The 72,089-nt window shown below is 28.3% G+C and overlaps 9 protein-coding genes and 1 long non-coding RNA gene across 10 annotated transcripts in view; 4 read left to right on the forward strand and 6 right to left on the reverse strand.

The window, feature by feature from the left end:
• The first annotated feature begins 4,130 nt into the window (after nucleotides 1-4,130).
• Nucleotides 4,131-4,727, forward strand: LOC124943922. Its single transcript, XM_047484378.1, has one exon. It carries the CDS (start codon nucleotides 4,131-4,133, stop codon nucleotides 4,725-4,727), a length of 597 nt encoding a protein of 198 aa, XP_047340334.1.
• A 14,251-nt stretch (nucleotides 4,728-18,978) lies between these two features.
• Nucleotides 18,979-20,203, reverse strand: LOC124943923 (flavin-containing monooxygenase FMO GS-OX-like 7). Its single transcript, XM_047484379.1, has 4 exons — nucleotides 19,607-20,203; nucleotides 19,395-19,527; nucleotides 19,217-19,319; nucleotides 18,979-19,144 (listed from the first exon to the last, which is right to left on the reverse strand). Exons 1-4 carry the CDS (start codon nucleotides 20,201-20,203, stop codon nucleotides 18,979-18,981), a joined length of 999 nt encoding a protein of 332 aa, XP_047340335.1.
• A 5,669-nt stretch (nucleotides 20,204-25,872) lies between these two features.
• Nucleotides 25,873-26,465, reverse strand: LOC124941281. The gene is made up of 3 exons (XR_007099630.1): nucleotides 26,329-26,465; nucleotides 26,052-26,225; nucleotides 25,873-25,949 (listed from the first exon to the last, which is right to left on the reverse strand). It is a non-coding gene; the product is annotated as an uncharacterized LOC124941281 (long non-coding RNA).
• A 628-nt stretch (nucleotides 26,466-27,093) lies between these two features.
• On the reverse strand, nucleotides 27,094-27,738 carry LOC124943924 (flavin-containing monooxygenase FMO GS-OX5-like). The gene has a single exon (XM_047484380.1). The coding sequence runs from the start codon at nucleotides 27,721-27,723 to the stop codon at nucleotides 27,094-27,096; it is 630 nt and encodes a 209-aa protein (XP_047340336.1). The 5' UTR covers nucleotides 27,724-27,738.
• A 6,220-nt stretch (nucleotides 27,739-33,958) lies between these two features.
• LOC124943925 (flavin-containing monooxygenase FMO GS-OX-like 2) lies at nucleotides 33,959-34,985 on the reverse strand. Its single transcript, XM_047484381.1, has 5 exons — nucleotides 34,845-34,985; nucleotides 34,695-34,780; nucleotides 34,471-34,606; nucleotides 34,202-34,375; nucleotides 33,959-34,099 (listed from the first exon to the last, which is right to left on the reverse strand). Exons 1-5 carry the CDS (start codon nucleotides 34,983-34,985, stop codon nucleotides 33,959-33,961), a joined length of 678 nt encoding a protein of 225 aa, XP_047340337.1.
• Nucleotides 34,986-35,227: 242 nt separating this feature from the next.
• On the reverse strand, nucleotides 35,228-35,859 carry LOC124943926 (flavin-containing monooxygenase FMO GS-OX3-like). The gene has a single exon (XM_047484382.1). The coding sequence runs from the start codon at nucleotides 35,849-35,851 to the stop codon at nucleotides 35,228-35,230; it is 624 nt and encodes a 207-aa protein (XP_047340338.1). The 5' UTR covers nucleotides 35,852-35,859.
• A 1,893-nt stretch (nucleotides 35,860-37,752) lies between these two features.
• On the forward strand, nucleotides 37,753-38,270 carry LOC124941278 (putative lipid-binding protein At4g00165). Its single transcript, XM_047481581.1, has one exon. The coding sequence runs from the start codon at nucleotides 37,783-37,785 to the stop codon at nucleotides 38,152-38,154; it is 372 nt and encodes a 123-aa protein (XP_047337537.1). The 5' UTR covers nucleotides 37,753-37,782; the 3' UTR covers nucleotides 38,155-38,270.
• Nucleotides 38,271-51,980: 13,710 nt separating this feature from the next.
• On the forward strand, nucleotides 51,981-54,657 carry LOC124942277 (scarecrow-like protein 6). The gene has a single exon (XM_047482744.1). It carries the CDS (start codon nucleotides 52,324-52,326, stop codon nucleotides 54,358-54,360), a length of 2,037 nt encoding a protein of 678 aa, XP_047338700.1. The 5' UTR covers nucleotides 51,981-52,323; the 3' UTR covers nucleotides 54,361-54,657.
• An 11,407-nt stretch (nucleotides 54,658-66,064) lies between these two features.
• On the forward strand, nucleotides 66,065-67,461 carry LOC124942490. The gene is made up of 5 exons (XM_047483009.1): nucleotides 66,065-66,491; nucleotides 66,561-66,761; nucleotides 66,842-66,902; nucleotides 67,002-67,126; nucleotides 67,239-67,461. Exons 1-5 carry the CDS (start codon nucleotides 66,129-66,131, stop codon nucleotides 67,326-67,328), a joined length of 840 nt encoding a protein of 279 aa, XP_047338965.1. The 5' UTR covers nucleotides 66,065-66,128; the 3' UTR covers nucleotides 67,329-67,461.
• A 3,678-nt stretch (nucleotides 67,462-71,139) lies between these two features.
• Nucleotides 71,140-72,089, reverse strand: part of LOC124944138 (zinc finger protein ZAT9-like) — a 1,094-nt gene continuing 144 nt past the window's right edge. The window contains exon 1 of the mRNA XM_047484612.1: nucleotides 71,140-72,089. This exon is cut by the window's right edge and continues 144 nt beyond it. Within this exon, the coding sequence (XP_047340568.1) occupies nucleotides 71,341-72,089 (749 nt within the window). The 3' untranslated portion in view covers nucleotides 71,140-71,340.

Raw genomic sequence — 72,089 nt, forward strand, 5'->3', positions numbered from 1 at the left:
CCAGGTTACCTTGAGAAACCATCCCAAAAACTATATAATAAAATTTTATTAAAAACAATAAAGTCTCTTATATTCAAAACCCATCAACTTTAACAAATTTAACTTTTTCCCAACAACTAACCGATGCTATAAAAGAAGAATTTAATAGATATATTTGGCTCTATTAAATTCATTTTTATTATATTAAACAATATATATATATATATATATATTTATATATATATATATTTATCCATTCAGATAGAATCAGTCTAGATACTCCTACAAAATCTATCATTTAAGATAGAATCAGTCTATATAATCTATCATCGTCGTCTATATATATTATAATTATATATTTATTAATTTTTTCAGCAACCTGTATTGAGTTATTTTGCAAATAATAACAACTATGAAGCAATTAACTAAGTTATATATTAATATATATGTGGCAAAACAATATTATAAATGACAATTGTATTAAAAAATGTTAAAATTTTATTCACTAACACTCGAATTGATAACACTAAGCGGATAAGATATATGAATTTAAAAATCTAAACATAATTTTATCAAATTTTTTATCAATCTCTTAGAATAAGAGAGAAAGATTATATTAAATGATATATATTGAATTACATAAATTATGTCTATTATATAAACATTACATTTAACTTATATTGATAATAATATAATATACTAATGATATTATCACAATTTATAATATTGTGATAATATCTTATATATATATTATCTTATATTCTAACATCCATTCTCAAACTCAAGATGGAAAATGCTTGAACAACTTGAAGTTGAAGACGAGATAATGAAATATTGATGTTGTATTCTTCAAGCTTCAAAAAGTCGTGAGCTCCATCCAGTTAAAGGATGACCGTGTGTTGACGGATAAACCATCGAAGAGATAGAATCCCATGGGAATAGAATGCTGGGGTGAAACAACAACCGAATGAACTCCGAAGTTACTCGCGAGTCTCAAAATCTATCCAACGACGGGATTGCAGTGTGTTGCATTAATGAAAAAACCAGCGAAGAAGGTAGAATGGTATATTGAATTACATAGGTTATGTCTATTATATAGACATTAAATTGAGCTTATAAGGAAACTAATAATATAATATTGATATAATATAATATACTAATGATATTATCACAATTTATATAATTGTGATAATATCTTACATATATATTATCTTATATTCTAACATCCCTCCTCAAACTCTAGATGGAAAACGTTTGATCAACTTGAGGTTGAAAACGAGATGATGAAATTTTAATGTTGTATTTTTCAAACTTCAAAAACTCGTGAGCTCCATCCAGTTAAAGGATGACAGTGTGTTGACGGATAAACCAATGAAGAGGTAGAATCTCATGGAAATAGAATGCTGGGGTGAAACAACAAGAACTCTGAAGTTATTCGCGAGTCTCGAAATCCATTCAACGACGGGATGACAGTGTATTGCATTAAAGAAAATCAGCGAAGAAGGTATGTAGAATCCCATGAGAATAGAATGTTGGAGTGAAACAACACATGTAAAATCCATTCTAACGAGAAAATGATAGTGTATTAACTAAATAACTAGTAAATGAGCACATATGATTGGATTAGCACCAAAAAATATGGCATTAAATATTGGAGATAAATCAACAACTGAAAACAAACTCAAAAACAAACTCAGAGAATATAATTGATGAAGAAAGTAAGAACATCAACATAATTATTTGAAAGAAAAAAAATATTATTAAGAGATAATAATAATAATAATTAATAAAGCATTATTAGAGCCCTCCATCAATGACTAAAGTAACCATTGATGAAGACAACGAAAGACTATCACTTAATTGACTTAAGAACTATAACAAGGCTCTGAAACCATGTTAGAATATAAAAAAAAAATTGTATTAAATGTTTTATTGAATTACATAAATTAGGTCTATTATATAGACATTATATTTAAGTTATAAAACAACTAATAATATAATATAATATAATATAATATAATATAATATACTAATGATATTATAATAATTTATAATATTGTGATAATATTTTACATATATATTATTTTATATTCTAACAAATTAAATTAGAAATTAAATTAATTAACTAAAATATTAAAATAAGTTTAATTAAAAAAAATGAATATATATATATATTAATATTTTTAATAAAATTATCTCATTCCCTTAAAATAACCACCAATAATATATTTTTTAATAATACAAAAAATATTTAAAAACTCTGTACAAACAAAACCTAAAATTAGTTATTTTAATTTTCTTATAAATGGCCTAACTTAAAAACATTTTTTATTTTGTTATTTTGCAGAAAGCAGGAAACGCAAAATTTACGCCCAAGCAATTCCTAATTAAATTTTAAATAATTATAAGTGTTCATATTGTTTCACATGTTTCCATTAGCTATCTATGTTTGACTATTGAATTTAATACAAATCAACCAAACCTATATTTGCATAATTTCATGTTTAAGAATACGTACACAAATATTTATTATAATTTTTTTAAAAATCTTTAATCTAGATGTTTATTTCTCAAGTTTATAAACATTATGTTCTAGGTCGATAAATTGAGATAAACATAAGTTGCGGAAACGGTACATAAATCTAGAATGAAGAACGATTCATTAAGTCGTTATTCTTCGCATCTTCTTTTGATCTTGGATCTTCTTATTCTGGATTTGGACCTGAATCGTAATGCCTGATGTGAGTGGGTTTAAGTCTTTCAACCCTATATCGATAGTCTTCTTGACTTGAGTGATGAACATAAACCTTTTGTCTGATGAAAGAAATATAATAGGTAGACTATCTATATGAGTTGGGGACATAGTCCTAATATACTCATTTATTATTCGGCCCATCAACGAAATAATAAATGGTATTTCTGCTTCTACACAAATATATTCCTATATTTATATATGTCTAAATAAGCCCCATAATCTTTATACTTTAATAGATCACTTTAATTGGGTTTTAATCTTTATATGATAACAACTAATATACAATTACTAAATAATATATGTACTCAAATATTGGAAATAATTCCAATATTTTTGACCAAAACCCTTTATATCTAGAATCCTTATAAATAACCACTTAAGGGATATTGGGAAATCTATTTCTTCACCGATTCTTCATCGACCACAAACAACATCGGCTACCCGAATAGGGGTGTAAACAAGTCAAGTACCATTAGACTATCCACAGCAGGGTGTCAAATAAGATATCAAATGAGTATTAAAATAATATCAAATGGTGCAGCAGAGTATCAAAATTAAGTGTTAAAATATGGGTATCAAATTTTGATACGGGACCAAATTTGATGTGGCCCAATCACAGCGTGCCAAGTGGCAGCGCTGGTGGTTACTTTTTTATTTTTGTTTTCTTTTTTAAATACACTTTTGCATAATAATTGATCAATAAAATAAAATAAAATATATATCATTATTTTTTATTTTTCGAGATCTATAAATAGAGACTTGGTTTGTGTCATTTAGACACCAAATTTTTTTTGAAATTTTCCACCATATTATCATCCTTGTTTGTAATACCTTTCTTTTGAAATCTTCAAACTCTTTCATGGATCCTTCACAAAACTACAACTTCTTTCCAAATTACTTCTCAAATCAAGCTCAAAACCCAAATATACAACCTTCGAACCAAAACATTGAACGTCCAGAAGATCCCATGAATACCGGAATCCATCATAATTTTTCACAACAACATATGATGCCACCCAACTTTGGCATGCAATACCCGTATAACCATCCTTATATGCCTTATGGCTATCCACCTATCTCTGGAAATAACTTTCATGTCGCTCATACCAACTATCCAAACAGTGAAAACCAAATAATCTAAACACACTACGTTTCAGTAGTGGTTCAACTAATATTCCTGAATTTTCTACACAAATATCTCTAAGGGATGTTAATGGGAATACCCCAACCACTTTTCTTGCTCCAACCCAACAATCAACCCGAAAATCATACGGTCCTTGGAGCACGGAGGACAACAAAGCTTTACTAAATGGTTATTTCCATTTTAGTAATGATAGTGAATTGGGGAGGAACCAAAAAGGCGATACTTTCTGGGGTAAAATTGCAGAATTTGTAAATGACAAGTTTGAAGGTGAGAAACCAAGGACTGGATTACAATGCAAAAGTCATTTTCGTACCATCAATAAAAAAAATCGCAACTTTTATTGGTTATTATAGTTCAGCATGCAGAACTAAGTATAGTGGTTGGTCCGATGATAACTACGTGGAAAAGGCTTTAGAGTTGTACCGTGATAATGAAAGGCAAAGGTTTTCCTTGTTGGAAGAGTGGAAGATGGTCTGTGACCAACCAAGATATATGGTAGGAGCAAATGAATCTGGAAGTAGTGGATCAAAGAGAAAAAGTGGAGGTGATGAAGTTGAATCCTCAGCACCATCCATCATACGTCTAGAAGGTAGGGACGCAACAAAGAAGAAAGCTAGAAAAGCATCAACTTCGAGAAAATCAAAGGCTGAAATTCATGAGGAGTTATCTAATGTAGCCTCTACTCTTGAAAAATTTAAAGAAAGGAGGGCTAGTACTGCTTCGGCTATGTTGGAGTATGCCCGTGTTAGGAAGTTGGAGATGTTGATGTCCTTGAAGAATAAAGAAGAGCATGATGTTGTGGATGAGAATACTTATCAGATATTACTGAGGGAATTGTTCCCAAACTAATTTGAGTGATGTGTACTTTCAAAGTGTGTGTTTCAATTCTCAAATGTGTGTTCTTCAAATTATGTGTCAAATGTGTGTTCTTCAAATTATGTGTCAAATGTGTGTTCTTCAAATTATGTGTTTCAATTTTTAAGGTAAAAAGGCAAATTATGTGACAACTGACAACAATGAGAGTTGGAGGAATCTTTACTCAAAAGGCAAAAAGAACTTCTCGAAGAGCTTCAAAGGCGAAACAATCGATCACGTAAAAGAAATTACCAATGTTTAGAGTGTTTGTTTTCTTCTTCGTTTTAAATAATATTTGTATGTTTGATTTACCAAGTGATGAATAATATTGTTTGTGGTTAAAAAAAATGAAATTATGTATAAATGATGTGAAAATGAGAGAAAGTAAAAAAGTAATTTTGATACCTTGAATAACACTCTGTTATAGGATATGCTAAAAAGTGGGTGTTAAAATAGGTGTTAAGCTGACGTGGCAGTGTATTAAATGAAAATTTTGATACCCAGCTGTGGATAGTCTTAGAGCCGATACTCGAATAAGGCCAACTAGACGGCCATCTAGGACCCCTCCCCACAAGAGTACCCAAAATCAAAAAAATAAAAATTAATAACACTAACAAAGTTTGATCCTAAATCACTCTTTGTTAACATAACATTTAACCAAAATAAACTATTATTATTTATTTTTTATAAAATTAATACAAATTTAGTATATTTATTTAATAAAATACAAAATATAACTACTAAATTAAAAAAGAATAATAAATTTTTATTTATCGTTTGAGCACCCAATCTTCAGGACAGTTATTGAGTATTATATCACTCGAACTTGATTCGGTTTGCATTATATATACTTCAATTCGATCAAGTAAAAAATTTATACTCGAACTCGGCTCGTTCACAATTCAAACTACTCGACCTCGAACTTGAAAAATTGGAAAATTATATTTTATTAGCTAGCGATGTGCGAAAAAATGTTTATGGTTTCTATTATATATATATATAAGATATAATATATATTATAAATATAAATGTTTACACTAGTAAAAAAAGCCTCAATATTGTCCAATTTTATGCTCGGCAATACATTATTTTTCAATCGGTATAGAGAAACACTAATTGGATTTAATACGGTCGTCACCAGTCGCTAAAAACCCTCTCGGTAATATGAATTCAAGGCATGTTGATTGGACTTTAATCAATCGGTATAGGAAACACCGATTGGACTTTAACCAATCGGTATAAGGAAACAGTACCGATTTGACTTTAACAAATCGGTACAGGGAAAAGGAAAACATTGATTGGACTTTACTCAATCGGTATATATATTTTTAAATAGAAATGTAATTAAAAATATATATTTTATAATTAAATTACAAATTTTAAAATAAAAATATAATTAAATTATAAACCAAAAATAAAATATGAAATTGAAATAAAAGTAAACCATATTAAAAATCTTATAACAATAATTGTTCAGTACTACACCAAAATTTGAATTCTAATTATACATAACAAATGTTCTTAAAAAAACACAAAATAATAATCATAATTACCTTATTTAATCTGTGTTTTCTTCCCCATAATCATCGTCGTGATATTGTTGTTGTTGGGGCTGCACGGGAGGAATTGTCGTGAATGAACCTTGGCTCGATGATTGACCGACATTAGTAAAGTGTGCAAACACTTTAGGATGATTGATGAACCGCCATACATAAACTATGACATAATTCGCATCATCTCGGCCCTCTCCTTCCTCATCCTTTCTTCCATATCTGTCCATTCTTTCCTCATTATGTCTTTCATTTCTGCCCTCGGCTAGTTTATTTCCGACATCTTTTTGTTAATCACTCATATTGTCTTCCAAATCATTGAGCCTTCGTTGCATTGTTAAACATCTTTTGTTAATCACTCATATTGTCTTCCAAATCATCGAGCCTTCATTGCATTGTTAAATTATCCCGGCAGAGTTATGTTTTGGACTACGATGACATTCGAACTTGGGAAGCTAAAACTGATCTCACCCCAAGAATTGTTCCTTTGTCTTGAAGCCAAAAACTCTTTCAACCAAAATCAAATTAAAAATTCCGGAACATTTAGCTTGCACATGTCTCTGCTCATCCTACAACAAAATATGTTAATGTCAATAATAAATAAAATGTAAAGTAAACATATTTTATACTTTATATATATATATATATCCCACGTGTATTAGGCCAAACTTTCTATAATATTTGAGTTTGTCAAAAATAATTTATTATTTTATTTCTTTACTTCTTCTTGTCTTAAAAAAGAATCAACATTTTTAAGCCGAAGGCCATATTTTTTAATAAACTAAATAATTAGTTGTTAAGGTGTCTAATTATACAACTTCAATTTTAAATTAATTATTATTTTAATCCTTGCAATATGAGCCAATTTAGAAGACTTAAGAGACTCTAAAAATTATATAAGTATAAAAAAACAAAAGAATGCAGAGTAATTATAACTTAATCATTTTTACTAACAAAATAACTTATATTATTTATATTTATTTGTTATTATTATAACTCTTCAGTTGTCTATTATTGAATTTTATTGTTCTTATTTAAATCCTATAACAATTAACATAAATTTAATTTCAATTCGAAACTCGGTTTCTTCGCGCCAAATTCACCACTTTTTCAAATTTCAGCACATTCTACTCCACCCACTTAAGAGTCCCTAAGCTCATCAATGCTTGAAGAATTCGACAAAGCCAAATTTACAACATCATAAAACATCTGCTTCAATCTATTTTCCATTGTTTGTACCCTGACTTCGGTAGCAAGCCAATCTAGATAATCGCTCTGCCCAAAAAAACGAAACAAAAAAAAAATCCTACATCCAATCTATGACTTTGTACCTAAATATCAAATAGTGAGAGGGTAAGAAAAAAAAAACCTTGTTCCATGGGAGGCGATGGGTATGGTGCTTTGGGATCCCACTTTCTTCCATTCTTTAACATCTTCCATCATCTCCTCTTTTGAAGGCAAAACTGCGAAACCCGACAAGATTTTCGATATCCACTTCGCTTGTAACTCAATTATTCGACATGAAAATTCACATAATTTTTCATCACAAGTGAAAACTACTTTACTACAAGGAAATAAAATTGTTGGTGTCAAAAGCTTATTTAATTTAGATATTTTTTACTTACAAAATTGTTTAAGCCAATTAAAGAAAGAGATGGGTCGAGGTCGGGAGAAAACACATGTTTGTACAACGGTCCAACACAGTTATCATCTACTGTCACAATCCTGTTCGTCTTAAGAAATGGGAAATCGAATTTATATCTGAAAAGATAACAAGTTTAGCTACAATTTAAAATAAATACAATATTAATTAGGATTGAGATTTAATTCACACCCCGTACAATGAAAGATGACATCTGGATGAACCGATGAACCATCTTTAAATACCACGCTCATTATCGACGAAATCAATCTATTTAATCATTGAATGTTAAATACAATATTAATTAGGATTGAGATTTAATTACACACTCCGTACAATGAAAGATGACATCTGGATGAACCGATGAACCATCTTTAAATACCACGATACCACGCTCATTATCGACAAAATCAATCTATTTAATCATTGAATGTTATTTATGAATTGACAAAATGCATATATAAGATGAAAAATGTTGATGCTTGCCTCTGAATGTTGCCACAAGTTTTCAAAGCCATTTAACTTGGAGATTATCGTGTTCGGTGATCTCGACGAAAGATGAACCTCTTTAGCAACGGTTGCGACATCTTTCGAAATGTCCATTGCACTTGGCCCATTTCCTATCATAACTATAACCTATACTTTCATATTTCAATAACAAATGTGTTATAATATAGGATTGAGAATTTCATTACTTCTATATTTCTATCATGTAACAAAACTCATTCAAGTATAGTTTGTGATTCAAGTCTATAATTTAAATTTTATATGTTTTTAAATTAATTAATTAAATTAAATATAAAATATCAACTTAATAATAATTTAAAACAAAATTTCTTTACTATACAAAGATCATAAATATAATAATAATTTAGAATTAAATTTTCAAACTTAATAAATGTGTAGATTTACAATAACAACAAACAGAATATAATTGAATTGTTTAACTAATATAATAATTAAAAACAATAAAATACCTAGTTTTATTTTCATATACAAACTATTTTTTTCATATTTATAAAAGAAATAATTTATAATAATAAAAGGTTCATATTTAACTAGTTAAATATTATAAAATTGATTAATTAAAAATAAAAATGATAAAATTCAATATTTTAAGAGTTTATATAGGTTAAAGGAATGTGTATTACAACCTGTAGTGTACCTGTAATGTATTTCGAATTCGAATTGAAATGATTAATTATTAAAAATATTCAAATATTTTACTCTAATATATTTTATAAAATATCATAACATAGAGACGATTTTGATTAATTTAAATATTCTCCACTAAATCATATATTAAAATTTTCTGCAAGCTGTAATATAGGTGGCAATTTATTTTTATAAATGACAATTTTTTAAAAAAATATTAAAATTTTATCCACTAACTAACACTACACTACAGCTGATAACACTAAGAAGGATAAGATTAAGAATTTTAAAATCTAAATATAATTTTATCTAATCTATTACCAATCTCATTAGTTAATTAATTAACTAACTAACTAAAATACTAAAATAATTTTTATTGTAAAAAATAAAATTATTTTACTAAAATATTGAATTCCCTCAAAATCACCCCTAATTAATTTTTGTTTTAATAATAAAAATTTTATATTAAAACCCCTATATTATTTTTAAAAACTATCCATTTAATTAAAAAAATCGTTTAAATACGTAAAAATATAACATATAAAAAGTTAGGTATAAATTAAATATAATATTAGAATAAATAATTGACTCAAAAATCTTTAACAAATTCTATATTAACAAAACCTAAAATTAGTTATTTTAATTTTCTTATAAATGGCCTATATTAGTTTGTTTGTTTTTTTTAATTATTTGGCCGAAAGCAAGAAACGCAATATTTATGCCCCAAGCGATTTCGAATTAAAGTTTAAATAATTATAAGTTATGATATTTTTTCACATGTTTACTATCTCTCGTTGACTATATATTGAATCTAATACAAAACAAACAAATCTAGTACTACTATTCTCACATGTTTCCACTTTTTATGCTCAAGAATACCTTTTTCCACACTACTAAATTCAATTAAAAACCTTTGTTTATAGTGACCTAATTATTCAAATATTCAAACATAGAGTGTTTTTTTAAACAGTGCATAAAACAAAAGTGTTAAAACAATTATATAAGAAATCAGTATAAAAATAAAAATAAAGAAACGAAACACAAAACAAAAAGACAAAATTACTCTGTAGAGATATTTCATTAGAGAAATGAGATCACCGGTCGAGTTTATATTTTTATCGGATTTCACCTTAAACAGCGTCATGACAACGGTGTTGTGAATAAATCTCATCGGTTGTCTATAGTTGTTGAAAATTCTCTAGATCCGCTCTAGCCAATTAATTCATACAAAAAATAACGGGAATAAAAATGATTTGACCGCCTCTAACCAAATTTTCCAACAACTGCTCATTGATTTTGACCGTCAATATCCAATGGAGGTCCAAATCCCAACCTCGAACTAACAATGCAAGAGGGGCTGCGAAATTGACTCCTCTTATTACGAAACATTCAACATTTACTCGCCATCATAAATCGTTCATCTTTAACATACCTCTATTAATAGCACTTTAACAAAAAGAACGAGATTTTAATAAACACTTTGAGTTTCATAAAAAAAAAATAAACCTGATGACTTTATTATATAATGTATAAACAATGATCAACATTAAATGTATTAATATCTCGTCATTACATACCATCATGAATAATTGGGTTGATTTCCTTAGAACCCACCAATTTCAACAATCTCGCATGGCCGAGGACTTTAGAATCCCTAAGACGTCTCTTGTTAGCAAAACTATCGTAGTGCAGATCAAATATAACATTGTTAATAGCATCTCTACCCATTGTAATAAAATCAAGCACCACAAATTCTATAAGACACTTGTGACTTGACTCACACCAAACCGTTATTTCAAAAACAAACCGAGGCGCCATCACCAAAGATAAATATTGACTTTTCTAGTGAAGGAAATACTACAAGATGAGTAAAATTTTATTAAAAACAATAAGGTCTCGTATATCCAAAACTCCATAATCTTTAATAAACTTAACTTTCTCCCCCCACTAATTACTGAATAAAAGGAATTTATTAGATATATTTGGCTTTATTAAATTTATTTTTATCATACTAAACAATATATCTAATAATTTATTAGATATATTTGGCTCATTTTTATTATATTAAACAATATATCTAATAAATGAGATGTTTATCCATTCAGATAGAATCAGTCTAGATATTCCCTACAAAATTTATCATCTTCGTCTATATATATTATAATTATATATTTATTAAAATTTTCAGCAACCTGTAATGAATTATTTTGCAAATAATAACAACTATGAAGCAATTAATAAGTTATATATTAATATATATGTGGAAAAACAATATTATAAATGATAATTGTATTAAAAAATATTAAAATTTTATCCACTAACACTTAATTGATAACATTAAGGGGAGAAGATATGAATTTTAAAACTCTAAACATAATTTTATCCCATCTTTTATTAATCAAATTAATTAATTAATTAATTAACTAAAATATTAAAATAAGTTTAATTTAAAAACATTTACATATATTAATACTTTTAATTTTTTTTGTACTAAAATTATCTCATTTTCTTAAAATAACCACAAATAATATATTTTTTAATAATACAAAAAATATTTTTAAAAAATGTATACAAACAAAACCTAAAATTAGTTATTTTAATATTCTTATAAATGGCCTAAATTAAATTTGCAGAAAGCAGGAAACAAGAAATTTAAGCCCGCAAGCAATTCCTAATTAATGTTTAAATAATTATACTTTTTCACATGTTTCCATTAGCTATCTATAGTTGACTATTGAATTTAATACAAAACAAACAAAACCTAGTATTTGCATTTCTTTATGTTTAAGAATACCTTTTCAACTATTCAATTCAATTAAAAACCTTTTATTTTTAGCGAACTAATTATTCAAACATAGGAGGGTATTATTGATATCTTCCTCTAAAATGAAATACCCATATTCATAAATGTATGAGTACAAAAGTATTTATTATAATTTTTTACCAAAACCCTTAATATTTAGAATCCTTATAAATAAACGTTTGAGGGGATACTGGGAAATCTCTTTCTTCACGGACCACGATATTGATTATCTTTATTCCTGAATAAAGGTCTAAACGAGTTGAGTTGAGTCGAGTATCATGAAAGGCGACCCTTAGATAAGGTCAGTTAGACGGTCGCCTAGGACCCTCTCACGTGAATACCCAAAATCAAAAAAATAAAAATTAATAGCACTAACATGGTTTGATCCCTAAGTAACACTTTACTGTGTTAATATAATATTTAACTAAACTAAAATAGGTTTATTTTTTAAAAATTAATACTAATTTAATATATTTATTTAATAAAATATAAAATATAGCTACTAAAGTAAAAATAATAATATTTTTTTATTTTTCGCTTTTGCACAACCAATCTTCAGGACCGCTATTATACTACTCTAACTCGATTCGGTTTGCATTATATATACTTAAACTCGGTTGGTGGATAATTCAAACTATTCGAGCTCGAACTTGAAAAACTAAAAAATTAAATTTTATTAATTAATAATTGCGAAAGAATGTTTATGGTTTCTATTTTATATATAATATATATTATAAAAATAGATGTTTATAATGTTTATAATATTAATAAAATAAGTTACTCGAAATAAAAATATAAAACTCAAATACGAGCTCAATCACATAATCAAGTTACTCGAACACGATACGAGCTCGGTCAAACCAAATTGGAGTCGAGATTTGACAAATTGATTCATTTACACCCATATCCCACCTGTATTGTAGACTGTTTGAGAAGGCCAAACTTTCTATGTATTTGATTTTGTCCAAAATAATTTATTATTGATTTCAGATAATTTCTTTATTTCTTTGTCTTAAAAAACAAACAATTTTAAGCGAAGGTGATATTTTTAATAAACTAAACATGTAGTTGTTAAGGTGCGATAACTTCAATTTCGAATTAATTATTAATTTTAATCCTTGCAATATGAGCCAATTTAGAAGACTTATAGACTCTAAAAAAATATATAAATATAAAAAAAATGGGTCTAGAACAGGCAGAGTAATTATAACTTAATATTATTTATATTTATTTATTTTCTTCAATTGAAACTATTATAACTTTTTGTTTGTCTCAATTACTGACTTTTATTATTTCTATTCACTAGCATGTATCCTGTGCATTGAACGAATAATAATATAAAAAATTGTGAAAAAATATTACGGTAAAATTTTTATGGGCGGGTCAACCTACAATCCGACCAAAGTATCTATTTACTCTCACATATATCTAAATTAACCGCAGCTCTCGACCCGGCAATCCGGACATTTTAAAAATTAAGCATCATTATACATATAGAAATTAGTTAGTTAAAAAGTTGAACTTATATTGTTAAAATGTCACGCGTTTATCAAATTTTAGGTTGAATTTAAAATATAAAGTGTTATTAGCCTAGTTGGTTAAAAAGTTGTACTTGTTTTGTTAAGTTGCAAGTTTGAACCATACCTATAACATTTTAAATTTATTTTTAACCGTTTTAAGTTTATGGGCGGGTCAACCCACAATCCGACCCGGCATATATCCAAATTAACCATAACTCTCGACCCGACAATCCGTGTTAGGATTTGTATATCCCAAATCCGACATACTTGAAAACAATCTGTAAAAACACAAGAAAGAAGAACACACAGATTTATAGTGGTTCACTCAAATTGAGCTACATCCACTTCAGCCACCACCAGATTTACTATGAAGAAGAAGAAGAATGAATATAGAGTTTTTGCCTCACACTTTATCTCTCTAAAATTCTATCTCTCAATGTAAACCCTTAATAATCACATATTTATAGGGTAAACATTCAGGTAATAAACCTAAATAACTTTGGTCAGGCCCAAGCCCAAAACCAAAAAAAGAAAACCCAATAAACTCTAATTAACAATGTAGAATTTATTATAAGTGTAGGCTCCATAACTCAACAATCTCCCACTTGGAGACTAACTTCATCATCTCTCGATCGGTAGTGGCTTTCCATTCGGTGTCTTAACGAAGAAGACCAACTGAAGTTGCACACAACTTCAGTTTCTCATTTATCACAGCTTTCGTCAACATATCAGCTAGATTCTCACTCCCGGGAATCTTCTCAAGAGCTAATACTCCATCTTCTAAAGTTGACCGAATGAAATGATAACGAACATGTATATGCTTCATCCTGCCATGATAAACAGGATTCTTTGCCAAATGAATGGCACTCTGACTGTCGCATCGCAACACACTTCCCTCGTTGTCTTGACCCAATTCTCGCAAAAAGGGTTGTAACCACATCATCTCCTTAGCAGCTTCTGTCACAGCAACATACTCTGCCTCACAACTAGAAAGAGCAACAATCTTCTGCAATTTTGATACCCAACTGATTGCAGTACCTCTCAGAGTATAAATGTACTCTGTTGTGCTCTTCCTACTATCAACATCACCACCATTGTCAGCATCAACATATCCTTCTAAACCCATATTAGACTTTCGAAAACACAAAGCGAGACCCGTACTTCCTCTTAAGTATCGTAGTATTCACTTTACTGCTTCCCAATGTTGTCTACCCGGGTTGCTCATGAATCTGCTAACAACTCCCACTGCATGTGCTATGTCTGGTCTTGTGCAAACCATCGCATACATAATACAACCAATGGCAGAGGCATACGGAACAGTGGCCATGTAATTTTTCTCCTCCTCTATTAAAGGCGACTGATCTTTAGATAGTCTGAAGTGACTAGCTAAGGGGGTAGTAACTGGTTTTGCATCATACAAGTTGAACCTGCTAAGAACTTTCTTCACATATTCTTCTTGTGAAAGCTTGAGAACTTCTTCATCCCTGAAAATTCTCATCCCAAGGATTTGTTTAGCAGCACCCAAATCCTTCATTGCAAACTTTTCATACAACTCTTTCTTGAGCTTGTTAATCTCATACAAGCTTGCTCCAGCAATCAACATGTCATCAACGTAGAGAAGAAGAATAATGTACGATTTATCAAACCTCTTGATATGGCAGCAATGATCAGCTTCACACCTCAAAAAATTGTTACTTTTCATGAAGTTATCGAACTTCTTGTACCATTGCCTTGGAGCCTGTTTCAAACCATACAGACTCTTCTGAAGCTTACACACAAGCTCATCTTTTCCTTTAATTTCAAATCCTTCTGGTTGTCGCATATAAATTTCTTCATCTAAATCACCATGAAGAAAAGCAGTTTTGACATCCATTTGTTGAAGATGAAGGTCTTCTTTCACAACCAAACTCAAAATAGTTCTGATTGTCATCAATTTAACTACTGGAGAGAAGATCTCATTGTAGTCAATACCTTCTTTCTGTTGAAATCTTTTTACAACCAACCTTGCCTTGTACCTCATAGTTTTATCATGTTTTTCTTTAATCCTGAAGATCCATTTGTTGTGAAGTGCTTTCTTTCCCTTTGGTAGCTCAGTGAGCTCCCAAGTCTGATTCAACATCAAAGAGTCCATCTCATCTTTCATAGCTGACTCTCACTTAATCGATTCATTAGATTGTATTGCTTCCTCATAACATTCAGGTTCACCTCTATCTGTCAATAAGATATAGTTCAGAGATGAAGACCACCTCTCAACTGGTTTTCGATTCTTTGATGATCTTCTCAACTGTATAACCGGTGTTTGCTGATTTACCTCTGGGGCCACGTTCTCAACGATTTCATCTTCAACAACACATTGTTCTTCTTCGACAACCAGTATATATTCAGCTGAAAATTGTCTCAAATCGACTGTACCAGTCTCTTCCAACTTGGAATCACCATCTGATGTCTTCCCAACACAATCTTTGTAGAGAAGCTGTTCATTGAAGATAACATTTCTGCTACGAATGATCTTCCGATTTTGATTATCCCATAAACGATAACCAAACTCGATATCACCATAACCAATGAAAAAACATTTATTAGACTTTGGATCAATCTTGCTCCTATCACATTCATTAATATGAACATATGATAAACAACCAAACACTTTCAAATAAGAAAGATTTACCTTTTTATTGCTCCAAGCTTCTTCAGGAATTCTGAATTCAAGAGGAACAGAGGGTCCCCTGTTTATCAAATAGGCAGCAGTATTAATAGCTTCTGCCCAGAAGGTTTTAGGCAGCCCTGCATGCAATCTCATGCTTCTAGCACGCTCGTTCAATGTTCGATTCATTCGTTCAGCTACTCCATTCTCTTGAAGCGTTCGGGGAACAATCTTCACCATACTGATCCCATTCACATCACAATATTCTTTGAAATCTAGATTGATATATTCACCTCCATTGTCGGATCTCAAGCACTTAACTTTCTGATTTGTTTCATTTTCAACCAAAGTCTTCCACTTCTTGAAAATAGCAAATACTTCAGACTTGTGCTTCATAAAGTAAACCCATACTTTTCTTGTTGAATCATCTATAAAAGTCACATAGTAGTATGATCCGCAAATAGAAGAAACATGTGCAGGTCCCCACACATCAGTGTGTACCAACTCTAGTCTTTCTTTCTTGAGCTCCTTCCCAATCTTTAAAAAACTCACCCGTTTATGTTTTCCAAGAATGCAGTTTTCACATAACTGATGTTCAACAGACTTCAGTTTTGGAATCTGTCCATTCTTCAAAAGAATTTTCATCCCTTTTTCACTCATATGGCCCAACCTGCAATGCCACAACTCACTATTCTTCGAGTCATCAACTACAGCAGCAACTGTTTCTCTGCAAGTTGAAGTCGTGTATAACGTTCCAGTTTTATGACCTCGAGTAACAACAATTGCTCCTTTAGTCACCTTCCACGCACCATTTCCACAACTGAAATTGTGACCTTCTTCATCAAGTTGTGTAACAGAAATCAGATTGCGCATTAAACCTGAAATGTGTCTCACCTTATTAATCTTCCAAACAGAACCATTTGCCATCTTCAATTTGATGTCACCAATGCCAACAATATCCAGTGGCTCACCAACTGCGAGATAAATTTTCCCACAGTTTCCAGCCACATAATTCTCCATTAATTCTTTGTGAGCAGTGGTGTGGAAAGACGCTCCTGAGTCCAAAACCCATGAATCTATCGGGCTATCAACAGATAGAAGTAACGCATCAGTGACAAATTTTGTAACAACGTTGGCTGCATCATTTTTATCATCACCGTTTTTCTTCGGTGCTTTGCAGTTCCTCTTCAGATGACCCTGTTTACCACAATTCCAGCACTCAAATGTCCTCCTAAACTTGGACTGACTCCTCCTGCTCCTTGACATAGATCTGCTCTTACCTCGGTTGAAATTTCTATCATTACCTCTTCCCTTATTTTCCACATTCAGAGCAGAACCTTTGAATGTTTCACCATAATCAATTTTACGAACCTCTTCAGCAAGAATACGATCTCTAACTTCAACAAATTTCAGTTTAGCATTTCCAACTGAATTATTAATTGCTGCCCTCATAGGTTCCCAACTATTTGGTAGAGATGCTAACAAAATCAGGGCACTAACTTCATCCCAAAATCAATCTCAACAGATAGCAATTGATTCACAATTGTATTGAATTCATTCAAATGAGTAGTGACAGAAGTACCATCAACCATTCTTAAGTAAAAGAGTCTTTTCATTAAGTGTACCTTGTTGTTAGCAGATGGTTTCTCATACATATCAGAAAGAGCTTTCATCAGACCCATGGTGGTCTTCTCCTTTGCTACATTGTGAGCAACCGTCTTGGCCAGCGTCAATCGGACAACTCCTAAAACCTGTCTATCAAGGAGTTTCCATTCAGCTTCATCCATCTTCTCTGGTTTCTCACTCAAAGGAACATGAAGCTTCTTTCCATAGAGATAAACTTCAATATGCATTCTCCAGAAGGCATAATCTGTCCCATCAAATCTTCCAATTCCATGTCCTATACTGTTCTCACTTGTCATTGTTTCCAATGCTCAGATCTAGCCTAGCTGCTCTGATACCAGTTGTTAGGATTTGTATCTCCCAAATTCGACCTACTTGAAAACAATCTGTAAAAACACAAAAAAAAGAACACACGGATTTATAGTGGTTCACTCAAATTGAGCTACATCCACTTCAGCCACCACCAGATTTACTATGAAGAAGAAGAAGGAATACAGAGTTTTTGCCTCACACTTTATCTCTCTAGAATTCTGTCTCTCAATGTAAACCCTTAATAATCACATATTTATAGAGTAAACATTCAGGTAATAAACCTAAATAACTTTGGTCAGGCCTAAGCCCAAAACCAAAAAAAGAAAACCCAATAAACTCCAATTAACAATGTAGAATTTATTATAAGTGTAGGCTCCATAACTCAACAATCCGGACACTTTAAAAATTAAGCATCATTTTATATATATATATATATATATTCGATAACAATTAATTTAAATTTATTTTCGCGCTAAAATCCATCACTATTAATATTTAGAAAGATTACAGGTAAATAGAACAAAATTCTTTATTGAAAATATAAATAAAAACACGAGAATTGTTTTACTTAATTGTCAATATCTCGATAAGAAGTCATTAGTTGATGAAACATCTCCTTTAGCCTTTCTTCAATTGGTGGTAACCCGACTTCATTAGCAAGCCAATCTATATACTCCGTCTATTAAACATGACAACATAAAAAAATATATATATATATATATATAAATTCTAAATTAAATTCATGAATTTGTATATAAGATAGATAAAAGTATCGTCTTCAATGAGAGGCAATGAGTAAGATGTTTCGGTATTCCACTCTCTTTCATTTCCTTATAGTATTCTTTAACATAGTCCAACATATCCTCTTTTGATGGCAAAACAACCTCTCCCGACAATGTTTTCGCTATCCACTTCGCTTGAAACTCAACCATTCGACATAAAATAACCTAATCTTCATGCAAATTTATTAAAAAAATATTCAAATATGAACATAATTTACTTAACCAATCCAAAAATAGTACCAACCCGAGTAGGTAAGGCAAGAAACGAAAGAGATGGACCAAACTCTGGCGCAAATACATGTTTATACAATGGTCCGACACGATTATCATCCACGGTCACAATCCCGTTTGTCCTAAGAAATGGGAAATCGAATTTGTACCTAAACAAAAAAATGCTTTAAAAAATTATATTTAAATAAAAATATTAGAAATATATATTTAATAATACACACCATGTACAATGGAAAATGATATTGTGATGAACTGATGAACCGTCTTTAAATAAAACAATACCACGCTCATCATCGACACATTCAATCTGCGATATAATCAAATCAAATCAAATTGAATCAAATGATGTGAAATACAGTTTTATTTATAAACATGTAAGATGAAATTCTTGCATCCGAATATCGTGTCCCTCCAATTTAGAGATTTTCGTAGTATTAGGTGATCTTGACGAAAGATGAACTTCTTTAGCCTCAGTGGCGATCTCTTTCGATATGTCCATTCCACTCGGCCCATCTCCAATCACAACCACAATCTATTATAGTTAAGAATGACAATTTCAATTAGTCTCGAAAATTTAGGTCATATGATTTTTGAAAAACAAGAGCCTTTACTTGATCTAGGAATGGTTTTGGAACACGATAATTGTGACTATGAATTTGCTTTCCTTTCCACTTTTCCATACCGGGAGGATTAGCCAAAATGGGGATAGTTTGATGACCATTACAAATCAAGACAGCTTCAAAAATCTCTGTTTCAAATGAACCAGACTTGTTTTTGAACTCCACGGACCAACCTCCGTAACCCGACCCGACCCGTTCGACTCCGACAACCTCCGAGTTGAACCGAATCAACTCAGTGATTTCAAAATTCCTTACAAAATCGTTCAGAAACAACAAAAACTCTTCATGACCCGGGTAATTCCTCGGATCTCCATTTTCTCTGACTGAAAATGGATAATCAGAGAAACCCATTAAATCTCTAGGAAGGTTTGTTCGAAGAGAAAGATAGAGACTACTATGAACGATTTCTCGGTTCGGGTCGATGCTAATCGGGTCGGATTCTATACGAGGATCATAAACCCATGTTCCTCCAATTTTCGATGATTTTTCGAAAACGGTTACTTTGTGGCCTTCTTTCCTGAGTTCTCTGGCGGCGACAAGTCCGGCGACGCCTGCTCCGATCACCGCCGCCTTAACAGACTTAGCCATAGTAGAGTTTGTTAATATATGATTAATTTGTTCATTATCACTAAAAACTAAGTATATATATAAATGTATAATGTTAATGATTATTTTTAAGTTATTAATTAATCCAATTATTTATTGTTAAGTCTAGATCTGGCTCAATAAAATTATGCAAGAGGGGTGAAAAGTCATATTTTTTAATTTATTTTTTCTTATAATTAAGTCCTTTTTCTATGATCTGTATGCTAAGAAAGAAAGCCTAATTAAGCTTATTTTAATTGCATTATGAAAAGAGAGTTAATTTCTCAATATTAATAATATTGTAATAATAAGATTGAGGTTTGATATAGAATTGTGTTATATTATGAGAAAATAGTTAATTTTTCAATAGGAATGATTTGTAAGGTTTTTTTTTTTTAAACGACGTAGTGTTATTTTATTAAAAAAACCGACATTAGTAATTTGTATAAAGCTAAATAAACTCTAGACTTGATTTTAAATAGAAAACAGATTAAAACAACTACAAGTATATGACATCAAACATCAAATATATCGGGTAAAAATTGAACTGAAATTTTTTCAGAATTTCCGAAACTTACCCCAGTGTTCCACGTCTGGACTCCCTCTAAAATCAAACAATTATTACTCAAATCTAGAACTTCTTAAAGCGCCTTGAAATTCTTTAATAAGATGGAGACTTGATATTTATGTTTTAGAATCTCTTCTAATAGAGAAGAAGATATGATTGAAATTAAGTGAGTTATATAATTTTTTTTTTAAATATGAAACTCATTCCATGTTAATAACCTCCTCTCTAGGACGGATTCAAAATTGAAGTTGTGTGTGGGTTTGAAAGTTTTTGATAAAATTATGATTGAAACGGATTGATCAGGTAGGTGTTTACCTATTTTTGAGAATTAGAAAATTAACAGTGAATTAAATTATAAAAATTATAGAATTATGTCGCACTCTGAACGTAAAAAAAGGTAAATATATTTGTCAGATGACTTGAACAACCTTAGTTCTAACGTAGATCACGTCTCTATCCACTTAGACTTAAAACGTTTTAAATAAAAATTTAGATAAAACTTTTATTCTTTTACTTCTCTATCTTTGTAATTTTATATAGAAATGAAGAAAAAATATCTAAATATAGTATATTGATTATTTCTATTAAGAGTTAAAAGAATAAATCATATCTTATATCCAAATTATTAAATATAAATATTGAATCAATTTTATAATTTAACTTTAGACATTCAACTATTTAAGTCTATAATTTAAAATTTATATGTTTCTAAATTAAATTTAAAATAATTAATTAAATTAAATATAAAAATATCAACCTAACAATAATTAAAAACCAAATTTCTTTACTATACAAAAATCATAAATATAATAATTATTTAGAATGAAATTTTCAAACTAAATAAATGTGTAGATTTACAATAACAACAAACAAAAAATAATTGAATTGTTTAACCAATATAATAATTAAAAACATTAAAATACCTAGTTTTCTTTTCATATACAAACTATTTTTTTTTTCATATTTATATAAAAAATTATAATAATAAAAGGTTCATATTTAACTAAGTTCAATATTATATATAAAACTAATTAAGTTAAAGTAAAATGATAAAGTTCAATATTTTAAGAGTTTATAAATGTTACAAGAATATGTATTACAATAAGTAATCTATTTCGAATCGAAATAATTGATTATTTAAAAAATTCATATATTCAACTCTAATATATTTATAATATCATAACAACATAGAGACAATTTTGATTAATTTAAATATTCTCCCCTAATCATATTACAATTTTCTGTAATTAGCTGTATTGCATTATTGAACGGCTATTAGCAATTAAAAAATATTAAAATTTTATCCACTAACTAACACTACACCTGATAACACTAGGAAGGATAAGATTAAGAATTTTAAAATCTAAATATAATTTTATCTAATCTATTACCAATTCTATTAATTAATTAAAATACTAAAATATTTATAATATAAAGTAAAATTATTTTACTAAAATATTTAATTCACTCAACATCACCACTAATCAATTTTTGTTTTAATAATAGAAAAATTATATAAAAACCCTATACTAACAAAATCTAAAATTAGTTATTTTAATTTTTTATACATGGCCTAAATTATTATTATTTTTATTTGGTCGATAGCAGAAAACGCAATATTTACGCCCAGAAGCAATTCCGAATTAAAGTTTTTCACATGTTTCCATTAACTATCTCTGGTTGACTATATATATATATTGAATCTAATACAAAACAAACAAATCTAGTACTAATCTCACATGTTTCCATTTTTTATGCTCAAGAATACATTTTTCCACACTACTAAATTCAATTAAAAACCTTTATTTCTAGTGACCTAGCTAATTATTTAAATATTCAAACATAAAGTATTTTATTTTGAAAACAGTGCATAATATAAAAGTGTCTAAAATAATTAGATAAAAAATCATAAGAAAATAAAAATAAATAAATAAATAAATAAAAAAAACAAAAAGACAAAATTACCTAGCGGAGTTTTTATAAAGAGAAATGAGATCTGCCGAGTCCAAATATTTACCAAAAAAACTAACGGGGATAAAAATAATTTGATTGACTCAAACCAAAATTTCCAACAATAGCTTACTCCTCCTTCTTAGGCAATATTTGACTCGCTATCATAAATCGTTCATCCTTAACATACCTCCATTAATAACACTCTAACCAAAGAACGAAATTTTAGTAAATACTTTTGAGTTTCATAAAAAAAATGTGATGAATTTATTAAATAACGTATACACAATGATCAACATTAAATATATCAATATCTCGTCATTACATAACATCATGAATAATTGGGTTGGGTTGATCTCCTTAGAACCCACCAATTTCAATAATCTCGCATGGCCGAGGACTTCAGAATTTCTAAAACGTCTCTTGTATTTGATCTTGTTAGCAAAACTATCGTAGTGCATATCAAATATAACATTGCTAATAGCATCTCTACAAATTGTAATAAAATCAAACACCATAAATTTTATAGCAAGATACTTGACTCTATATCAAACGTCATTCCAAAAATAAACCGAGGCTCCATCACCAACGATAAATATTGACTTTTCTAAAAAGTAACTTCACGTCAAGGAAATACTACATCGGATAATTGGACAACTTAGTGAACCAACTAGACTAATCTTGATTCTACGTACTCTTGATTAGATTAGACCGAAAACTATTTTGCTGCAACGCATATCTGGTACATCACTTAAAGAGTAAAATTTTATTAAAAACAATAAGTTAGGTCTGGTATATCTAAAACCCCATCATCTTTAATAAATTTAACTTTCTCCCAACTAACCGAATGAATAAAAGAATAATTTATTGGGCTCTATTAAATTCATTTTTATTATATTAAATAATATATTTAAATATTTATTAGATATATTTGGCAATAAATTCATTTTTATTATATTAAACGATATATCTAATAAATGAAATGTTTAATCATTCAGATAGAATCAGTCTAGATATTCCTTACAAAATCTATCATTTTCGTCTATATGTATTATAATTATATATTTATTAAATTTCCAGCAACCTGTAATGAATTATTTTGCAAATAAGAACAGCTATCAGCAATTAACTAAGTTATATATTAATATATATGTGGCAAATCATATTATAAATGACAATAGTATTAAAAAAATATTAATTTTTTATCCACTAACACTGGAAAAGATAACACTAAGCGGATAAGATATGAATTTAAAAATCTAAAATCTTTTATCAATTACATTAATTAATTAACTAAAATATTAAAATAAGTTTAATTTTAAAATAAATATATATATATATATATTAATACTTTTAATTTTTTTTTACTAAAATTATTTCATTCCCTTAAAATAACCATCAATAATATATTTTTTAATAATACAAAAAATTTTAAAAACTCTATACAATTTTCTTATAAATGGCCCAACTTAAAAACAATTTTTTATTTATTTTGCAGAAAGCAGGAAACACGAAATTTAAGCCCGCAAGCAATTCCTAATTAATGATTAAATAATTATACTTTTTCACATGTTTCCATTAGCGATCTATAGTTGACTATTGAATTTAATACAAAACAAACAAACCTAGTATTTGCATTTTTTTATGTTTAAGAATACCTTTTCAACTATTCAATTCAATTAAAAACCTTTTATTTTAAGCTAACTTATTATTCAAACATAGGGGGTGTTATTGATATCTTCCTCTAAAATGTAATACCCATATTCATAAATGTATCCTGAGTACAAAAATATTTATTATAGAATTTTGACCAAAACCCTCTATATCTATAATCCTTGTAAATAACCACTTGAGGGAATATTGCGAAATTTCTTTCTTCACCGACCACAAACAACATCAGAATACATCTGTTATCCGCATAGGGTGTAAACGAGAAAAGTCGAGTACCATTATGGTCGATCCAAGGGTAAGACCAACTAGGCGGCCGTCTATAACCCCTCTCACAAGAGTACCTAAAATCAGAAAAATAAAAATTAATAACACAACACTAGATCACTATTCCATCATATTTAATCAAACTAAACTATTTTTTTTTTTAAAGTAATACAAATTTAGTATATTTAATTAATAAAACCCAAAATATAACTACTAAATTAAATAAGAATAATAAATTTTTATTTTTCGATTAGAACACCAATCTTCAGAACCGCTACGTAATGAGTATTATAATACTTGAACTTCATTCGGTTTGTATTATATATACTCGAATTCGATTTAGTATTAAAATTTTACTTGAACTCGACTAGTTGACAATTTAACTATTTGAACTCGAACGTGAAAAACTCTAAAATTAAATTTTATTAGTTAATTTTGTGTAAAAGAAATGTGTATAATTTTTCAATTATATATATAATATATATTATAAATATAATTGTTTATAATATTTATAAAATGAGCTACCAAAGTATAAAATCAAATTACTTGAACACGATTCGAGCTCGGTCAAATCAAATTCAAGTCGAGATTTGACTAAGTTGACTCGTTTACACCCATATCCCACCGGTTCGAAAATGGAAAAGGCCAAACTTTCTATATATTTAATTTTATCCAAAATAATATATTATTATTACTATTATTATAATATTTCTGTTATTGATTTCAGACAATTTCTTTACTTCTTTCTAGCTTAAAAAACAAACAATTTGAAGTCGAAGGTCATATTTTTCAATAAACTAAATAATTAGTTGTTAATGTGTCTATTTATACAACTTCAATTTCAAATTAATTAATAATTTTAATCCTTGCAATATGAGTCAATTTAGAAGACTTTAGATACTCTAAAAATTATATAAATACAAGAAAACAAAAGAGTGCTTATAACTTAATCATTTTTAGTAACAAAAATAACTTAATATTATATATTTAATTGTTTTCTTCAACTGAAACTAATATAACTCTTCAATTGCTCCATTATTGACTTTTATTATTTTTATTTAAATCCCATAAAAATTAACTTAAATTTAATTTCAATTCGAAACTCTGTTTTTCATCAAATTCACCACTTTTTCAAATTTCAGCACATTCTATTCCACCCACTTAAGAGTCTCTAAGCTCGGCAATGCTTGAAGAATTCGACAAAACCAAATTTACAACATCATAAAACATCTGCTTCAATCTATCTTCCATTGGTGGTACCCCGACTTCGGTAGCAAGCCAATCTATATAATCGCTCTGTCAATAAAATTCAAAAAGAAAAATAAATAAATGCTATATCAAATCTATGACTTTGTACCTAAATATCAAATAATGAAAGGGTAAGAAACAAAAAAAAACCTTGTTCCATGGGAGGCGATGGGTATGGTGCTTGGGGATCCCACTTTCTTCCATTCTTTTGTAATATTCTTTAACATCTTCCATCATCTCCTCTTTTGAAGGCAAAACTGCGAAACCCGACAAGATTTTCGCTATCCACTTCGCTTGTAACTCAATTATTCGACATGAGATACCCTAAATTCATATATATTTTTCATCACAAGTGAAATCTACTCTACTATAAAGAAATAAAATTGTTTGTGTCAAAAGTTTATTTAATTTAGATTTTTTTACTTACAAAATTGTTTAAGCCAATGAAAGAAAGAGATGGGCCGAGCTCTGGAGAAAACACATGTTTGTACAACGGTCCAACACGGTTATCATCTATTGTCACAATTCCGTTAGTCTTAAGAAATGGGAAATCGAATTTGTATCTGAAAAAATAACAAGTTTAGCTACAATTTAAAATAAATACAATATTCATGAGGATTGAGATTTAATCACACACCCTGTACAATGAAAGATGACATCTGGATGAACCGATGAACCATCTTTAAATACCACGATACCACGCTCATCATCGACGAAATCAATCTATTTAATCATTGAATGTTATTTATGAATTGACAAAATGCATATATAAGATGAAAAATGTTGATGCTTGCCTCTGAATGTTGCCACAAGTTTTCAAAGCCATTTAACTTGGAGATTATCGTGTTGGGTGATCTCGACGAAAGATGAACCTCTTTAGCGACTGTTGCGACATCTTTAGAAATGTCAATTGCACTTGGCCCATTTCCTATCATAACTATAACCTATATTTTCATATTTCAATAACAAATGTGTTATAATATAGGATTGAGAATTTCATTACTTCTTTATTTCTATCATGTAACAAAACTCATCCAAGTAAAGTTTGTGGATGAAACAAACCAATCAACCGATGAAACCAACCAATAAATCAAAATAGACGGTTTGAGATTTTCCAAACTCACTTCAAAGATTTGGTTATTCATTTCGTCTATAAACTCATCAAATCGAACCGCTTAAGAGAGCACTGAATTCATAAAATTGAAATTACCTGATCGATGAATGGTTGAGGAATCCGATAATTATGACTATGAATCTGCTTTCCTTTCCAATTTTCAATACCTAAAGGATTCGCCAAATTGGGTATTGTTTGATGACCATTACAAATCACAACACCATCAAAAATCTCTGTTTCAAATAAACCCATCTTATCATCATCGCCACCGTTTCTGACCTCCACCGACCACCCGCCGCCGTTCGATTCAACCCGTTTTACTTCGATCACCTCCGAGTTGAACCGAATCAACTCACTGATCTCAAAATCCCTCGCGAATTCGTTCAAAAACGAAAGAAACTCTTGGTGACCCGGATAATTCCTTTGATCTCCATTTTCTCTGATCAGAAATGGATAATCGGAGAAACCCATTAAATCTCTGGGAAGATTTGTTCGAAGAGAGAAATAGAGACTACTATGGATGATTTCTCGGTTCGGGTCGATGCTAATTGGATCGGATTCTATATGGGGATTGTAGACCCATGTCCCTCCTAGTTTTGATGATTTTTCGAAAACGGTTACTTTGTGGCCTTCTCTTTTCAGTTCTCGGGCGGCGACTAGTCCGGCGACGCCTGCTCCGATCACAGCCGTCTTCATAGAGTTTGCCATTTTAGACTGCTTTTTGTTAATATCAAAGTTTATAGATATTACTCAATATTTAATAATGTAACAAATGTCAATATTAGTCTTAAAAGGAAGACATATTAATATTATTTAAAAACTACTTTTAAAAATTGGGGAAACGTTTTGAATTATAATATTTTTTTATTTGAAAAGTGAATTAAAAAATTATTTTTAATTATATATATCAGGTTAAGAAAAAAAAAGTGTTTTTTCTGAATTTTGATTTTTTTTTAATTATTTTTGTAATAATTAAGTTCTTATTTTTTTAATTCAAAATTTCTTAGGATGGGTGATTAGTGATCTCATTTTAAATTATACAATAAAAGATTGTAGTTTGATCTCATTTTAAACCTAGGTTTATGTGTCAAATATTTTAAAAAAATTATACACAAATATATTTTGATATTTTAAAATTAATTATAATAATAATTTATTATTGATCACGTCAATTTGGAGTTTTTGTTTGATTTAATTGGCAGAATGAGAATAGATGCGAAATGAATTTGGTGGATTAGATTTTGTCTCTCGACAACTAAGTTTTATGTCATTGTTAATGGCAGTTCTCAGGGATTTTTCAAGACTACACGAGGGATTAGGCTGAGTGATACACTCTCTCCTTTTTTGTTTGTTATTGTTATGAAAACTCTCTAAAAAATGACAGCGTTGGTAGAAAACTCGGAACTCATCCGTGGAGTGAGTTGTAGATCAAGAAGATATAATTTTTCAATATCACATTTGATTTTTGCTAATGACACGTTCTACATGGTTCAGGCTACATACAAGAATTTTAAACACATTGAGATATTTTATGGGTGTTCGGTGCATGTTCTGGTCTTCGAGTGAGTCTTAATAAGCCAAACATCTTTTTTTCAGATCCTAATTCAAATAGAAGAAGGATGATGTTGACAAATGTGTTGAGTTCAAAATTGGTGATCTTTCATCAACATACATTGGTATGCCATTGTGTGCTAAATTACGATCCAATGTCTTTTGGAACCCGATTATCACTAAAATATAATGTAAACTATTTAGATGGAAAGTAAAATAATCTTAAAAGGGGACGGTTAATTCTCATTAAGAGTGTATTTTGATTGATGACACATATATCATGTCTTTATTCAGTCTTCCCAAAAGTGTGGCGGTGAAAATTGAGAGAATAATGTGTAAATTTGTATGGGGATCCTCTAACTCGTCATTTTTCATTTAGTTAGTTGGGATAAGGCTAAATGTTTTAAAGATCAAGAAGGTTTAGATATTTGAGATCTTAATTCATTTAATAAGGTTTTTTTTATCAAAATTGTGATGTAGATTTAGAACGTAACTGAATAGTCTTTGGGCATGATCAAATGTAAGTATAGTTACGATTGATCTAGTTGGTTCACAAAAATATCTAATTATCCAGCGCGGTGTAGTGGAGAGTATTTATTCTATGTGAAAAAGTTTCGTGGGCAATCTAGATTCATTGTAGGGGATGGTTCTTCGATTAGTTTTTAGGACGACAATTGGTGTAGTGTCAAAAGTACATATCCTAAACTTGCTTCCATGACTATGTAGGAATGTCACAGTTAAGGACATGTTTGATCTTCGATCTAGTGGTTTTGATAGCCAAATTAGATATAGAAGGAGATAAAACATTATGGTGAGTTCGTCTCATAATAGTATTTTACTTTTAGTAGGACGCAAACAAGTACCCCCGTCTGTAGGGGTGTTCAATATTTGGTCTGAACCGAATATCCGACCGAATTCGAATAAACCGAATTCGAATTTCATTTTTGTTTTCGAATTGGTTTTCGAGTTTGAGTTTCAACTCGAAAACCAAACCGAAAACCGAATTCATTTTTTATTATTTATTCTTCCAAACTTAGATTAAGAAAAAGTTCAAAATAATCAAATTAGAATATTTTGAATTCAAGATTTAATAATAAAAGAGGAAAAAAACACCAGTGGTTTAATGGTAGCATAGTACCCTACTGTCACAACCCTAGAATGCTGACTCTCGGCCTGGTCAACTTGAGTGGAGGCCAGGACCGAGAGGGTGTGCCTAGAAAAGAGCCAAGTGAGCAGCTCGGACACCAGACAAGCCATGCCGAGGCACGCGTGTGGAGGCCTTAGCATATGTGGGAAAAGTGTGGAGAAGGAAGCATTCGACCGAGAGAAGGTTAGCCTAGCGTAAGCATCCGACCGAGAGGAAAGCTGACCAAGCAGAAGCATGAGACTGAGGACCGAGCGTTTCAGATAGGGGTCGGATCATTGTGCATGGGTCAGGCCTCGACCATGAGTCGGACCTTGGGCCGGTTTTGGACCGGTACCCGCCCCGACCCACTTGGCGACCGAGAAGAGGTGCGGCGCTATGTCAAGATTGAACAAGTCTCAGCCACGACCGAGTTTCTCGGGATGGCCCGGTCAAGACCCTATATTTTCGGAGGGCCAAGTCTTAGATGACCTTTTCAGCGAAGACTTAACCAAGGGCTTGTTGCCTTAGCCTCCAGGTTTCCTATTGCTATAAATAGCCTAGAGGACGACCTTAAAGGCATAGAAGAACTAGTGAGAGATTCTTTGCCTAAGGTTTTGTGCCTACCCGGATTTCCTTGTATTTCCATTTGGTTGTGTGTGAATCAATAAAAAGATCTAAAGTTGGCTTCGGCCGTAATTGTGTGTGTCTTTTTATTGCTATTCTTTATCATCTTTATATTCTATGTGTTACTATAAAAATATATCATCGCTGGGCAGTTTGTTTACTTAGGAGAAAAGCCTAAGTATTGAGTTGGCTGATCAGGTTCTTGCGAGGAGAGCCTGAGCCGGACAAAGGGTTAGCCAAAGTTGAAAATTTGGCGTGTTATTCCGCATCTGAACGACCCTTCGTTACACCTACCATGGTACAGACTCGGGTTCAATTCTTTGTTGGTCCAATTTATTTTGAGTTATGCTAGTTCTCATTTATTCTAAAAAAATGAATTCGGTTTGAATTCGAATTATTCGAACAGAATATTAAATTCGGTTTAGTTTAATTAAAATTTATTCGAATTCGGTTCGGTTTTCGAATCGGCTAAAAAAATAAAAATTCGAATAAATCGAACCGACGAACTCAAATAACCCAAAAATCGAACTGATAAACACCCCTACCCGTCTGAACAAGACGTTATGCATTGGCAAGACATTAATTAGTTCATATAATTTTTTGTTGGGAAACTTTTGAGAGTCAAAGATTTCATCCAATATCTTATTTTTTGATGGAGTGTTATTCACGGTAAAATTCTTACGGATGATATGTACAAGAAAAAAGGTTGTATTATGGTTAGTCATATGTTTCACGAGGAAGTTGAATCGGCAACTCATCTACTTTTACATTGTTAAGGGGTGGCTAGTATCTAGAATCTTTTGTGAAATGTCACTAGAATTCATTGGGTGGTGCCCCAAGTCTTTGGGAAGTTGTTGGAAATTTGGATTAATGCGGATAATATGGCAGACCTACATAATTGGGTTACCATCTTAATTATTTTTTGGTAGAGTATCTTGTTTGAGAAAAATTCATCAAACTTTCACTTATTGTAGACATCCGATTTGTATCATTTATAATGTTATTATTATTATTATTATTATTATTATGCTTTCTGAGATCCATTTCGGAAAGTCGATAGAGTCAGTCAAAGAATTAATAGTTCTTCTCGAGAACTTACGAGCTCGATAACCTGTTGAATAATGTTTTTTATGTTTTAGTTTTTAGTTTTATTTATTTATTTTCTCTTCATGTCATGTTTTTGTCGTTGAGCTCAAACGATTTTCATCATTTTTAATATACATTGAACTTTTTAAAAACAAAACATAATTAATTATTAATCAAATTTAAACAATCTTTTAGATTTAAAGATAATGAAATTATAATTTAATTAGAAGAAATATAATAATTAATTTAAAAGATTACTTATTTTATTAAAGAGTTTCAGTTGATTTTTAATTTAAAATCAATAAAAACTATTGTATACGTGTATAAAAGTCCCAACCAAATAGGCTCTAAGGCAAGTGTCTGGGTCAAAACGGATCAGACGCACGGGTTTGGGCCGAATTTGAACCAAAGTCAACGAGTTTGGGCACCCGGTCAACGCGGAGGTTGAATCCTTGGTCGCGCGCACTGAGCCTTGGTCGAAGACTATGTTTGGCTGGTTTTTTCGTTCGAAAACCAAGTCAGGCCGAAATTCTAGGTCGGATACTAGGCGCGAATTTATTTTATCAGTCGAAAACCAAGTCAAGACAAGGGTGCTTTATCGTATGCCAAAATTTCTCGGTCGGACGTAGAGGATGGTTGGTTTTCTCAGTCGAAAACTAGGCCAAAGAAAAATCCTCGGTCGGAAGCTAAGAACATCAAACTACAGGTTTGAAGATTTCACCATGCATCTCTATTCATCGATCCAAAGGCATGGGAGGCTTTATTTTCCCATGTAGAACACGATCATGATCATCCCGAAACATCATTCGATTTTGGAAGGGGATCAAATCGGGTATGGACAGTTCTTGGGTAAAAATTGAATTTTCAAATTTTAAGGTTTAATTCGGTATAAGGAGTTTACCAATAACTTCTTTATACATGTTAGGATTAAATAGAACCAAATAGAACCAAAATATGAACACTAGATATCAATTTTAACCAATTCAAGAACTAGATTTTTCCAAATTTTTCGAAATTTTGGGTTTTGTGTAAACATACCTCAATACGAATAGAATTGATCAAAAAGTATAGATTTTAGGATTAAAATTCTTAAACTACAATTCAATAATACAAATTCGACTTTAAAATATTTCAAAATCAAATTTAGGTTTTTTTTATTAAGCTTGATTTGTTAAAATTAATTTCAGCAGAAAGTTTTGAAATGATCTTAGGATCGATTTCAAATAAAGAAAATAGATAACCAAGTAGTATTTAAGATTGGTCGAACTGAAATGTAAAAAATTCAATTTAAATTACAACATTAATTAAAGATTATTGTGAGTTAGAGAACACTCTCGAACTCTTTGTGAAGCTTTGTGATGATCCAAAAATGAACCTTAGAACCTTACACAAAATTTCCAAATTTTTCAAAAGCTTGAGAAGTTTTAATGGAAGATTCTGTGAGGTTTGGTTTGGAGGCTTGAGATTCTAATCATTGGTTTCGACTTGCATGAGGAGGGGTATTTATAGCCAACCAAGGTCGGTTGGATGATCAAGTGGATCAAATTCGAGACAAAAGGTCTTTTAATGGATTTTATTAATTTATATTCGATCATTCTCATCCAATTATGACATAATTACACCTATGATCATAAGTGAAATGATTATCATGTTAGGGTGATCATTTCAGCATTTGAATCATCGGATTTAGTTGAGTATCGGTTGAGTTCCACTTTTGAAAAATTAAAAGTTTCGACCGATGTTCATCATGTTCGTCGCGAGAAAGAAGACAAGTCGGGGCTGAAATGTCATCATTTCGAGCCAAAGCGTGAATGCGCGTCAGGGCGCAACTTTCCGTCTTTTCATCTGTTGGCGCTTGGGCGTTCCGTCCGCGTTCGGGCTAACGGCGTTGAGGCGCGCGTTAATTGATCTGGCGTTGGTGGGCACTTAGCTTCCGTTGTAGCGGGCGATGCATTCCTATGTTGTTCGTTGGACGTTCATCCGAAGGCTGTATAGTCTGTTGTGCAACTGTTTCTTCTATTTACGGTTACACTGTATTATAATCATTTTTCAGCCTTGGAGCTTGTTTGAAATTATAAAAAAAAAAATCATTCATTTTGGCTATATTTTTATCAATATTTAAATAAACATAAGTATTTATTTGATTTATATATATATATATATATATATATATATATATATATATATATATATATATATATATATATATATATATATATATATATATATATATATATATTTTAGGGTATTATAAATAATTAATTTGATAATTAAATATCTATAATATTAATCTTAACTTGTTTATTTTGATCTAATTTTAATTTAATTGAGATTAATTATCAAATAATTATCCTAATTAATTATGTTTATTTGGTCTTAATTTTAATTTAAACTATTATAACTCTTCAATTGTCTTGATTATTGACTTTTATTATTCTTATTCAAATTCAATTTCGACAATAATTAATTTAAATTTCTTTTCTTTTCGAAACTAGGTTTCTTCCCGCCATATCCACCACTTTTTCGAATTTCAAAGCATACTAATCCATCCACTTGTCAAGAGTCCCTAAGCTGGACATCAAGTGAAGAATTCGACCGGGACAAAACCAAACTAAGAATATCATAAAACATTTGCTTCAATCTGTCTTCCATAGTTGGAATACCGATTTCAGTAGCAAGCCAATCTATATATTCGCTCTGCAGAAAAAACCAACAAAAAAATATTCAAATTCAACATCAAATTAATGACTTTGTACATAAATATCGAATAGTTAAAAGATAATCGAAAGAAAAGAAAACCGTTTTCCATTCGAGACGATGAGTATGGTGCTTAGGGATCCCACTTTCTTCCATTTTTTTGTAATATTCTTTAACATCTTCCATCATCTCCTCTTTAGAAGGCAAAACCGCAAAACCCGACAAGACTTTTGCTACCCACTTCGCTTGTAGCTCAATTATTCGACACGGAATTCCCTACATTCTTATATTTTGTCATCTCAAATAGAAATTAACTTTTCTAAAATTGTGTCAAATTTTTATTTTGATTAATTGACATATATTGTACTCACAAAATTATTTAAGCCAAGGAAAGAAAGAGATGGGCCGAACTCTGGCGCAAACACATGTTTGTACAACGGTCCAACACGTTTATCATCAACTGTCACAATCCCGTTTGTCTTAAGAAATGGGAAATCGAATTTGTATCTGAAAAAAAAACAAGTTTACCTACGGATTTTTAAAAAATACAATAATCGTGAGGATTGAAAGAATTTGAGAGATTTTAATAACACACCCGGTACAATGAAAGATGACATCTGGATGAACTGATGAACCGTCTTTAAATATCACAATACCACGTTCACCATCGTTGAAATCAATCTATTTAATCATCGAATGTTACTTATGAATTTATAAAATGAATATATAAGATGAAGATGCTTGCCTCTGAATGTTGCCACAAGTTATCGTAGCCATTTAGTTTGGAGATTATCGTGTTGGGTGATCTTGACGAAAGATGAACCTCTTTAGCAACAGTTGCGACATCTTTCGAAATGTCCATTGCACTTGGCCCATTTCCTATCATAACTATAACCTATACTTTCATATTTCAATAACAAATGTGTTATAATATAGGATTGAGAATTTCATTACTTCTATATTTCTATCATGTAACAAAACTCATCTAAGTAAACTTTGTGGACATATATGGTTTTATGTTTTACCATTTAGCATATAAATAAAAGATTGTTAATAGATTAAACAAACCAACCAACCGATGAAACTTTCAGTGTATAAACTCATCAAATCGAACCGCTTAAGAGACCACTAAATCCATAAAATTGAAATTACCTGATCGATGAATGGTTGAGGAATACGATAATTATGACTATGAATTTGCTTTCCTTTCCAATTTTCAATACCTAAAGGATTCGCCAAATTGGGTATTGTTTGATGACCATTACAAATCACTACACCATCAAAAATCTCTGTTTCAAATAAACCCATCTTATCATCATCGCCACCGTTTCTGACCTCCACCGACCACCCGCCGCCGTTCGATTCAACCCGTTTTACTTCGATCACCTCCGAGTTGAACCGAATCAACTCACTGATCTCAAAATCCCTTGCGAATTCGTTCAAAAACGAAAGAAACTCTTGGTGACCCGGATAATTCCTTTGATCTCCATTTTCTCTGATCAGAAATGGATAATCGGAGAAACCCATTAAATCTCTTGGAAGATTTGTTCGAAGAGAGAAATAGAGACTACTATGGATGATTTCTCGGTTCGGGTCGATGCCAATTGGATCGGATTCTATATCGGGATTGTAGACCCATGTTCCTCCTAGTTTTGACGATTTTTCGAAAACGGTTACTTTGTGGCCTTCTCTTTTCAGTTCTCGGGCGGCGACTAGTCCGGCGACGCCTGCTCCGATCACCGCCAACTTCATAGAGTTTGCCATTTTAGATTGCTTTTTGTTAATATCAAAGTATAGATATTTGTCAATATTTAATAATGTAACAAATGTCAAATTCATTTTCATATGGAATGAAGACATTTATAAAAATAATATAATTAGTCTTTGTAAAGGAAGACATATTAATATTATTTAAAAACTACTTTTACAAATTGGGGAAAGTGTTGAATTTGATTTTTTTTTTTTTTTTTAATTTAAAAGTTAAGACAAATTTAGGTTGTTCACGTCTACTTTAAAATTTTACAATTTAAGTCTTCTTATTTTGTTTTTTTTAATACTTAGTTCTGATTCTCGTTTGAATTGCGACTAATTCCCGCGGATTAAGCATATAGTCCGTCAACACACTCTTAACTAGACACAAAATTTACCGTCTGACGGACTTAAACTCATGACCTTAGAAAAATTGCGGATATCCAGTTCTTATTGTCACTAAGCTAAAAGAGGGTAGGAAAACTTATTGTTAAAGATAAAAACAAAGTTTTGTCTTAATAGTTTCAAACGTCGTTAACTTATTATGTACGTGGTATATAAATAAATAAAATATTTATATCATTAATTTAACTACAATATTTTAGCGAATTAAGGGTCTTAACTATCGAATTTCAGAAATCGATAGTCAAAACTTTTAATTCGATGAAATTTGTTAGTTAAATTAGTGACACATATATTTTATTAATTTATTTATAAATATAATTAAATTATAAGTTAAAGACGTTTGAACATGTTCAAAACAAAACATTGTTTTGAACTTTAATAACAGATAGTCAAAATTATAAGGATTGAAAAAAAAATATTTGAAATCTTAATTAGTCTCCAAGCTCTAATTTGACAATTTTGCTATTAAATAAATAAATTTTTATATTCAGGTTATGAAAATAATAATTATTTTAACAAACATTATTTATGTTATTGGGTTTTTTTTAATTCATAAATTTTTCGTGGTGGGTGATTTCCTTTTAAATCAAGACATGTGAGCTTATCTATTTCATTATCCCAATATTTTTCTTGTTTTTTTTATCACAAATATGTTATCATTATTTTAATTTATTTTAAAAAAAATTGTTATTGTGTTTAAATAATTTGTATTTTAAATTTATATATATATATAGTTTATAAAAACAATTATAGTTAAATAACTTTATTGCTAAAATTTCCAAAGAGATATGAAAGGAGAATCGTTTAGTTGTTGTCTTCCTCAATTTTCAAAGTAGCTGGCCATTGTAGATAAGATCATCCAAAAAAGAGAGTTTTGAAAATTATTATCACAATTATATATCCAATTTCATATATATATTTTAAATTTTCTTATATATGTGTCTTACTTTTTATAAAAACATAACAATTAAAATATTTTAAAGAAAAAAAAAATCAAACAATGTAAATCAAGGTACACAAAATTTATAACAGACAATATTTAAAGTTCAATTTTTATTATAAACGTTTTAAAAAACTGATTAGTTTTTAACTGTCAGGAAATAAAATCAATTAACAAATATAAAAATTCAATTTTGTAAACCAACAAAATGTTTCCAATTGGGCTTGTATGCTTTTCATTTTAGCATCCAGCAACAACATTTCACTATTTTGGCTTGAAAATCGGTAATTAGTGATAATCCCATTTTGCTATTAGAAAATATAAAAATAAAATGAGATTAGTTGTGCATACATCTTCCTTTTAAAAAAGCAAATAATTATGAGTGAAATTATAAAATGTGATTGTAATTCCTAATATCCTAATATAGCTGCCAAAAATATATATATATGGCCATGAGAAAACAGCTTATCCAATCAAAGTAATGACAACCACTAATTCACTCATACAAGATTTCCAAAGGCAAGTCATCATGTATAAATTTTACACTATGTTTGTTAAAAAAAATAAACTTAGCATTAATAAACCGAAAATGGATGCGCGTAATCGAATTACATTTCTAGTTCTACTCAACGTAATATTCTTCACTTGCATATCGTCCAACAACATTCCATGTTCTCCGGCCACTCCAAAGAAGGTTTCGGCTAAATGCCCAAAAGACACTTTGAAGTTTGGCGTTTGTGGAGAATGGTTGGGATTGGTGAGTGAGGTTATCGGGTCAAAACCGAGCCCCAAATGTTGTAGCTTATTGAAGGGGTTGGCGGATTTAGAGGCTGCATTGTGTTTGTGCACTGCTATTAAGACTAATGTGTTAGGGTTGGTCAATATTAAAGTACCGGTTGCACTTAATTTGGTTGTTAATGCTTGCGGTAAAAAGATTCCCAAAGGATTTGTTTGTGAGTGACGAGAAAAATGTTGATTTTTTAGTCGGTTAGTAATAACTTGTTTATTCGTATTGATGATATTTTGAATTTTATTCAATGTACTCTTGTTATTATTTGAGATTTTATTTTTCATGTCTCTATTATCTTCCTTCATTCTTAATCTCATTCTATTTTCTATCAACTTAACATGTTATATATTTTCCTTTAATTTTTTTTATTCAAATTTGTATCACTAAAATTATGATGGAGAATTTGTTAAATAATACATTCTTACATAATATAATTGAACTATTCATCCAACTGGTTTTATTTAAGAAAAAAAAAATGACACGTATATCAACATTATTATGATTATATTTAAATAATATTCAAATAAACAATATTTTGAGTTCATAATTCATCTTAAACAAAGTAAATTCCAAAAAAATTGTAGTTGTTCATGCTTCTTAATATTCAAAAATATAATACTAAACAGCTTTTATATTGTTTAAACATATTTTTTCCATTCCTTTTCTAGAAAAATTAATTTTACAAAACTCCATCGATTATTCCACCAACTTTAATTTAATTTAAAGCATTCTAAATTAGAATTGAACAGTCAATTCTTCGTTTGATGTGGGTTTTAGGATTTTGTTCATATATATTTCTAAAATTATATCTTTATCTTATCATATCATTCTAATAATCAAATTATTAATTTTATTGATTAAATTACTAAACTACCCCTACTCAAATTTTTATTAAATTTAAATTTTAAATAGAAAATTACATTTAATAATTAATCCAAATAACATTTTTTTTTATCCAAACAGATTTTTTTGAACCAACCCCTCAAATAACATAGATCAAACAATTCTAATTAACCATGTTTTTGTAAAAAAAATGTAAAATTGGTAGTTTGACTGTTTTTTTTTTAAAAAAAAAAAAAGCAAAAAAAAAAAGCAATGTATTGATTGATGAAAAGGTGTATATTTTTATATGTATGTATATTGTATATGATGATGATAGACAATGCAAGAAAGACTAGTCGAAGATATACCATTTTGTAGTTTTATTATATACTTTGATTTGACCTCACATCCCTAATAATTGACTATTCACTGCCAATATCATGATATCCAAATATTTGATCATACAATTCAATCTCTCCACTCTCTCTCTCACACACACTTTATTATGATCATGAATCATGAATCATGATCATCTTATAAGATATTTAAACACATATTTGGATCATAAATTAGTAGGACCAGACAATATGCAAGACTTTAATGCAATCTTTTCGATGAATCGAATCAAATCAAATCATATCACGTGATTAAAACTCTAAATTCTTGATATACATATATATTATATATATTGTCCTGATTCATACATCAAACAAAGCTAATGCAAGTCAGAACTCCGATCGATCTAGTGATGGATGATATATCTTCGATCAGTTATGAATAGGAGGATGTGTTTTTGGTGGAGAATAATCCAAGTTGAAACCTGGTTGTTTATCACCTTCCTTATCATGAGGAACATTCCATGATGATGAAATCTTTCCTTTCCATACATTGTTAGTTTTCTGTATATATATATATATAACAAGATCATGGTTGGTATATATTATTTTAAATTAATCAAAGAATATATATATATATATACATGTCTAATTAAATTAAATAAAACCAACCTGGTTCTTGTCGATCTTGTTTGAGATTGTAGGAACAAGATTTCTTGCATGGCATCCATGGAGAGAAATGTAAAGGAGTAGAAGAAGGAGAAGAATAGTAAGAAGCTTAAATAAAATAGATGACATAATAATAAATTTGCAAAATGAGTGATCTTTCTAAGCACTCCTAAGAATCCGGGCGGGGGGCATTGAATCTGAAAATTTAAGACTTTAAAAGTTTTGAAGGTCAAGATTATAAGAAGAAGAAGACATCAAGAAAGGGAGAGAGAGAGAGAAAGTGAAGAGTTGAATAGATCGAGGAAGAGGGAGAAGTGTTCATTCTCTTGTCCTTGGGTTTGGACATTTTGCTTGTATCCATGGCTTATGGGTCTTTGTTTAGACAATGCCCCCCCAATTTTGTTACATAGAAAAATGCAAACTATAAACATTTTTTTAATGTAAAAAAGTGAAAACCCTTTTCGAGTTGATGTACATACCTAGGTTGTTACCATCTATCTAGCTTCACACCATACATTCATGTGCCCCTTGTCTCTTTTCACTTTTAAATTTTTTTTTTTCTAATTTTTAAATATTTTTCTTTTAAGAAATTGTCAAACCTTAATTGACTATAGGCATGTTCCATATTAGTTATTTGTGAGTTTTTTTTTTTCATGAAAAATTATGTTATTTGGGTTTTAGTTTGTTAAATTTTATAAAAATTAATTGGTAAAATGAATTATTTGATGGCTATAATGACAGTGATTTAATTGAGAGAGTTTAGTTGTATGTCAACTAGCTTGTTTAATGTTGGGTTATTTAAGACTTTAATGGGTTTATTGAAAAAATATTATTAGATAAAAAATAGTTATTTCATGAATTTTTAATTGATTTAATTATTATAATATAATTTTGTATTTAAAATTTATAAGAATTAAATAATATTTAAGTGAGTTGGTAATTAAAATGATGAATGAAAGTATATAAAAAAAATAGAAAAAAGCATAAAAAATAAATAACCCAAGATCTAAATGAGCTAGGAAAGATTTAAGACATTTTAATTATGGGTGCAATTTTGAGTTTTTCCTTCTTTCTCTTTTTAGTTACATTTGGTTGAATTATTGTAAGAAAAGTATTGAATTTTATTTTATTACATAATTCCACAAAGATTTTCCACTTGTTAATCTCCACCCGCTATACAAAATATGTTCATATCGGACTAAATTTTAAAAAGTTTTAACATAATAACTTGTTAAGTTAAATTAATGGTAATAATTGTGGACTGTATTAGTTAATTAGATAATAAATTTTGATTTCAAAAAATAAAAAATTACATTTAAACACTATCATTTACTTGCAATTAATTCCATAAATGTTATGCACTTCATGTATATGTGCTAACTTCCATTATTTTGCTTGTGATAGCATTCAATTCAATTTACTCTTTTCAGATAAATAATTCACCCTTAAGTCAATATAAATTTGTTAAAAGGATGGTAAAAGAGGTACATTTGAGCAGTTCTTTTTAAAATTAATAGCATTAAATAAATATATCGATTTTCTTTTTATTTTGTAATGTTAGAGAAATGCATTCAAAATTATTCATTCAAAAATAAACTACAAATTTGTGGTATGGTTTCCAATAATATTTCATGCAGCATCAAGTAAGTTCTTAAATTCTTAGGTATGTACCTAAATAGTGTTGAAGTATTTTAAAATAGTCAATAACTTAATAATGTTGTGAGTCAAAATCATATAGAAAACATTGAAATCTTATCTAGAAAGGAATATTTATAAAGATTTTATTTTAGATTTTCAAGTATCTTAATCTCACATCGTCGCACAGTTGTACGATGAATGCTCAATCTTTTTTATATAATTTTTCTTTGGTATTTTTATTTTGTGTTGCTTAGAGCTCACACTTATTTTGTAGTTTTTTATACTATAAATTTAAGACTGATTCAAGTTTTAATTTATATTTAAATGATTTTTTTTGTTAAAATATGCAAAAAAAATATGAATTAATGGAATAATTCTATTCATTTAAAATAATAATAACTAAATAAACATTGGTAAGTTTAAGGAAAATTGAAATTTTCATATTTTTAGCAATTTTTCCAATATATGTTTCAAATAATATTTTGTTAATATTCTAATTCATTTTAGAACATGTTTGTCTATATATATATATATATATATATATATATATATATTATGAATTTTTCATTATATTTTTCACGATCATGACATTAATCAAAAGTCATATCAACATTTTGAGATTTTTAATAGATATGTTTCTTCATTTTTTATATATATATAGACTAATAGTTTTAATTTGTAATAAATCAATTATTATTATTTAAAATATAATTTTCTAAAGTATTTTTTTTAAATAATGATTCTCTTTAAGTGATAATAAGAAAATAAAAATAAATCCTAAAATTTGAATCACACTAAAATAATTTATGAGTAAAAATAATAATTATAGTTTGTCTTGTTAATATAATTCACAATAACTTCATTTCCAAATTTAAATATGGATTTGAATGAAAAAATATTAATAATTTTTTTTAATTAATTTTTTATTATATTTTTTCGTTGAATATTATTTTTATTTTATTTGTAAGGCTGGAAACTAGAATTATCTCAGAAATTATGTTTTCATCTCAACTTAAGATGTTTTAAATAAGAATCGAATTAATAATTTTTAAAATTGATTGCTTGTGGATTAATTTATTTTTTTGAAATTTTCATAAATTTTGTAAAAAAAACTTTATTCGATGAGAAAATAGGATAATTGAATTTTTATTTTATTAAATTACTATAATGTCTTTTTATATTTAAAATTTAAATTTTATAAAGATAAAAAATAATATTATAATATTTTAGTTAATAAAATAATTGATTTAATAAGTAGAATTATCGATGATAACCCGACGATCGGGTCATTCTCACCCTATTCTACTGTGGTGATTTTTTTTATTATTATTCTTATCTTGTTCGGTTTTAGGAAATCCCCACTAGCACCATTATATTATATTTAAAAATAAATTTTTTATAAATTTTATAAATAAATTTTTTAATATTATATATATTTTAATATCTTAAAATTTTATATTATTATAAAATATAAATTTAAAATTTTTATAAATATAAATAATAAATAAATATATTGATAATGTTATATATTTAATTATATTTATTAATGTTCGAAATAGAATCACGATGAGATCGGGATATGAAACACAAAAATACAATCATCGTCTTAACCCCGATCAACTACCAATCAAGTCAGACAAAAACTGTCATTAAGGGGAAACCAGATTAAAATTATAACCTAACTGAAATTGTAATGAGATTTTAGAGAAAGAATTTATAAAAAATGATATCGAGTCTCAAAAAAACTAATATCAAACAAATTGTTGGTCATTTAGAACTATTCTTATATTATTATTATTATTTGAATGTTAATTTAAATTAAATACTATAACTCGTCAACAAGAAGGACAAGGTATAGAGATTAACCAGGCCGTTAATGGCGGATGTATTTCCACGCGGCAAAAACTTGAATAGAAAATGTACACGTGGATTCCACGTGGACCCAAATCTCTCATTTCCAATGGCTCCTAGGACATAGAGAAGAATAGAGATCTTGTCTGTCCTTGGTTGTATCTAGATCTATATATTTTTTTTTTTCTTTTTTTCGTTTATGATTTATTATTATTATTAGTCATGTAATGACTGTAAAATTATACTTTGAAATTTGGGTTATTTTTATTTAAAAAAAAAATATATATATTAAACAGATTCTCGAAGAAATCCTTCTTAATAGATCAAATGTGACATATTTATTCTTATTTTAAACAAATTTAATCGAAATTGAAAAAAAAAAGTTATAACTTTTATATTTAAAATATATTTTATTTTTATTTATCATTTTGATGTTATAATTAAGCATGGGGATTAGTAATAATTAATGCTCCCAAGGTGGCAATGTCCTCTTAAAGTTTGGCATTTTTGGTCTCCCTTGTCTCTTTCTCAAAATAAACGCCCTAATTAATTACACACTTTTTTATCATTAATTAAACTACGGTATGTTAACTGGGCCGACTAAATTGGTCAAACCCATATACAAATTTATCAGCCCAACTTTTAAATGGACTAAAACATCTCATTTTTTTTAGGTAGTACATCTCACTTAATCTTAGGTTAAAGCTATTTTAGATAGAAATTTCGAGCTCGATTAAATTACGTCGATGGGTTGATATTTTAATTATTTTATGTTGAACTATTTTGTTCTAATGTATTTTTCAGTGATTGCGGTCGATCGATTCGTTTACTCCACAACGCTATTATGATGATATGGAAGATATTTTCTGAAAAATTGGTGAAGGCGTTCGGTAAACTTATTGAACTTTTTTTTTAGTATTTCCGAGCTTGTTAACCCTAAATTTTATATTATGTTTATTCATCGATGAACAATTTTTTCTTATGTTTCTAATGTTGTTTCCAAATAGTTAATTTCATTGTGTTTTGGAGTGTGTTTAATGATAAAACACTCGTGTTTTTGTCGTTATGTTTAAACGACTATAATTTATATTATATTTTATTATTTTTTTAAAAAAAATATCGACTTTTAGAGTGTTATCGAGAAAACCGAATTAAAAAACTATTTACATCTAGTTGTTTAACTATATAGTCGTTTTTTATTAAAAAAAAACTATTTATTTAGTTTTGGCACTCCTATTTTTATTTCAGTACTCAGGTCTATAGTTATTTTGTGGTTTTTGTTTGTTTATTTGTTATATTTTAGGGTTGTTGGTCATTTAACCTAATATGGTTTTCTTAAAATTTGAACTAAATCTCTTTCATAACTAAACTTATAAAGTCAATAATTAATTAGTTAAATTATTATTATTTTATAACTTTAACTATAAAATATTATATATATCTAATATTTTTTAAAATTATACAAAGAAAAAGTTAAATTATATGTGAGATTCAAGCTTTTTAAGCTTTATTCATGGGATTGAGTCATGGTTAGGTTAAGATAGTTGAGTAAAGCATTAACCATACAATTATTTAATTTTTTCATTTTTTTAAAAGAAAATATTTATAAAAAAAAATACACTTTCCTAAAAGCTCAGATTTGTCTTGCTGTCCATTATCCACCCATTGGATCTTCACTATTGAATTTTTTAATCTACTTTTTTTTCTTCTCTTAATTAATTATTAAATTATATACTATTAATTAAAAGCTTAATGACATAATTAAAGATGGTTTCTGATTAGTAATTAGTACGGTAGATTTCTCACATTAAATGTCTTAACGGTGGTGGATTAATTTTTATTTTTAATTAATCCAATTAGTCTTATTCACATGTAACTTTCATATTTCTAATTTAAGTTTTTTTTCTTAAAGGAGTAAAAGGAATCTTGACTCCATATTTATACTAATATTAATTATGTAATTATAGTGAAAAATAACTCAATGAACACAATTCAGAAGGAGTAATGTGAGAATTTGCTGTGAATTAAAATTGTGACGTAAATTTGCAATGTAAACATAAAAATAAAAAAAACAAAGAATGGTGACATTTGTATTTTAGAATGTTTTTATAATGAGAACTATAAACTTAAGACATACATTTAATTTCTCGTGGAATACTTATTTGTTAGTAATTTATGGGTCATTAGTTAAAATGAAAAAAATCTTGAAAAGAATACTCATATGATTTTCAAACTCCACAATTTAAATTATTTAATCTTGTAGGGGAAGAAAACAATAATCAATTAATAATCTTATACATGTAGGCTTTGATTTCTTAGAAATCCTCGAGTTCATAGTATAGAACATATAAGTTTTATGTTGGTCAAATTAAAATGTCATAAAATTACAAATTGAATTACTTTGTGTGAATCTTTTGCTTTATGTAATATCATTCATTTGTGAATTACTCAAGAGATAATAATTATTTCGGTTGATTTTAGTATAAATTCGTAAAAGAAAACGTTGATTTTTTTTTTATAAATATATGTTTAGTTAAGTTATATTTTACAAATATTGTCTTATTAAAATTAATATTCGAATTAGATATTTGAAAAAAATATCTTCATACTTAATAGAAATTAAAAAAAAAAAAAAAACTTCTTCATGCTGAATATATCTCATTTCTATTAATTCGAATAAAATTTATAAAAATATCTAGTCGGTTTCATTATTGAAAAAAATGGATTTTTGGCTCATTTCTTTTAAAAAATCATTCTCACAACTTTTTAGAATGACTATAATTAATTAGAATAAATCTTAAAAAACATTAATCTTTTCTCTTAAAAATTCAAATTTTTTAAAAGTTTTTGAAAATTTCATTTTGTGCATAACCTATTCTTTTCAACACAAAGTTTGAAGTTTTTTAAGGTGTTAAACTCACTATTTTCCACAGAATTCTAATAATTTGTCAAGAATTTCTTATTTAATAAAAAGTGCAGATAAAATTTCAGAAATTCATTTAAAATTGTATATAATTTATAAATATTTTCAAGGGGAAAAAAAATAAATCATATAATAAAACAAAAACATATAGAGAGTGTCAGAGTGTGTTCTTATTTATATGAATCTCAACCAAAGTTATAAGAATTACACTAAATTCTAAATCTAATAAATCAGTTAAAAATAAAAATATTCTAAAATTGTGTTATACATAACCAGGGCCGGCCCCTGGGTTAAGCCCGACAAACCCTCGGGTTAGGGCAGTCCACTCTCAGGACATCCAATTTAATAAAATATTAAGGTATTTAGTTAGATTTATTACAATTTTAAATATAAAATATTGTAGTTAGTACTTTTAGATAAAAACTTAAATTTTTTTATATAGTTATAGGTTCAAATCTAAAAAACTATTATTTTTTTATCAATTTTTTAAACTAAACTTAAGGCAACAAAAATATATACCATCTAGGGCAGACCAAAACTCGAGACCGACTCTGTACCTAACCTAAAAACATTAATTAGGAAATACATGAGAAAACCATTATTTTTAAAAAAAAAATCATATAAAAATCAAGCATAAGTTATAAAAATAACAAACATGACATGAACAAGTTCAAACAATATATTATTAACTATTTAAAAACCGTCTATATAATTGATTATTAAAATATATTGGGAAATTATTGTATTAATTGCATAATCATCACCGTTCTTTAATCGATAAAGTTTTCGAAACAAATAAGGGTCAAAGGTTCATAAAATAAACTAGGCGTTGAAAATGATTGTGATTAATAATTAGATAAGTTGGTAGATTAGATTAGATTAGATTAGCTTTAATTAATTGATTATTTATAAGTTTACATTGCTTGAGCAACAATGAATTGATCCTTGAGATGAGAGAAAAGAACATGCCTAATATATTAATTAATAATTAATTTATGTCCCTTTTATTTATTTATAGAGAGAACATGCATGCATTATCAACACTTACTAGTGTGTGTGGAAAGGAAAATTTAAAAAAAAAAAAAACAATTATTAAGCTAGTCTAAAAAAGACAAATTAAGAGCAATTGGGGAGGCTACAACTATTAAGAAGAGAGTTGGCTTCACTTTTTAATTTCTATACTCCATGTAAATTGAAGAAAAATAAAAGGATTTAATAATTAGTTAATGTTAATCATCTTCACATGGGAAGAGGAATTAATTAAGTGATAATTTTATTACATTAAAACTTTCTTTATGCTTAACCTAACCATGTATGTCTCCTTTCCCTTCCTATATTACAACTCATACTTTTGTACATGTCTTTTAACTTGGTTTTTATAATTTCTTAAGTTATCACTAAACTAAATTTATCTTTTTAAAAGAAGATAGCGCTCAACAAAAGATTCGGGAATTAGAGTTTGCTAGGCTTAAAAAAATTTAGTAAACTTAAGAAAATAAAATGAATTTTATTGATAAAACGAGTTGATTAAGGTGAGTTTTGTCATATTTTTGAAAATTAGAAAAATAAATATTTAATTAGAATAAAAATAAAATAAAAAATAGGATTTATGTCACATATTTGACGTAAAAAAAATAGGAGTGTGCCGAAATTCATCCGAGCCCTAACATATATCCGACTATGCTAGCGACTGATGCAATAATTCTTCATTTAAACCTAATTAGTACTTTTAATAATGATTATGAAATGCTCTCTCTTTATATTTATCATCGATAACCCTAATTCTCATTTTATCTCTATATCATAGTTATTGCCCTCTTATATATAATTTGTGTCAAGAGACAATATTGCAAATTTTTATTAAGATTTTATGTTCATTCTTATTTGAGTTATATATGCATGTGATAATATTTTTTAATTAATAAATACATAATATCAGGGTCGGATCTCACCGTATTTTCAATGTATGTCTCATTTTTCAAAACTCTTCAAAATAACTTCTCTTTTAATGAAAAGTTCTCTCTACATGATTTTAAAGTGTTTTTAGATATGCATTGGAACATGCCCGTGAACAAGATCCGTCTCAAATATTGGGTATCATATCCCTTTCCCATAAGAAAATATCAATAGACACATCCTATTCAAAATCAAATTTAGTTTTGATGTTAATTTTATCTTTAAATCTTTCACATTCATGATCATAATTCTCAATGTATTTCTATACCTTTCATAAATATAATTTGCTACCAAAAACAATACAAAATGAAATGGGCTAAAAGTAAATGTATAGAAAGAACAGCCCATTAATATTTAAAAAATAATAAGTATTAATAAAAAAAACTTTTTACAACTAGCTGAAATATTTTTACTTTTTAACTTTTACCCTATTATAAGGTCAGAAAGGGACAGTCGATAAAGTGAATCCAAATTGGTGATTGGTCCAAATAAATATACAACCACAGCCCAATCCATCCATCACAATATCAAATTCTACTTTAAATCACAACCACACGTTTTCATCATCTTCAATTATCTCAACCGTCAAATCCTTTTCTCGATATCTTCATAGTGTTGTCAGATTCAGTTTCGAAAACCAGGACATCAGAACTTGTTTCTCCTAAATTACTAATATAACCCTGGTTAATATTTTGTTTTTTTTTAAATTTTATTACTCAAACACTTGAATGAGGTGGGCCTATATAGTTATGTTTAAATTATGAGTTGGATATTATTTAAAGTATTTTATTTTGATGATTATTTTAATGGGAAAATATTAAAAATTATTTAATTGATTATTTAATTGATAAATTCACTTTAAGTTTGTTTGATCTTGTTTTTTTATTGAGTCATATATATATTTTTTATGGTGTGTTTTAAAAATTTTGTTAAATAATAAAACAATTTATTTAAAAAAATTTTAGGATAAATTATTAAAATTTCTTTTTATATTTAGGAAAAATATAAAGTTAAAATATTTTAATATTTTAATTAATGAATTAAATAATTTTATATTTATAATAATAATTTGGTGGATATTATTTTTAAGTTAAAAAAAGAAAAAAAATATTATGTCACTATTTTTACTATTTTACTAAGTGAATAATTTAATGGTAAATATAAATATATATATATATATATATATATATATAATATGTATATATATAATATATGTATAATATATGTATATATGAAAAGATGATTGGATTTTGAATAAAAAATGACTTAAAATTTAAAAAATATGATTACATTACACTATTATTTTATAAATAAAACTATTTAATTTATCAACTAAAGTATAAAAGTGTATATTTTTATCTTTTTATAAAAAAAATTTATCAAATGTTTAATGTATATTAGAAAATAATAAGAATTTTTCAAGTTATTTTTATCTTTTTAATAATTTGATTTTATAAAATTCTAAAATATAATTTATTTATTAAACAAACTTTTTTTCTGAAAAACAAATCCAAAAAATCCTATGAAATATACAATCAAACAAGACCTTCTACATAAAAATATATTAATGCGACAAAGGAAATAATACTTTTAAAAGAAAAGCCTGCATCATGTCGTACGCGTCCTTATTTGGAGCGTGACATTTACTGTTTTATTTTTTATCTCTTTCATATGGTAAAATATATCCTTGTCGTTTGACTTGGTAGTTGAGCCTTAATTGTCTTTTATTCTTATTTTTTTTACTAACCCTAATGTCATTTTATAAAATTAATCTAACACTATTTTCATAATTATGAACACCCGTGCAATTTATACGGATAAAAATATATTTTTACAACGTCTCACATTTATCAAATTTGGCGTTGAATTTAAAATATAAAGTGTTATTATTTTAGTTGGTTAAAGAATTATACAAAACAATGTTTTGTTATGTTGCGAGTTTGAAAAATACCTATATCATTTTTAATTTTATTTTTAACCGTTTTAAGTTTATAGCGGGTCAACCCAGTATCCGACTCAAATATCAATTTACTCTCACATATATATAAAAATTAACCATAACTTTTGACCCGAACAATCTATTTACTCTCACATATATATCCAAATTAACCCTAACTCTTGACCCGAGCAATCTGGATACTTTTAAAATTAAACATCATTATATATATATTATATTTAAAAAAACAAATAAGTTTTCATCGTTTTATTTCTATTACTTTACCTTTTTATTTACAACATGGTAAAAAAAATCTTAGTTAGTTTAAGTGATCTTATAAATGTCAATAAGTTGTAAATAAATAAAATCAAAATGTATATATAAATTAAAAATTAAGAGTATCAAACATATGTATTATTAACAATTTAAATAAGATGAATACTATCATGTATTTAACTAACAAGTTATAAATAAAATGAAATAGTACATATGGAAGGATGTTCATGTGATTATAAAAACAAAGAATAAGTTATTTTGTAATCGATTTTCTTATATATTGTCTTTTACTTTCATTTAGACAAACAGAAAAACAAAAAATGACATTTGTATGAATGCATCTAAAAACATAGTTTTTATGGAAAATTTCATCTCTATGTGAATAATATATAAAACATTGTATGACTCAAATTCAAAAATTAATTTAACAAATTCAATTGATATCTTGCATATACAAAAATTATCAAATATATAAAAATTAATCACTCTTAAATAGAATGAGTGATTTTGGTCAAGGTGAACTATATATGGCCAATTTAGAAAGACTATCCGAAACTAGAAATGAGTTTGAATAAAAAAAATATTGTTTAAAAATATCTTCTTTAAATATTAATTTAGATTAAATAATATTTTATATTTTAATTATTCTACATCAACAAATTTTCAAACTCTTCAATCTAGTTTTAAGTGTTTTTTTTTAAATAAACTTAATATTTTCCATAACATCAAGTGATGAGTATACTTTTTTTTTTCAACTTTAACTTAAGTATTTTAATTTGTTCCTTACTCATTGTTTTAACATATTAATAAAAGTAACTTTATTTCACCCCCTCATAATAATTAATAACACTATTTTAAATTATAAAAATCATAGACAAAATAATGAACTTTTAAGGTTTGTTTATTTAAATCATCATTAAACATCATAATCATATAGAGCGCGGATCTACGATTACAACTCGGGTGATTCAGTTCATCTTAATGTAGAAATTAATATAACACTGTAATTTTCTATTTTTTTTTAATTGATTTTACTATATTTTATATAATTCTACAAAAAAAATCACATTTATGCATAATTTTTTTTTTATTTCTTTAAGCCCACCAAATATTTTTCAAGGCTATCCACTTCTAATTTCTGGATCTATCTCAAGAAGAAATTATTCCATTAAATTAAACAAAATATTAAAATATTATTTATTTAAAAAACTAAATTTTATTTTATTATTATATATTAATACTATTTATATTTTCTTAAAAAAAAATACTCACTTCCTTCAAATCATCCATACATAATAATTTAGAGAAATAAATCCCTACCAAGCTCTTTTAAATTACTACTAAGTAATTTTTTTTATAATAAGTAATTTTGGGCAGACAACCTAAAAAAGGGTTCCAAACAGATCCTGAAGTAGTATGGAGATTGTAATATACTCGCCAACAATGGCGATGGAAACCTAGCTGTCGAAAGTAACTATAGCGGGAAGATAACTTCGCTGGCAGACAAACCACAAAAATATATATAAAAAACAGATTTATATAATATATAATATAATATAAAAAATAAATTAAAATTAGAAAAACAAAAGCTATACAGAGAGAGAAAATGGAGATGGAGATAGATAGAGAGTAGTAGTAAGAGAGAGAAACACTTTACCACTTTTTTGTGTTGCATTTTCACGCATCTATGGGAAGAAGGAATACAATAGGATTATCGAAACAAGAAGAAGAAGAAGAAGATGAGAAAATGAAGAAACTTCAAGAACCGCCATTGATTTGCATGCATTGATTCAAGGTTATAGCTCAACAATCCCAGATCCCTTGCTCTGATTTCTCTTTTACTCGATTTTCACAACTTTTGGTTCCTCTTTTTCATCTGGGTTTTCTCAAAGAAAGAAGAAAGAAAAGTGGGTTTGTTTCATTTTGATGAAGGGATGCCCTTAGTACCCCTTCTTGATTTTGAAGGGAAGGGGGTGTTTTCTACAGATTCATCTTCATCTTCTTCATTTTACTACCAACCCTTTTCAAACCCATATCTTAATCATTGGGATAAGGTTTGTAATTTTGTTGATTCAATTGAAAGTCCTAGTCCTCCTACATCTACATCAACCCTGTCTTCTTCTTTAATCGGAGATTCTGCCGGTGTGGCGGCGGTTTCAGCTAAAAAATGGCAGGAAACAACCAGTTCTAACGTTGGAGCTGAATCAGGATGTGGAAGTTCTGATCTTCATCATATCCAGCCTCATCTTGAAATTTCCGCCGCCGCCGACGGCGGCGACGGAGGTACTTCGACTAGGGTTACGGCGGTTGAGAAATGCAGTCTGGGTATGGAAGATTGGGAGACTGTTATGTCGGATTCGGCGGCGGCGTCTCCGAGTCAAGAACAGTCCATTCTTCGGTGGATCATGGGCGATGTCGATGACCCTTCTGTTGGGTTGAACCGGATTCTCCAATCTGGCGGCGCAGCAGCCGGAGGAACGGTGGATTACGAATTGGGTGGCGGCGGATTTGGGTTTCCGGCGACCGGCAGCGGCGCGAATTTGATTGGAGGAAACACTCAAAAATTCGGTTTGCCGCAAAACTTGATGCCGATTTCTCTCTCGCCGTCGTCGTTTAATCCGCCGCCGCCGTCGTTTGATACCGCCGATATCAAGCCAACGGTTTTCAATCCACAGAATCAGCAAAACCAAAACCAAAACCCATCATTCTTCTTCCCTATGCCGTTTAATCAGAACCAGATTCTTCAACCTCAGGCGAAACGGCACAATCCCGGTATCCCCAGCTTTGATTCTGTTAATCTTCCCTATTTCCCTCAAAACCAGAGGCCGGTGTCTTCGCCGGCGCCGGTGACGGCGAAAGGGGAAGAAATCCTCGGAAATCAGGCTATAATTGATCAGCTTATTAACGCGGCTGAGCTGATTCAAACGGGGAATTCAATACACGCGCAAGGGATATTGGCGCGGCTCAATCACCAGCTATCTCCAAATGGTAAGCCATTTTATAGAGCTTCTTTTTACTTAAAGGAAGCTTTACTCACTCTTCTTCATGGAAACAATCCAAACCAAGTTTCAAATCCGTTTAGTCTTATCTTCAAGATCGACGCATACAAATCGTTATCAGAGATCTCCCCACTTCTCCAATTCGCTAATTTCACCACCAATCAAGCAATTCTCGAATCATTAGAAACTTCCAACAGAATTCACATCATTGATTTCGATATAGGCTATGGCGGTCAATGGGCTTCACTAATGCAAGAACTAGCCTTAAGAAGCAACGGTCCACCCACTTTAAGAATCACTGCAATTGCCTCTCTTGGTTCAAGTTCAACACTCGATCATCACCATCTCGAATTAGGTCTAACCCGAGAAAATCTAAACCATTTCGCAAACGAAATTGGTATCCCATTCGAATTCGACGTCCAAACCCTAGATATATCGAATCCAACTCATCTATCCGATGGCAATGAATCGATAGCTGTTAATCTCCCTGTTGGAGGCTCGTTTTGGAACAACAATTCCTCGTCTCTCCCATCGGTTCTTCGGTTCGTTAAACAGTTATCTCCGAGGATTGTGGTGTCGGTTGATCGGGGATGCGACAGGACTGATCTACCGTTCGCCCACCATTTGATAAATGCGGTCCAATCGAATTCGAATCTTTTGGAGTCACTGGATGCTGTTAATGTTAACCTAGATGTTTTGCAAAAGATAGAACGGTTCTTAATTCAGCCTTCTATGGAGAAGATTGTGATGGGTAGGTTTCGTTCGATCGAGAAGACTCCTCATTGGAGAACACTTTTTTTGTCTAATGGGTTATCGCCTTTGTCGTTTAGTAATTTCGCGGAATCGCAAGCCGAGTGCGTTATGAAGAGGACACCGGTTCGTGGTTTTCATGTGGAGAAAAGACAGTCTTGTTCACTTGTTCTATGTTGGCAGAGGAAAGAGCTTATTTCAGCTTCAGCTTGGAGATGTTGATGATGATCAAATGAAGGTGCTCTGTTTTCCTTAACTTCCCCCAAAAAAAATTTAAATAAATGATCTTTTAATCCTTTTTTTCATGTAATTTGAATTTCCTAATTGTCTCCTTGGTTTAGATGAATTGTTTTCCAACTATAGTTAACTGTATGATGGTTGGTGGGGAGGGGTATTATTGTCTTTTGCTGTTAAATATGCCACTCTTTTGTTATCTAGTCATCATACAAATGTCTTTTTTTGGTTATCTATTATCTAGATGCATGGCGTTTGACGAATTGAAGACATGGTTAATGTTCATTTGCTGGATAAGTACTTATATTAGGTGGGTGAATTGACTAAATTAGCCTTGCCAAACTTAATGATCAATGGTTGTTTCTAATTGTTGAGTTATTTTGACTAAAATGCCCTTGTTAGTAGTCAATCTTTGTTTGGTAGTGTTTGATTTATTTGGGTAAATGTCTAAAATACCCTTTTTAAGAGACATCATTAATGATTTGCTAGATAAGTTCTTATAGTAGGTAAGTGATTTGACCAAATTAGACTAGTCAAATTTATTAATCAATGTTCATTTGTTAATGCTTTGAGTTATTTGTGTAAATGACTAAAATACCCTTGTGAAGAGAAGGTTATTATTGATTTGCACAATAGGTTCTCATATTAGGTGGGTGATTTGACCAAATTAGCCTTAGCTACAACTTATAATCAATGGTTGTTTGTTAATGTTTTGAGTTATTTGGGTAAATGACTAAAATACCCTTAGGAAGAGACGGCTATTATTGATTTGCTCAGGAAGTTCTTATATTAGGTTGGTGAATTGACTAAATTAGCCTAGGCAAACTTCTGTTTGTTAGTTAATGTTTTGAGTTATTTGGGCAAATGTCGAAAATACCCTTGTGAAGAGATTATTGTAATTTTAAATTATGGTTGGTGCAATTATTTATATATGATGGTAGAGGGTATTTTGTTAAGTGTTATATGCAATGAAAGTGTCTTAATTATGAATGTCAAAGACTTGACGATTGTTAATGATTATGATTAGTGTTAATATTTTAATGGTTATGATTATTGTTAATATTTTATGATTAGTGCTATAAGACACATGATTAATTAACTACTACTTCCCTTTCATATCCACCAAAAGTTTCTTTGATGTGGGTTTCTTTTTGTTTATTTCATTTATATATTTAAATTGGATTATTTCAAATTATAGCCTTTTAAATATTTTTTTTGACTTCTAAGATTTGTTAAAAAATTGTTCTATTAAAATGTGTTTGTATGATGGTGAATAGATGAATTATCATTTCAAAATTTTAGTATTTTGCAATAAATAAAAGGCAGTATTTTTTTTATTAAATTAGAAAATAAACACAATTTTAGTTTCAATATTTTAAAAGAATTGAACTCAAAATATTTAGTTAAGATATGAGTATTATTATTAATTTTTTTTAGGGATATATTTTCGTTCAAAACTCAAATTTAGAAATAAACGTATAAAAATATATAAAAAAAAAATTAAAAAAAATTATAATAATATTTTTCAATGTTTAAAATTCTTAATAAATTATAAATAATATATTAAAATAAAAAATAAAACAATCTTATTTTATATTTTATTCACTTCGATACAAAAAAAATATTTTTCTCACATATTTAATCATATATTTTTTCCAATGAACCTCTCATATCTTCACCTTACACTCTCACTATTCTTTATTAAATATCTTATTTATATTTTTAATAATTAGTATGGTGACCTTACATTTTTGTAAATTAAATATTTGATTTATATTTTTTTAACAATTTTCAATTGTTACCGGCCTATTATTTCTCGGTAAACCACCATGGTTGTACTTGTTTTTATTAGGTTATAAGTTCGAAACATACCTATAACATTTTTAATTTTATGTTTAATTGTTTTAAGTTTATGGGCGGGTTCGACCCAAGTATCAATTTACTCTCTTATATATCCAAATTAACCACAGATCTCGATTCGACAATTTGTACACTTTGAAAATTAAACATTATTATATATACATAAATTATTAAAAATAAAAGTAAGTTAGTATATAAACATTCTACTTTTTTTTAAATTAAACCAATAATATTTTAAATCAATTTAATATGTTTAGAAAAATAACTAATTTATACTAATATTTATATTATTAATATTGTTATATAATACTTTAAATTGCTACTTGTTAACGTGTCACTTGGTAGAGCTGTCACTCGATTTATAAATCACACATGGGGTGGGACCCACCTTTCTGTCCTTCAAAAAATTAAGTTTTTATTGAAGAAAATAAATAAATAAATATTACCCTATTCAAACATTATAAAAATAAAAATAAAACCTTTGACCCAAAAAAGTAAAAAATAAAAAAACCAGTGTCTAAACCGATCGGTTCTGTGAAAATGACAATAGAGCCGGACGTAGTAGGACCCATGATTGAATGGTCTGGATCATAAGCGTGCCACGTGTACGGCTATTGATGTACGGAGAAACAGTTCTTCTTCCAAGACATGACCACACTAATCGTACGTGTACCTTAATTTGATATTATTCAGTTATTTTGAATCGAAAGGTTGTACTAATTTGATATGTTTAATTGTTGTAATTTATGTTTCTTATGTGATTCAAAAGAATTTAATTTAAACTTAGGCTTTTTCGAATTGAGGATATTTAAATAGTATTAGTTGATAATTTTAAGAAGGTAATAATAATATTTAATCTCTTTCTATATATAATTCGGCTAGGGAAATCACTAGACTGAGAATCATTAACTGTGTCATTTATAGCTATAGTAATCGAAACATGTTCAAGATATGTCGTAGCTAGACTTTTATAACATTACACTAAATGTCGTCCCAAAATCTAATCGAATAACTATCCCTCACGATGAATCTAGACTGTTCACGAAACTTTTTTATATAGAATTAATTCCTCTCCAAATACTACGCCCGTACATTTTTGTGAACCAACCAGACTAATAATTATCAATTTACATATGATTATCGATACCCAAAGACTATTCGGCTCCGTTACAAATATACTACACCATTTTGATATAATAGCCTTATTAAAAAAATTAGATTTAAAATATACCAACTTCCTTAATCTTTAAAACATTTTATCTTATTTTAACTAACTAGATGATAAATTGAGAGTTAGAAGATCTCCATATAAATTTTACAAATTATTCTCTTCATTTTCACTGTTATACTCTTTGGGAGAATGAATAACGACATCATATATATGGACATAAATGACAACACACTCTTAATGAGAATTAGTCATTCTTTCAAGATTATTTTATTTTTCCATTTAAATAGTTCACATTCTATTTAATCTTATCCCAAGAGAAATAACATTTTGTTATTAAAAAAAAAGTTAAAGATAAAGAGTAATAAAGAAAGAATTTTTTGGAAATATTAAAAAAATAAAGTTGGAGTGGAAGGTAAATAAAAATAAAATAAATGATGTATTTATGACGATGTTTGTAACGACGATAGATTTACTAATTTTTATTTTTATATTAATATAGTTAGGTATCAAGTTTAACTTTTGCACGCTTCCTCATGTTTGACCCTGAACCCGATTATTTGGGTACCCACGAATATCGGGTACTCAATAATATCGGGTATAAAAAGATTCATTGTCATTCCTAGTCATTCTTGCCTCTTATATTAAAATAACACTTAATTAAACTAGTCAGTTTATTGAAATAAACTTGGTTCATTTAAAAAATATTTAGCAGTAGTAATTTTAAGAAGGTGAATATTTTTGGTAAAAGAATTTAAATGATATTTATATATATATTAATAAAATAAAATTTATTTTTTTAAAAATAGAAGGTGTTGTAATATTTTGGTTATGAAACTATTTTGATTATGATGAATCTAAATAAAAAAACTCAAATGAACAAGTTCTAAAACTTTAGCTGCCTAAATGATGTATTGACCCAAGCTGAAAAAAATATATATAAGGACGGATATAGAGTTTTGCTATAAAAAAAATCGATATATTCGTTTTATATAAAGTATATTCAAATAATTGAACAAATTCGATACAAACTCCAAATATATATATTAACTAATTAAAGAAAAAAATTTAATTAACAAAAAATTGGTTTTTGAGTAATTGTTTTTGTTTAATTAATTATTTTAAAATAATTTAAAACATGTCCAATATTAATTATTGAATATAAAGAGTGAAATATTTAAAAAGTTATCAAATCAACTCAATGTCTATATCTAGTATAAAGAGTGAGATATATAATTCGCTTAATATATGTTCAACGGACATAAATGAAAACTAATCGAGTAGCTAGACTAGGTTTCCATAATTATAAAACTACAAATTAAATTTTGAATGAGTTTAATTTGATAGAAGAAAAATGAAATTAAGTAAAACAAACAAAGCAACATTAATCACTAAAAATTATGGTCCCATGCAAAATATATAAAAAAAGGGAAATATTAAAAAGCAAGTTCCCATGTTTATGTATGGCTTTATTATAATAGGTGTGCCAAAATCATAACTAAAGGATCCCCACTAGAGGAAGAAGATGAAGTGGACCAACATTCATGCACAAAGATAAAAAGGACAATAGTGGGCCTATAACTAGAAATATGTCTTCATTTTCTATGATTATTATAAATAAATTTATTATATTATATTTCAAACTTATTAATTATTCACATAAATCTAAATGTAATAGGATTAATGGTTAGGTTTAGGACCCATTTTATAAAAAAAACAAAAACAAATGTGACATAGATCATATTAAATTATCCTTTGAGGAGTTAGTAATCCAAACAAAGACTAACATTTATGCATTTTTTTTTTCAAACATTGCAATATAATTGAGCTCCCATTTTTATGCTATTTATATGATTTTCCTAGTAATAGGTTCTTAACAAAATCTATAATAAAAGTAGTACTCTTGATTGCCCCTTCATTGGAAAGTGATTTGTATGTTGGACCATATTATATAATATATATTTATTCATATTGCTCCAATAATTCTAATTAGTTTGGTTGACAATTATTTGTTGATGGTTTATAATGTATCTTAGAGGTGGGGATGGAGTTGGTTTCACTAAAAGAAAAAGAATATTATTAAATTTGTTAAAGTATACTTAAATATATTTTAGAAATTTTATCTCAATATTCGAATATGATTTTGACAAAAAAAAATTTTAAAATAAATTTGTAATTTTTTTTTGTCTAAACCGAGATCAACTTGAACTATTCGAACTTCGAATCGGGTTTTTCAAACATAATAATATTATATCTTCCTATTTTTTAAATTGTTCTCAATAAATCATGCTTCCTTTAGGCACAGTCTTGTTGGATGTGTTCCTCCAAGTCTATAGATATTTCTTTGTTTGGTCATTGACTATTTAAGATATCTTGGAAACAACATTAACACATGTTTTGAATTCTTATCAAACAAACACTAATAAATGTTTGTATTGAAGAAACAGAGTAAAATTTTCTTTTAAGTGTTGATTAAGAAAACCTAATTTAAGCACATCAACATTAACAAGTATGTATATAACCCTGAGTGAACCCCCACAAGAGTGAGCTCAAAAACATGCCAAAGACCATTTTAATCCAACAAGACAAAAGAAAAACCTAAAATCCGAAAATCTCCAAACAAACATACACGACTAAAACTATTGCGACGTCATTTCATCGTATGATTTCCATTTTCTGGCCTGTAGATAAACAATTCCAAACGTTTAGACATGTCTCCTTCAACAAGTAGAGGAGGATAAAGAAGCCACATGCAAATCTCATTCAACTTGCACTCATTGAAGTCAAAACACAACACTATTAGACAAGAAGTCAACTTTATTGTTTTTTGTTTATGGCCTTGACATGGAAACATTGATATTTCCTCTCTTTTTTCATGCATTGTGTGGTAATTTGATTCTTCATAAGAATATCTCTATATAAATGGCTGGCAAGCAATCCAAATGGCCAAAAAACTAAAGGAATATCCTTATTCCACTAAGTAAGCTTTAAACATGGAATGAAAAGTCAATTTCAATGTTAAATTTAAGAACTGTCATTTATCAAGTTCAAACTCTAATTTCATATAAACATGAAAAACTATGCTTTATTTATTTTTGTCTTTCATCTAGTTTCTTGAAGAAGGTCTACAATACATTCCACATAAGAAAATATGCTCATTAAAATCCATCAAAGGTACGTACGTAACAAATAACAAATTCTAAAAAAAAATTATCAATCGACATTTATTTTCAAACAATCTATCTCAACCTAGATAGTCCTAATATATTTCTCAAAAGCAAATATATACTAAGTTAGAGTTTGAATTGTGTTAGCTCAACTTGTCATCAATTATCCTTGGAAAATTTATATAAAAAAAGTGGTTTTAACATCAAGAGATTTGTTTGGAGTTAACTTTTAGAATTTTACAATTTTAAAATAGGTTAACGAGTTATATTTAGATAAAAAATAATTACTTGTACGATTTACAAGTTTATAGATAATTTTAATTTTATGATTTTATACGATGTTACAAATATAAAGTGAATTTATATTTACGCATTTAAAAATAAATTATTATTTGTTTAAATAAATAAACATATAATTAATCTTGTAATTATTTTTTTAGTATTATTTGTTTTTAAAAGTTAATTTTATACTTAATTATATATACAAATAATAATATATAACTAATATTCATGGTAAATTCTTAAAATTTGAACTAAATTATTGACTTTAGGAGTACTTACAAACGAATGTAAGTATGTTAATTAGCTTGTTAAAAGAAACCACGATTAGAGCTCAACATCTGAGAACCAAAGTCGTTGATATTACATACAATTATTATTTTTTTTTATGTGAATTGCATTGATTTTTTTATGGGGTTTCAATATTTGCCTTTTTTTTATTGGCCATGATCTTACATGGGTGAAAGCAGATTCTAGGGGACAGATTAAAGTTGGCTACAAGTGAGCATCTCTTCATTTTAAGGCCAATTATTTGTGAAACTAAAAAATAAAAAAACAGGTAGAACTTTATTTTCCCTTTTGGCAAGATCTTAATAAACACACATCCACAAAAAAGTGCAATGATAAGCAACTTTTAAATTAAGGAATTGAGGTAAACCACTTTTGTCATGAAGAAGTTTTTTTTGGGGGTTTTACAATTAGATAAATGTTATTGACCCACCATATTAAAATATTGACAACTTTTCTCCAATTTTGTTTTTTCTTGTCTTCTCAAGTATACAAAATCTGAATATATATATGTGGATTAATGACTAGAATATAATACTAAATATGTTATTAGCACAATGACAAAAATGGTGAGGTGGGCTTGTTTGTATACTAACTAAGTTAATTAATAGGCTATTAATAAATTAAGTACACATGATGTAATCTCACAATGTGTTGATTTTGATATAATGGATTTGAAGATACATTTCTTTTTTTTTAATGAAGTTTATTTAATTTGAAAATGCATTTCTCAAGTAATATTCATTTTATTGTCTACTAAGAATAAATGTTATTAGCTTTAAAGGTTTGAGAGGATTGTTACAAATTTTATGTAAATTATTCTTTGTGGAAGAAAGTAGACAAATAAATGAGACAAATCAAGTAAAAGAAAGAATTTTAGCAAAAAATAAAATAAAGAAGGGATTTCTTTTTAATTTTATTGAAAAACATTAACCGCCAAAATAATGTGACAAAATTATCAGAAAATTAAGAATACTAACCAATATAAAAACAAGTATCTTGCGACTAAAAATAAAACCTAACAAACTTAGGACAAATCAAAAACAAGAAACATGTCAATAATTAAAAGTTAAAAGTATTTCAATATGAGCATATTCATAATTTCCCCCAATTTAAAAGATTAGAAATAAACAATTGAATCTCCACTCAAACTATTATATAAATGAAAGCTCAATAAAAAAACAAATTATTCAATTACACCAAATCTAAAATTATCATCCTCTATGGAAAAAAAATGGATATTGATCTCAACCTCCATAAAGTTATAAGTTCGAGTTTTTCAAACAGTAACTAATTAAATAGTTAAGTGTGTTTGTAAATTATATGTATAACCCACGTGAATTAGTTGCACTCCATAGGAAAATTAAAACCAACATTGTCAATAAAAAAAAAGTACCATCAAAATATAGAAATGACAAAAAATCACAAAAAATCAATTCTTGTGTAAGGTACCATTAATTTTTTTCTTTATTTCAAGTTAATTTTTCATTTTTCCATATATATAAGAAAATAATATTTAAAAAAAAAAAACAAATAAAGTTATGAGATGCATAGTCACAACTTTAATCAAAATACAACATTAATAAACATAATAAGTTAATTAATTAAAAGTTCATGAGAGAAAAATTTTATTTTATTTTTCAAATTAACCTAACTCAAGATGGGTCATAGCGATGGGTCATGGCGGTGAGATGTCATGCTAACTCTTCTTTATTAAAAAAAAAGAAATAAAAAGTTTAAGAGCTCATTTGATGTGGTTTTTGTTTGAGATATTTTAATATTTTACTCAATTTTTTTATAAATATATTTTCTATCACTAATTTCATCAACTAAAATATCATTAATTTATTTTTATAAAATTAAAATACAAAAATATTATACTAATTTAACAAATTAAAACTCAAATTAACTTACTATTAAATGCAACCAACCCTAATAAATGGGCATCCATAGCCCCCCAACAAAATCACCTATGAAAAAAAGAAAAGTATAGTAAAGAAAAGGAAAAAGGTTGTCTATGTGTGATTTACATAGTTGTGAGTGCACCAAAAGTTAGAGTTCTCTTTCTCAACCACCTATATAATAATAATAATAATATAACCAATATATATCAATAAACTTTTGAAGATTCTTGCCCACCATATCTTCTCAAAACCTTTTTTTAGGGTTTCCTTCATTGTTTGTATATCTCTTTCTTTGCCTCATCTTTTAGTCAGCTTAGAAACAACGCTTTCTTTGGTACACATATTTCTTCCCTACCAAAATTCCAAAAAAAAAAAAACATGAAATAGAAAGTGGGCACTCATTGCTTGTCAAAAGACCACTAAATTGTAGGCCACACAAAACTCAAAAAAAGACATTGCATGAGCTTGATAGCCCACCCTTTATTAAATTTTATTTTAAAATAATCTATTCTGTTAATTCAAGTGATCATTTTTTTTATGACACCACCAAAAGTATGACTTTAAGGGATAGTTATTATGAAGAATTTCTAATACTAAATCCAATAAACATTTCAAAATAAATCCAATATTTTAAGTTATCCTCTTTATCATAATTTTTATTTATTCATTGAGAGTTGAAACATTAGAGATGTCAGTTTTCAAGTCAACCAACCATTGCACTTCTCTAGTCATTGTCGTGTTTTGTTCTTGTCTTCTTCTTCTTCCTATTTTCTGCCTTTTTTCACCTTTTTATCATGATTTCAATTGGCTTACCTTCATTTAATTCTTCTTTTCAATCAAGTATATAAGTCTCTTTTTAACTTATTTGAATAGCTAACATTGTATACTTGATAAACCTAATCGTTTCAACTTCATATTCTTACTAACTTATTTGTTAAACACTCGTATATGTTTGATTTTATTTATACATGATAATTTATATACTAAAATTAATATAATAGTTTAATTGCGACTTATTCGTGTTTATAAGTAAATGAAGTTAGTCCATAATGTTTGGGAGTGTAGAAGGATGATATTAGAAATATGATTTTGTGGTTTTGAAATTAAATTAATATTCACTTGTTTGTATTTGTTGTGATTAAATATATTAATAAAAAGATTCCTATCTTTTAAAAGAAATTAAATTAATAAAATTGTCTAGTTAGATAAGAGATGAAACTGCATTTTTTCCTTTTTTTATATTAAAAGTATGTCCATATTTTATGAAGTGGGCTTACAAAAGAGCCCAATTTGATCTCATTATTGGGTCTGTTTCAACAAGGCCACATTAAATGTGGCCTCTTTAATAGTAGCTAGCTACACCAAAAGATTATTAGCAATGAATTGAGTAATTGACATAAACAAATTTTAATGAGATTGCATTAAAACTAATGTACTTACACCTATTTTTTTTTACTATAATAAATCAGTTAAAAATTTTGATTTATTTTTACAATTTCACGATTTATAATTTTAAAATAAATTAGTAAGTTAAATTTAAATAAACTTAAACTATATTTTAAATCTTACAAACAAACTCATGTAATTAATTTTATAATTATTATTTTCTTCTAGTATCATTTAATTTTTATATTAATTTTATACTTATATCCAAGGGTCGAATTGTCAAATTCAAAGTTTTTATTGTTAAATTTATATAAATCGAGGTTTTGTCTTTAACTGTTTTAAACGCGATTAACTTATTATCTAAGTTAATAAAAAAAATTAATGTCACTAATTTAATAACACGTCTTGCGAATGGACTCTTTTTCTATAACAAATTCTTGTTCACCATTTCGACTCTTAAGTTTACTTGATCGATTTCTTTCATGATTGACCGACATGTTGATTTTCCGCTCTTCAGATTTAGTCAGATTTCGCTCTTCAAGCTTTCATCGCACTAGTTGAATACGCAAGATCCGACCTTGAAACTACCACTGAAGAATCTGAGCCAACTAATTATAAGGACTAGTGAAAAAATAAGAGAAAAAAGATAAACCATTCTAACAAACATAATGGATGTGAGATTGTTCAACTATAATGGATGATGTGAGATTGATGAATCAAACAATTTTATGCATTGTCTCTGTCACTTCCTAGTGATGTGCACTACATTGTAACAAACCATTCGAATTCAATCTAGAGACAAAATGGCGGCCCTGATTCAGCTTAGATCGTCATTAGATTTAAGGAGCCGAGAGTGGCCAATAAAGGGCGACCTTTGCTCAAACTGTACCGACGTTCTTTACTAAAATGGTTGTGTCGTTGGAATCAATATTTCAGGGTTTAAGCGAACAAGAATCAATAGTCAAAATTATAAGTTCATTGTTGATACATTAGCGAAGAACTTGACTCTCAATCGTTTTATAATGCTTCTAGCTAGTTTCCTTATTCTCGGTTCAATCCCCGCCTGGTTTGGGCAATGAGTTTCGTCTCCGAAAATTTATTCGATCTTTGTTATACTTCGAAGATATATTAACTAGTTAAAAAGAAGAAAAAAAACAATTTATTTATAATGTCAAATAAATAATAAGTTGACGACATTTGAAACCGCTAAAACAAAATCACGTTTTTGTATAACTTTAAATATAAATAGTTCTAAATTGTAATATTTAAAAGAAAATATCGAAATCTCAATGAATCCTAACGAGGAATCCCAATTTCACCACTTGACTTCTAAATAATATTATTTAAAATAAAATTTTATAATTCAAAGCAAATTTCAATTTTATGAATTTAGAAGTAGTGAACTACTTATTTATCTTTACTGTCACATTTTACTTATACATAATAAATAATAGTTAATATAGTATTTTAAAATAATTCAAAACTTGAAAGGCCTATTTTTGAGTTTAGGTGCTTAATTGTAAAATTATAAAACAAAATGTGAAATATATAATCTTTTCAAAGTTCAGGGAGTAAAATAGTTCTTATCCTGTCCTATCTAAATGAGAGCAGTTCTCATCGCGGAATTGCCCTAAATCTCCCGCGTTCCTCATTTCATTCATCTAAATTTCGATTTTTTCTTCAGTATTCGATCCAAAGAAGAAGATGCCTCGCCTCTCTGACGACGATTCATCATCAGATAGCCATGAAAATGATTCCAATTCCAGTTCGGAAGAACTCGAAGTCCCGGCAAATCGTGAAAGCAAACCGAGAATAACCGAGTATGAGAAACGAAGGCTGGAGAGGATTGAAGAAAATAAATCGAGAATCAAAGCTTTGGGTCTTCAAAATATAGCATTTTCTCTTATGGGTTCTTCTCGGAAGACAAATGAGAAGGTTGATAGAAAAGGGAAACGAAAGATTGATCATGAAGATGAAGATTATTTGCCACATAAAGAAGAAGAAGATAAGGGTTTGAGTGAATCTAGTGATGAAGATGATGAAGAGTTGTTGAACAAGTCTAAAAAGGTTATAATTAATATCCCCATTTGATTTAAGCAATTTTTAAGGTTTCTGATTAAATCAAGTTTAATTCAGATGAACAGGAAAGGTACAAAATCAAAGAAGGGAATTACTGCCAAGAACTTTATCATAAACAGTTCTGATTATGTTGATGATGATGACAAAGAATTACTGGAGGCCATTGCTCTTTCATTGCTTGATCAACCTGTTACAGATAGTAATCGAAGTAATGCAGAAACCAACCTGAAGGAGAATCCAAGGAAGAAGAAACAAACAGTTTGTTATTGATTTTTGCTTATACTAGAGAATTTGTGTTTTGTTTCTTGTTCTTAGTTTAGTGTTGTTTTGTCCTTCAGATCTCTGGTAGAGCACAAATGAATGATGATGAGTTGATTCTACACTTCTACCACTTTGATGGTAAGCTTGAACTTGAATTCTTCTTTAGCTTTGGTTTTGATTGAATTGATTAGCAGAATGAATGAATGAATGAATGAATGATTATTGATCGATTAACAGAAGCAGGGAAAGGGAGTATAAATGTAAGAGATTTAAGAAGATTAGCTATTGCTCATGATTTTACTTGGACTGACAAGGAAATGGCTGATATGATCCATTGTTTTGATAGTAATGGAGATGGAAAGGTTGGTGTTTTCAAATCAAACAAATGTATTATTATATCTTGGCAGTTATTTATTTGAAATTGGTCACATTTTTAGCAAATTTTGAATGTATATTGGTTTTCTTTCTGTCTAGCTAAGCCTCGATGATTTCAGAAAGATTGTTACTCGATGCCGCCTGTTACAAGGGTCTGATGTCTCCTCGGGTGTTGATACGAAGGTATGATTTTCATTCTATTCATGTAAATTCAGATGAAGAAAAAACATATTTTTACGGATAATCTTAGGATGTTGTGTTTAATCTTGTTACCTGTATCTCGGTATTTCTATTTTGCAATTGAAGAATAACGTTTTGTTAATTGGTAGTGGTTAGGCATTCTTGTTTTTTAAGTCTTCAAATATATGTATATAGGTCAATCATAACGGTATTTTTGGTGAAAAGAGTCTTGTCTAGGATATTCGATTGCTTTAAAATGGTGCTTTGATTGGGTATATGGAAATTAGTATTTTGTCATATTTAGGTTCTAATTGAAAATTAATTTTCTAAGTTAATAGTACTGTAATGTTTTGGTCATTTGATGTACAATTTTTTTTCAAAACTATATGATACATGTAACTTTTTAATATATGATAATATTTTTATTTATTTATTAACATATATGATACATGTAACTTAGAGGTGACAATCTTTTCACCTTGAAAGGTTATATACACAAATACAAATATTTTGTTATAAGTCTTTTTTTTCTTATATTTTACTTTTAACATATATATTTTTGAACTTTTTAATTTATTTAAAATAGTTCAAAATTTTGTTTTTCCAATTTTCCCTTCTAAAACTGCATAATAATTTCTTTTTTTTAACTGAATACAAATCTAATTTTTAAATAATTAATTTTATGAAATAGGATTTGCATGATTTACTTAATGGAAATATTTTTTAAATGATTTCTCTAAAAGGTGGTTAAACTTAAAAAATAATGTACAAATAAGAGTTTGAGATAAGATCTTTATCTGAAGTTAGTCTCTTCCACTTGAATTTCAGTTAATTAAATTGACTTAAAACTGTTATTTTTAATTAATTTAAGTCCTAAATTGATTTTTTTTTATTCTTTAGATTGAAGCTCCTTGTTGGGTCAACTAAATTTTGATATTTTTTTTTTTCAGAACTTCCAATTTCCAATTTGAGATTCTTTATTATTAAAGTTATATAAAATGTATTTTGTCTAAATAATTTTAAACTTCGTTAACTTATTATTTACGTTACATTTATAAATAATTTAACTATCGAATCTCATCGAATTTAAGGTTTGACTACTGATTTTTTAATCGGTAGTTTAGACCATCCCTTCGCATAGTTAAGTTAGTGACATTGTTCTATTATTTATTTATAAATATCACATAAATAATAAGTTAAGTTAACGACGTTTAAAACTGTTGAGACAAAATTTTATTTTTGTATAATTTTAATAATAAAAAATCTGGAATTATGAATTTAAAAAAGAAATTGTATGCAATGTCAATTACACTGATAAAGAGCCTCAATTTAATGTGAATATTTTCTAACAACTTATTTAATCAATTGATTCAAAATTTAACTATTTGTAAGTTTTCATACAAATTTAATTAAGTGACATACTTTAGTGAAGAACCATCAAATGGATAAAGTTCTCAAAACAAATGAAATCTAATAACTAGATTGCAAATTATAATATCTCTAGACTTATTTTATAAAAAAAATGATAGAAATGTTCTTAAAAATTATATATTTTAATATATAATTTTAACAAACAAATCGAAATGTTTGAAGACAAGTCACCTGTATTTTGGAAAAATTCTACCCCTCTAAAGATGTTAGAAGTTGATAGTCATCAATTTCATTGACCACTAATTTGTGACTATTTTGAAGTAATTTAATAAGATCCAAGTCAATACTAATAGTCAAAAATTGCTCTTTGTTTTGTCATCATCATGACAAAAGATAATTCAACTCTATTGTTGGGAAGATAAGCAAATAGTCAATATTTTTTATTATGATGTTAGTGACAGTTAAGTCAAAGTCTCCAAAGATGAAATTCAGGTTATAATATTAAATATTGATTCATATACTTAATCTTAATACAATAAATTAAGAATTATTATATTACTTATCATTTGATAGTATACAGTTGAAATCAGTTTGAAAATTTTCTAATATTTAGTTTCAGTTTATTGATCATTTATATATACTTTTCAGTCAATTCTCATTCTATAATAATGTACATAAAAAAAAGTTCATTTGGGTCATTCAATCGATTTTATAGAATATTTGAGGTGTCTTGTTTATCTTCCCATCACTCATATTTGAGTTCGTTTCAATATCTTATTTGGTAGATCAGATTTTTCGTCTCGAATTTTTATAATAGTATTCTCTATAATATGAATAATACTCTCAATCGTTGTTGATAGATTATTTGTTGTTCATACTCTCTAATTGTATTATTTATTATTTCTCGAGTACACATTTCCTTTTCTCGAAATAATTAAATAAGAATTACTGAAATTCATCTTAATATGAAGATTCTCTTAGTATACATTTTTGGATGTTGCTTAATTAATCACCCTCATTTAAAGATAATTTAATTGGTAAGAAAAAATTTCAAATATCTTTATGTTGGTTTGTTATTTTGATTCTTTTTATTAGAATTTTTTATTTATAATTTGATTTTGTAAATATTATTTTGTATTAATTTATTAATTAATTTCTTAGATTTAATTTCTAATTGAATTTAATGAGAATTAAAATCTTATAAAAATTGATAATAATAATTATATTCTTTTAAACAAATTTATTTTAAATAATAAAATAACAAATAAAAAATATTTAGTTCATAATATAAATAATATACAAATAAATCTCATCTCTTTATCCATTTTTTTAATAATCACATAAATCAATTTATCATTTAAAATTATTAAAAATATCTTTTACTTTTTTTTTATAAAAAAATAACAAATTTTTAAAGTAGCTATATATTATATATTATTCTTTAATTTTTTTTTTATCTAAAATAATTTTCATTTTAAAAAATCTCAAATTATTTAAATAATCATTAACCCAAATAAATATGATCAAGTACAAAATAACAAAAACTAGATAATTAAGCAAATTAACAACCATATTAAAATTACCCATTTGTTTAATCCACTAGTATATTCCGTGAAAACAGTAAAAAAATTAAATTAAATTTACACTTAAATAATAAATAAATTTAAGTGACTATAATATATGTTAAGAAATCTTAAAATTTGCTTATTTGTTTCATTTTAATAGTTATGATATATTTATGGTATTACTTATTCTAAGTAGTTATTTATAGGAGTATTTGTTGCTTATAATTTAAGGAAATAATTGTTTCAACTTATTCCATTTTTTTTAATTTGAGTTTCTTTATAGTTGTGATTTTAGTGTGAATAGAATATAAGTAAGATTTTATTTAGTTTAATTTTTTTTTCTAAAACATTTTTCATTAACTAAAATACATTTTTTTTTATTATATCTTTTAAATCATTGTATAAAAAAACCTATGCTTTCAAAATTACAAACAATCAACATTAAAAAAAAAATCAAAATTTATTTAAATAACCCAAACTATTTGGATTAATTTAAAAATATATAAGGGTTTTTCTTTACTATACCAATTCAACATTTATGGAGAATAAAAAAATAATTTTCATGTTTTAACCACTTATTTAGTTTATTGGAAAAAAAAAAAATGTGAATATCTCCTCCTTGTGAGATATGTGTTTGATCACTTGTGTTCACATTTTATTAAATAAAAAAAAATTAAATAAATTGAATGATGCATAAATTATTAAATTCCAAGTAAAATTCTTATAAAAAAACCCAAAAAAACAAAATTATTATTTTTAAAACAAAAAAAATGGATGAAAAATACTAATTGTAGAAGATCAGCCGGTACAACTACAATGATCCAATTCTGTTGAATGAATAATGAAATATCAACAACCCTTCTTTCTTCTTTCATCTTCTTCACACAAAAGAGAGAGAACTTCATCTTCTTCATTCACCCATTCTACTGTTCTAGCTAGGTCAAACAATACTATTTTCAAAATCCTATTTTAACCCAAAAACAATTTTCAAAAAAACTCATGCCTTTCTCCATTTAATCCAATCTACTAACAATACTTTATCAAGAAAATGAGAAAGAAACAGAAAAAATCAATCTTTTACCTCTTCAATTCCCCCATTCTCTCTCATCATCCTCATCATCATCATCCTCCATTGGAGCAGGAAGGTTAAGATCAATCATCGTTACATTACTCTTTCTCTTCACCGGAGCTGGTCGTCGCTGAATCGAACTCGTCGCCACCGCCGCCGCCGCCGCCGCAATAACATGCGATCTCTTATGCCCACCTAATGCCTGCCCTGAAGAAAATACTCTATAACAAACAGGACATTCATGAATTTTCTGATCATCGTTTTCTTGTTCTTCAAATGTTGGAATCGGAATCGGATTTGGAATGGGAATTGATCGAGTTTTCTTATGACTTGCTCGGTGACCTCCTAAAGCTTGATATGATCGGAATATTTTCAAACAAGTCTCACATTTATACTTTCCTCTGGTTTTCCGATCATTCTTCCTGTTTTCCGGCGAGTCTGAATCAACCTCTTCTTCTTCACCATCTTCTTCACCATCTTCTTCATCATCATCTTCTTTAAAAACCCATTTATCATTCTTCATCGACATCAAACAATAAGCAACATCTTCATCTGGACTTGTACAAGAAATTGAGCTAACCGAGTCGGGTTCATGTTCAGTCTCAACCCGAACTATTTTCCTCTTCTTCTGAATCTGAATCTGATTTTGTTCATAATCAAGATTCTCTAACGCTTCTGGTTTCCTCCGAATCCTCTTTGATCGTCGAAGAATCGGGTTATCCGATGAATCCGTTTCACTCTCTCTATCTTGAAGAATAACTGAAC

The sequence above is a fragment of the Impatiens glandulifera genome, chromosome 6, assembly GCF_907164915.1.
Source record: "Impatiens glandulifera chromosome 6, dImpGla2.1, whole genome shotgun sequence".
Taxonomy (NCBI): Eukaryota; Viridiplantae; Streptophyta; class Magnoliopsida; order Ericales; family Balsaminaceae; genus Impatiens; species Impatiens glandulifera.

Coding starts and splice junctions, on each gene's coding strand:
- LOC124943922 (XM_047484378.1), top strand. CDS start 4,131: ATGACAAGTTTGAAGGTGAGAAACCAAGGACTGGATTACAATGCAAAA.
- LOC124943923 (XM_047484379.1), bottom strand. CDS start 20,203: ATGGCTAAGTCTGTTAAGGCGGCGGTGATCGGAGCAGGCGTCGCCGGA. Junction 19,528..19,606: donor CAAAACCATTCCTAGATCAA/GTAAAGGCTCTT, acceptor TAACTATAATAG/ATTGTGGTTGTGATTGGAGA. Junction 19,145..19,216: donor ATCATTTTCCATTGTACATG/GTGTGTATTATT, acceptor TTTTTTGTTTAG/GTACAAATTCGATTTCCCAT.
- LOC124943924 (XM_047484380.1), bottom strand. CDS start 27,723: ATGGCAAACTCTATGAAGACGGCTGTGATCGGAGCAGGCGTCGCCGGA.
- LOC124943925 (XM_047484381.1), bottom strand. CDS start 34,985: ATGATAGGAAATGGGCCAAGTGCAATGGACATTTCGAAAGATGTCGCA. Junction 34,376..34,470: donor TCCTTGGCTTAAATAATTTT/GTGAGTACAATA, acceptor ATAAGAATGTAG/GGAATTCCGTGTCGAATAAT. Junction 34,100..34,201: donor ATCGTCTCGAATGGAAAACG/GTTTTCTTTTCT, acceptor TTTTTTCTGCAG/AGCGAATATATAGATTGGCT.
- LOC124943926 (XM_047484382.1), bottom strand. CDS start 35,851: ATGAAGTTGGCGGTGATCGGAGCAGGCGTCGCCGGACTAGTCGCCGCC.
- LOC124941278 (XM_047481581.1), top strand. CDS start 37,783: ATGGATGCGCGTAATCGAATTACATTTCTAGTTCTACTCAACGTAATA.
- LOC124942277 (XM_047482744.1), top strand. CDS start 52,324: ATGCCCTTAGTACCCCTTCTTGATTTTGAAGGGAAGGGGGTGTTTTCT.
- LOC124942490 (XM_047483009.1), top strand. CDS start 66,129: ATGCCTCGCCTCTCTGACGACGATTCATCATCAGATAGCCATGAAAAT. Junction 66,492..66,560: donor TGTTGAACAAGTCTAAAAAG/GTTATAATTAAT, acceptor AGTTTAATTCAG/ATGAACAGGAAAGGTACAAA. Junction 66,762..66,841: donor CAAGGAAGAAGAAACAAACA/GTTTGTTATTGA, acceptor TTTGTCCTTCAG/ATCTCTGGTAGAGCACAAAT.